General features: G+C 37.8%; 6 protein-coding genes across 7 annotated transcripts in view; 3 read left to right on the forward strand and 3 right to left on the reverse strand.

Annotated features, from left to right (window-relative positions):
* The first annotated feature begins 12,874 nt into the window (after window positions 1-12,874).
* On the forward strand, window positions 12,875-15,922 carry LOC108680474 (39S ribosomal protein L22, mitochondrial). Its single transcript, XM_018169297.2, has 5 exons — window positions 12,875-13,230; window positions 13,418-13,600; window positions 14,111-14,234; window positions 14,456-14,545; window positions 15,206-15,922. Exons 1-5 carry the CDS (start codon window positions 13,123-13,125, stop codon window positions 15,427-15,429), a joined length of 729 nt encoding a protein of 242 aa, XP_018024786.1. The 5' UTR covers window positions 12,875-13,122; the 3' UTR covers window positions 15,430-15,922.
* A 2-nt stretch (window positions 15,923-15,924) lies between these two features.
* On the reverse strand, window positions 15,925-30,970 carry LOC108680473 (hexokinase-1). Of its 2 annotated transcripts, none has more exons than XM_018169296.2 (12): window positions 30,849-30,970; window positions 25,753-25,817; window positions 22,376-22,538; window positions 21,848-21,936; window positions 20,925-21,054; window positions 19,995-20,177; window positions 18,938-19,074; window positions 18,487-18,599; window positions 17,877-18,029; window positions 17,499-17,638; window positions 16,529-16,662; window positions 15,925-16,324 (listed from the first exon to the last, which is right to left on the reverse strand). In XM_018169296.2, the coding sequence occupies exons 2-12, from the start codon at window positions 25,813-25,815 to the stop codon at window positions 16,241-16,243; spliced, it is 1,389 nt and encodes a 462-aa protein (XP_018024785.1). In that variant the 5' UTR covers window positions 25,816-25,817; window positions 30,849-30,970; the 3' UTR covers window positions 15,925-16,240. The 2 variants fall into 2 exon arrangements, with proteins under 2 accessions (XP_018024785.1, XP_018024784.1); XM_018169295.2 differs by having other exon boundaries at window positions 25,753-25,822.
* Window positions 30,971-35,086: 4,116 nt separating this feature from the next.
* LOC108680444 (nicotinamide N-methyltransferase-like) lies at window positions 35,087-38,884 on the forward strand. The gene is made up of 5 exons (XM_018169264.1): window positions 35,087-35,354; window positions 35,858-36,005; window positions 37,650-37,742; window positions 38,247-38,367; window positions 38,675-38,884. The coding sequence occupies exons 1-5, from the start codon at window positions 35,087-35,089 to the stop codon at window positions 38,882-38,884; spliced, it is 840 nt and encodes a 279-aa protein (XP_018024753.1).
* A 159-nt stretch (window positions 38,885-39,043) lies between these two features.
* LOC108680487 lies at window positions 39,044-52,617 on the reverse strand. Its single transcript, XM_018169312.1, has 3 exons — window positions 52,550-52,617; window positions 40,926-41,089; window positions 39,044-40,528 (listed from the first exon to the last, which is right to left on the reverse strand). Exons 1-3 carry the CDS (start codon window positions 52,550-52,552, stop codon window positions 40,135-40,137), a joined length of 561 nt encoding a protein of 186 aa, XP_018024801.1. The 5' UTR covers window positions 52,553-52,617; the 3' UTR covers window positions 39,044-40,134.
* A 3,466-nt stretch (window positions 52,618-56,083) lies between these two features.
* On the forward strand, window positions 56,084-64,096 carry LOC108680465 (serine protease 1). The gene is made up of 7 exons (XM_018169285.1): window positions 56,084-56,113; window positions 59,904-60,018; window positions 60,250-60,364; window positions 60,625-60,788; window positions 61,735-61,850; window positions 62,905-63,012; window positions 63,550-64,096. Exons 2-7 carry the CDS (start codon window positions 59,916-59,918, stop codon window positions 63,844-63,846), a joined length of 903 nt encoding a protein of 300 aa, XP_018024774.1. The 5' UTR covers window positions 56,084-56,113; window positions 59,904-59,915; the 3' UTR covers window positions 63,847-64,096.
* Window positions 64,097-64,450: 354 nt separating this feature from the next.
* LOC108680446 (adenosine deaminase) overlaps window positions 64,451-71,743 on the reverse strand; it is an 8,492-nt gene continuing 1,199 nt past the window's right edge. Inside the window, exons 2-10 of the mRNA XM_018169265.2 lie at window positions 71,232-71,293; window positions 70,376-70,501; window positions 69,805-69,977; window positions 69,077-69,205; window positions 68,123-68,218; window positions 66,857-66,974; window positions 66,715-66,783; window positions 66,331-66,457; window positions 64,451-65,857 (exon numbers count right to left, since the gene is read on the reverse strand). Of these exons, the coding sequence (XP_018024754.1) occupies window positions 65,675-65,857; window positions 66,331-66,457; window positions 66,715-66,783; window positions 66,857-66,974; window positions 68,123-68,218; window positions 69,077-69,205; window positions 69,805-69,977; window positions 70,376-70,501; window positions 71,232-71,293 (1,083 nt within the window). The 3' untranslated portion in view covers window positions 64,451-65,674. The remainder of the gene's footprint in view (window positions 65,858-66,330; window positions 66,458-66,714; window positions 66,784-66,856; window positions 66,975-68,122; window positions 68,219-69,076; window positions 69,206-69,804; window positions 69,978-70,375; window positions 70,502-71,231; window positions 71,294-71,743) is intronic.

Below are 71,743 nucleotides of genomic sequence, written 5' to 3' on the forward strand. Positions count from 1 at the left end.
GACACTTGGAATAAAACTTCATTTTAAAGCATTTGAAACATGCAGAGTGTACTCATCCATTACTAACAGTACTCTGAAGTCCCCCTCTTTCATTGTAGATGATGTAGAGGTGGAATAAATGACATTTTCTGTGATTTTTACTTGTTTTTCCTTTATTGATATGATATTACCATATACATTAATTACCGTATTATTGATGCGATATTACCGTATCCATGAACATGCCATTGAGCATTTACCACAACCTTGTCCACTGCAAGCTTCATATCAGCAGCCTTATAGCATTTTTTTCTGTATCTGTAAGCTTACAGGACGGCTTATAATTTCATACCATTTTAATTGGGTTAAGTGAATTTACTATAAAAAATTGTGAAAAACATACCTGAAATAGAAAGGAATGTTTTAGTGACAACCATCATATGTTTTGGAGAAACAAATAATAGTTTAGGTCAATTACTTTTCATTCTATGATGCCTGGTGCACAATTCTATATATGACATTCTATGCACAATTTTGTGATGACTTATCTAGTAAAAACTTATCTAGTAAAAAAATGGCATAATTTTGCAAAAAAAAGTGGTAAGTTACCCCATTTTACGATACCATATAATTACACCCTGTCCTGTGCAACAGGATTTATTTTCTTTTCTTTAGTATTAAGTTCTCTTATGTGTATCTTTTCTTCATGCACCTAGTGGCAACACTCTAGGAACCATTCATTAGCCGCTACGTCTCGCACGTCAGTTGTTCCTTATCTAAACACACGCAACAACTAGGTTATTTGGTGTTATGTCCTTTCTAAATATTTGAATATACTTCTATGAAATATTACTTGAGAATTATCATGACTTTGTTATATGTATATTTATGATCATTTATTTTTGTCATCTGTTTAGCCCGCAGCTATCACTCAGTGTGCTAGTAAGACTTTTCATGTATTAGGAACGGAAATTCAAAGGTGGAAAAATCTTTCATTCTGATTCAGCAAAGTAGGGCCAAGCACATACGTAAGTTAATTTGTGATGAATTCAAGAAGTTCTTCCTTATTGCTACATTGTCTCAGTGATCATATTTGGTATATTGTTAATTTCCTATCATATTTAGCTAGTTTTGATATTTTGAGGTGCGATTAAAGCATAAAACCAAATGCGTCTTAATCCCTCCGCTGGCTAAGCCAAATAAAGTTTGTGCCAGCGTTACACCCCTCTGTAGAGTCTGAAACATAAAAAAAAACATTAATAGGTCTATCAAATATAAAATATGTTATATAGGTACCTATGGTAATTTTAACTTAATTTCCAAGCCGGTCAATGTTACCCCGTCACGGCTGCCATTAGGTGGTCAAATTAAGCGATCTATGCAATGTAGTCGGCAATCATTTGAGCACCACTCCCGACTTGCGTACTTTGAACTACGCTGCTGGCTTAGAGCCCTTGAGACAAAAATTACCGGTGTTTATGAACAACAAATGGCGCACGATAAAATCTCGGTACCAAGCAAAAGAAGACGAGCATCCTCCTTTCACAGTTTTCTGCCAGTTCCTACAGGAACAGACAAATATTCTATGCGACGATCAGCCGAGTAGCGCCAATCCACATCCAGTCGCCGCTCACGACAAGCCTGTTAATAAGAATGTTCGAACGCTCCTTACGGCCGAAAATTCTACGTCTCCTCCCATTCAGTCTCCTCACAAGTGCGCATTGCACAAGTCAAACAGCCACGCTACATGGGATTGCAAAGCATTCCTTCAGGCAGATGCAAAATTGAAGCGACTCCTTGTACACAGTCACAATCTCTGTTTCCGTTGCGCCGGACAGCATTCGGCAAAAGATTGCAAGAAAGTTCTTAAATGCAACCATTGTCAAGCAGACAACCACATAACTGCTCTTCATTATCCGCGCGCACCTGGACCTAACGCGAAGGATAAAACGCCGAATCAGGAACTTCAGCGAAGAAACCGGGAAACCAAACCATCGAGCCCAAGCAATGTTCTCTGCACTGACACTGATGGATCTTTTCATGGTAAAAGTTGCAGTAAGACACTTCTTGTTGAAGTCACTCTCCCCACAACCAATCAATCAGTTCGGACTTACGCCATCCTTGATGAACAATCAAACCGCAGTTTTGCATCACCAAAAGTTTTTGAATTTTTCAACGCTCAACAGGGTTGGCAATGATTAAATCAAAATGATTAAATCATGTGATTAAATCACTTGATTTTTTTATAAAAAAATCATGATTTTTTTTATTTTTTCGATTTTTTCGATTTTTTTTTTTATTTTTTCATATTTAAATATATTGAGTGGCAGTCTTTAATTTATATTGAGGTATTGTTATTCATGGTTTGGTATAAATGTACTATAAATGACAAATTGGTATATAAACTTGTTGCCTTTAGTGTGTATTAGGTTCCAATAAATTGAATGTTTTTGGTACAGAGGCATCAAGGGTGCAATACAATGTATGTAGCTAGCAGCTTAGCTAATTCTTATAAGGCTATAAGTAATCCTTAACTATTTGACTATTTGTTATATATTGATTATAATATACAATTTAAATGTGTTAGCTAGCTTATACAGGGTGGGGCAGAACTCATTGAACAGTTTTGGGGCAAAATAAAAGAGTAATGGAGGTACATAAAGAAGAAAGTTCATTTTCCTCAAGATTAGCATAACATACCATTTAAAATACTTATGTTTTGCAAACAATATCAGGAAAATGGGGTTTGTTAGCTGCATCACACTGTTGGAGTCGTTATCCGAAGTTTCCTACAGCATGTTCACACATATGGTGAGGTATGGCCATAACCTCTGCTGCAATAATCCATCCCCTTAGCTGTGGTAGGGTGTGAGGGCAACTTCTGAACTTCTCTTTTAGATGTCATCAAAGATAATCATCCAGACAACAAGTTATGCCAATTTCGAGCCAAAGTGCACGTTTTCGGAAATTGCTTCAGTCCAGCGGTTGCGACCTTCTGCCTCCGAAAAGCTGCTGAGATCGGCAAAGACGAGAAACTTCCTCAAACAAGGGTTTGCGATTCGACCCAGCAATCAGAGATCATTAAAAAGGCTCAGAACTAATTGCTCGGAACTTCTACGTCAATGATGGCCTCGGCACAGCTGATTCCGTCGACGAGGCTATCGCAGTTATTGAAGCTTCTCGCGCGCTGCTCGCACGTACGAACATCCGTCTGCATAAAATAATGTGCACAGATAATGACGTCACTAACGCCTTTCCTCCGACGGTAAGAGCTCATAAACAAGATGAATTTGCTTTCAATGATGAAAACACTCAACGAGCGCTTGGAGTTGCATGGAACACAGCCACCGACGCGTTTGTTATGAAAATTGACATTTCACCAAAGCCTTTCACGAGACGAGGTCTCCTTTCTATGGTGAATTCAATTTTCGACCCTTTGGGCATTGCCGCGCCAGTCACTCTTACTGGGCGCCTACTTCAACGAGAAATTCTTGGTTCGAACGAAAACGATCAGAAGAACCAATCTTCTGACTCTTATTGGGACGACCCGTTGGGCGCCCTGCACAGAGCTCAATGGGAACGGTGGCTGAGCGCCTTGGAGCAATTGAACACCCTTTCGATGCCTCGAAGCTTCGTCCCTCCAAATATTGACGCGAGCCCCGAAAGAAACCTCCACGTTTTCTCAGATGCTTCTGACAACGCCATTGGCAGTGTCATTTACTTACAATGCGTAAGCAACGCGGGAACTTCATCTGTGTCTTTCGTGCACGGTAGTAGCAGAGTGGCTCCTAAAGGCGCGACGTCAATTCCGCGCCTTGAACTGTGCGCTGCTGTAGAGGCCGTTCTGTACGCGCAACAAATTTTGAGGGATTTGACTGCACCGCCGAGCTCGGTATCATATTACACTGACAGTCAAGTTGTGCTTGGTTACATCAGGAACGAGGAAAAATGCTTCTCTCGTTATGTATCTCACAGAGTCGGAGTCATCCACAGAACATCCAACCCAAGTCAGTGGCATTACATTGAGACTGGATCGAACCCTGCCAATGTCGCTACCCGATCGCACAATCCAATCTCTCTGAGGAAAACATCATGGCTCTCAGGGCCGGAATTCCTGCGAAACCCTGCTTGCTCTTCAACAACGGAAGACATGGACCAACTACCATTCGAGGAACTGCCGGAAACGGTAAACCCATCCCCGGCCAAGGCACTCTTCTCAATGAAAGAAGATGGTAAAACCTTTCATGACCTTATCCAGCGAACAAACTCGTTGGAAAAAATAATTAGAGTTACACAACTTATCTTCAAATTCATCTGGTACTCATCTGACGCGGCGAAGCAATGCTTGGGAACAAGCCTCGCATGTAGGAATGGGCTTCCGACTTGGTCAGTAGCAATTGCTATCCTCATTAAGGAGGCACAAGCGAGTGAGTTCGGTTCTCTAATGAACCTTTTACAAGGCGCTCAAGAAATTCCACCGCGTCATCCTTTGGCCGGTCTCGCGCCCTTTCTTTGTACAGATGGACTCTTGAGGGTCGGTGGCCGCTTGAAGAGATCAGACTTTCCTCTCGACCGCAAGCATCCTATCCTTCTGCCCAAAAATCATTGAATCAGTGACATAATATTGCTTCACTACCATCAGTTGACCGGTCATCAGGGACGACACGTAACCCACGGAGCCCTCCGAGACGCAGGCTATCAATCTTAGGCGGCCGCCAGAAAATCAGGAGCCTCCTTAGTCAGTGCGTGTTGTGTCGCCGTCATCGAGCCACTTGTGAGCAACCCTACATGTCGGATCTTCCTCAGGACAGAATGGAAACATCGGCTCCTTTCACAAACATTGGACTTGACGTCTTTGGGCCCTGGGACATTCGTGAAAGGACCAGCACACGAAGATCTTCAGGTCAAAAATGTTGGGCCATAATTTTTACATGTTTGTCATCTCGGGCAGTCCACGTCAACGCTCTGCCATCTATGGATACACTGTCTTTCATCAATGCATTACGACGATTCATGTCCTTAAGGGGACCTTGTAAACTTATACAAAGCGATCGCGGCACGAATTTTGTTGGTGCACGTAATCAAGGGAATGATGTGAGTCTAGAAAAGGTCAATAAATTTTTAAAAGGCAAGGACTGCAATTGGGAGTCAAACCCCCCTCACGCATCCCATTTTGGAGGCGTGTGGGAACGCAAAATAGGCCAGATCAGACGAGCGCTGGAAGGCGCTATGTTGCAAACCGGTCCTCGTTGCCTCAGTCGCGATGAACTCCTCACTCTTCTGCAGGAAGCTGCAGCCGTCGTGAACAACACTCCTTTATGGGTCGTTTCAGACGATCCCAATGACCCCTAACCGCTATCGCCATCAATGTTGTTGACAATGAAAAGCTTCGACCAATCTGAACAGCACCTTTACGAAGAAAATCTTGAACAGTACGGACCTCGGCGCTGGCGACGTGTACAATACTTGGCCGATCAGTTCTGGGTCCGCTGGCGGAGGTGCTATCTTCAGGAGCTTCAAAAAAGGCCTAAATGGACAGCCAAGTCCGACCCTCTACAACCTGGAGACGTGGTTCTGCTTTGTCAGAAGATGGCTCGACGATCTCAGTGGCCTATCGGCCGAATTGATGCTGTTAAGAAAAGCAACGACGGCAACGTCAGAGCCATAACAATCCGCATGGGAGCGAAGAAGGAAGCCAAAATCGGTACGAGCTTGGAACGCCCTGCATCCAAAGTCATTCTTCTCCTTCGTGGTTCTCATCGAGGTGATGACGAAGCGCCTCAACCGGCCCTGCTCAAATAGGGACTGCCTCGTGATCTGGGCAATCGTCACCAGTGCGCTATACTCTTAGTTCGGCGCAACGCCGAGCGGGGAGTGTCCTGTGCAACAGGATTTATTTTCTTTTCTTTAGTATTAAGTTCTCTTATGTGTATTTTTTCTTCATGCACCTAGTGGCAACACTCTAGGAACCATTCATTAGCCGCTACGTCTCGCACGTCAGTTGTTCCTTATCTAAACACACGCAACAACTAGGTTATTTGGTGTTATGTCCTTTCTAAATATTTGAATATACTTCTATGAAATATTACTTGAGAATTATCATGACTTTGTTATATGTATATTTATGATCATTTATTTTTGTCATCTGTTTAGCCCGCAGCTATCACTCAGTGTGCTAGTAAGACTTTTCATGTATTAGGAACGGAAATTCAAAGGTGGAAAAATCTTTCATTCTGATTCAGCAAAGTAGGGCCAAGCACATACGTAAGTTAATTTGTGATGAATTCAAGAAGTTCTTCCTTATTGCTACATTGTCTCAGTGATCATATTTGGTATATTGTTAATTTCCTATCATATTTAGCTAGTTTTGATATTTTGAGGTGCGATTAAAGCATAAAACCAAATGCGTCTTAATCCCTCCGCTGGCTAAGCCAAATAAAGTTTGTGCCAGCGTTACACCCCTCTGTAGAGTCTGAAACATAAAAAAAAACATTAATAGGTCTATCAAATATAAAATATGTTATATAGGTACCTATGGTAATTTTAACTTAATTTCCAAGCCGGTCAATGTTACCCCGTCACGGCTGCCATTAGGTGGTCAAAGTTCCCCCATTGGGTGGGGCGGCGCCCCCCATTTGCAAACTGACACTTTCCTAAAATATGTAACTAGAAGAGTTCTACTACAATGCATCAAAACCTGTAGCATGCATCAAAATTTTACCAAAAAATAAAAAATTGGAGGGGGTACTCTGACAGATTTTAAATAATAGCTCTTTTTCGTGGGTCACATTATTAATTTTTTAACCTATTAGATATGCAAACTTTTTAAATCTTTCTATTGTGTTACGTAGCCTCAGCATTAGGCCTTTGATGGCCATTGACAAAATTTTCCTATGTCAAATCATTTTTGAGTTTTGGGGGTTTTTGTTAAAAAAACCAAAAGTGGTCAAAGTTACCCCGCCGGTCAAAGTAACCCCATTTTATGGTAACTTTTAAAAATTTTGTTTTTCGCCATTTTTTCTAGAAATTTTTCAAAGCTATTAAATGTAGTATTTTTGAAGTTCCTTTATACTACATAGATAGGAAAAATGTTGACGTTTACACCACTATATTTAGCTTTGCAATATTCCAATTAGTTTTGCCACTAAAACAGTTTTACGCCATGTCAGAGGACTGTCCCGAGTTACTCCCTGATTTTCCCATTTTGGTAATTTGCTTAGGAAAACCTCCTTTGAGATGGTACAATGCAGAGCTGCCTGCAGAATCCTGGGAGACTTTAGCCCCACATCCAGTGCCACTGAGATACCTAGTACGTAGCCAGACTTGAGCTGGAAAAGCTCCATCTGAAGAGAATGTCTGACAAAGCATGCATGCTGTACAAAATGCTGCATCGCCTTGTCAATATCCAACTTCCTTCAGGATTGTGCCAACCTGTCACAAGTGCCACAAGGGGGCACCAACAGAAGATGCAGGTCCCACGCAGCAGAACTGATGTCAACCTACACTGCTCTCCTTGGCCATCAGAATATGGAACTCCCTGAGTGCAGACGTTGTGGCAGCAACATCACTACCTGCCTTTTGGTCAGCTATACAAGGCTGGCTGAGGCAGACTATAACTGAAACCTTCTGATTGCCTTTAATTTTTACCTATGAATTGAGAGAATGTCTTTGTACCTATAGAAAGAACCAATTTTAAAATTGCTCACCAACAAAAATTAAGATATTTATAAGTACCTATTTCAGTAACAAAAGTTTTAGCTCTCTTGATATACAGTTTAGATCTCTTGAAAAGGTTTAGCTCTCTTGAAAAGTTTTAGCTTTCTTGAAAAGTTTTAGCTCTCTAGATATCACAACTTTCCTACTACCGTAAAATGGGGTAGCTTAGACCAGTGGGGTAACTTAGACCACTTTTCGTTTTTTTAACAAAAAGCCCCACAACTCAAAAACTATTTGACATAGAAAAATTTTGTCAATGGGCATTAAAGGCCTAATACCGAGGCTACTCAACACAATAGAAAGATTTGAAAAGTTTGCATATCTAATAGGTTAAAAAATTAAAAATGTGACCCACAAAAAAAAAAGCTTTTATTTAAAGCCTGTCAGAGTACCCCCTCCAATTTTTTTATTTTTTGGTTAAATAACTCCAGGTTTTGATGCATTGTAGTAGAACTCTTCTAGTTACATAGGTACGTATGCAAATGACAAATTTAGGAAAGTGTCATAGTTTCATGAGGGTGCCGCCCCCAAATGGGGTAACTTAGACCACATAATGTCAGCCCTTACATAGACCGGCTTGGAAGTTAATATAAAATTACCATATATAACATATTTTATGTTTGACAGCCTATTTATGTTTTTTCTTTATGTTTCAGACTCTACAGAATCTTATATATGGTAATTTTAACTTAATTTCCAAGCCAGTCAATATTACCCTACCAGGGCTGCCATTAGGTAGTCACATTTCCCTCATTATGGGGCGGTGCCCCCCATTTGCAAACTATGACACTTTCCTCAAGTTTGTCATTTGCATATGTAACTAGAAGAGTACTACAATGCACCAAAACCTGGAGTTATTTTACCAAAAAATATAATTGATTTTACCACCCGGTCTAAGTTACCCCAACATAAAGACTATGAGAGGCAGGAGCCAGCAATTTATGGTGAGTGAAGCTAGAGTATAGACCTGTATTTTGCATGTTTCAATTCAAGTTTAATTTAGCTAGTAAAATAATGGCATCATTTATAAAAAAGTGGTCTAAGTTACCCCATTTACAATATACCCCTTGGTAAATACCTCACTGCATCCTATATCTGAGAGTGACTTCAAGGTTTTAATTTTCACTTCCAGTTCCAGTGCTTTGCATTTGTGTATTTTTGAATATTTTTTAACGGAAACCTATTGGAAATTCAGCTCTTAACTCTTACCTATTTGTAATTTCAAATACCGTCAAACGGGGTAATATGCAGGGTTCGTACCGGTCATGAAGAACCTCATTGGATTGGAAAATCATTGGATTTCATTTCAGGCTGTGGAAACTGGAAAGCCAGGGAATTTGCAAATAAAAGAAGGAAAAAAGGAAGTGTTTTTCTGTGCTGCATGAGTTTACTGTTTGTGCAGTCTCTTGTTGCCTGCGTTCTGATTAGTTCTCCAATCACTTACCCATCAGTCACGTGATTGGAGAACTAATCACGTGAGCTTGGTCACCTAGCTTAGTTGCATCTGACAACTTATTGTTGTGCTGTGGCTGCGTTCCACCTTCAGTGTGCAATTTCTACATCGCCATGCCTGGAAATTGTAAATTTCATGACTTGTGGTTAAGAATTGAAGCTGATCGTGACTTGCTTGCTTTCCATCCAAAGCATGAAGGTATGGAGATATTATGTACATTGTGCTTGAAAGACTTCGATGTGTCAAATATATAATTTGAAAATTACTGTTAAGTTCAACGCCATGAGGCGATCTTTGAAATCAAAGCAACAGGAGCTAGACACTCATGAACTGAACATTAAAGAAAAAGTTGATAAAACAGCTGCCAGTTGAATGTTATGGTACCGTCAACCGGGGCTACTCGGGACAAGCGGGGCTACTCGGGACAGGCCTCCGACACGTCGTAAAACTGTTGTAGTAGCGAAACTAATTGGAATATTGCCAAACTAAAAATAGTGGCGTAAACATCAACATTTTTCCTATCTATGTAGTATAAAGGAAGTCGAAAAATACTACATTTACTTGCTTTGAAAAATTCCTGAAAAAAATGGTGAAAAACTATATTTTGTAAAGTTACAACTGCTAAGGTATGCAGCAAAAAAAATATTCGCCGTATTAAAAAATTTGACTTACATAAAAGTTGCACCCAGGTGTGGGCTTGAAAACGTAATTGACAGAATTTGCCTATCTCATTCCAAAAAGAAATGGCAGCCATTTCCGCACGGCGGGGCTACTCGGGACACCCCCCCGGGGCTATTAGGGACACCCCCAAAAATGCATTTACGGTAGAACCTCAGTTAGCAAAGGCTCCAGTTAAGAACAAATTGATTAAAAACAAAGAATATTGATTACATTTACCTCACTGAGCGAAAAAAAGTTCACTTATCATCACACAAATTACAAGCCGTCCTGTATACTTACAGATACAGAAAAAAAATTCTATAAGGCTGCTGATGTGAAGCTTGCAGTGTACAAGGTTGTTGTAAATGCTTAATGGCATGTTCATGGATATGGTAATATCCCATCAATAATACAGTAATATCCCATCAATAATAGGGTACTGTCAACTGGGGGATTCTGGCGCGTTCATAATGATGGCCAAAGCGGGGTCATAAATGGTCATAAACAATGGCCAAAGTCACTCCGGCGTTTATGACCTGGTTTACAACCCTGGCGTTTATGACCCCGCGTTTACGACCCCAGCATGAATCAAAAACGAGGCTGAAGTCACCCCAGTTGACGGTAATTAATGTTTTTGGTAATATCATATCAATAAAGGAAAAACAAGTAAAAATCACAGAAAATGTCATTTATTCTACCTCTACATGGTCTACAATGAAAGAGGAGGACTTCAGAGTGCTGTTAGTAATGGATGAGTACGCTCTGCATGCTTCAAATGTTTTGAAATGAAGTTTTATTCCCATTGTCCCGAGTAGCCCGGACCGACAGGGCTACTCTGGACAATCTTTATTTTGCGTCTGGCACCTTAGGAATAGCATATGGAATTTTTTTGACAATGCCATTCGATAGCCCTGGCAAAGAGCTATAAAATGAGCTTAAATTTGTTTATGAAATGTTTCATCATAAGAAGTTATTAACAGTTATTAACAAAAAAAACGATCAAATTTGTCCCGAGTAGCCCCGGTTGACGGTAGTGGTGTTGAAGAGTGTTCTGAACTGTATTGACCAGACATTAGCATGTACAATCTTGTGTGCATTACTCAATATTGGTTGTGATTTGACACTATTGAATTCATAATAATAAAAGTGTGGGCTTGATTTTTAGATTTGTATCATTTCTGTTCCTCTGTGTCTGTCTATGCATTTACGTGTTTGCTATTTATCAACTGTAGAAGATGATAGAATATGCACAGTTAGTCTTTCAGTCATGCTAAACCTGTTGTATATGATTCTTGGAAAATTACATTGATGGTCATGGAAAAGTCATGAATTTTTTTCTAAATACCGGTACGAACCCTGAATAAGGGACAGGCGGTGTAAATTGGGACAGTCCAATAAATTTTACTTGCACAGAGGTGTTGGCTTAAAAAACGTAACCGAGAGAATTTGCGTAGCTCATCCCCGCCAAAAATGACTGCTTAAGATGGGATATAAGGGACACCCCCTAGGGTGATAAGGGATACATCTAAGAATGCATGTACAGTAGAACCTAGGTTAGCAAAGGCTCCAGTTAACGAATAAATTCAATCAACTACAAATAATTTTGATTATATTTACCTCGTTTAGCAAAATAAATTTTTGGTCATTACAAATTGTGCATAGAATGTCATATAAAGATTGTGCACTGGGCAATATAGAATGAAAAGTAATTAACATTAACTATGATTTATTTACACAAAAATATGATAGGTAGTTGTCAATGAAATATTCCTTTATGTTTCAGGTATGTTATTTACAATTTTTTTTGTATAGTGAATTCACTTGACCCAATCAAAATGGTGCAATATTATCACTTATCAGCATACCTGTTAGCTTACAGATATAAAAGAAATGCTATATGTCTGCTGATGTGAAGCTTGCAGTGGATAAGGTTGTTGTCAATGTGCAGTGGCATGTCCTTGGATACAGTAATAGGTATTACATCAATAACACGGTAATGTATGGATATGGTAATATCATATCAATAAAGGAAAATCAAGTGAAAATCATAGGAAATGTCATTTATTCTACATCTACAAAGGAAGAGGAGGACTTCAGAGTACTGTTAGTTATGGATGAGTAGTACTCTCTGCATGCTTCAAACGTTTTAAAATTAAGTTTTATTTCAAATGTCCATAATTACCCCATTAGGGGGTAATTATCCTGCTCCCAGGGGTAATAATTATAATTATCCCACTCCCAGGGGTAATAATTATAATTATCCCGCTTCCAGGGGTAATTAGGGACAGTTTTATTTTGCACCTGGCACCTTACCAATAGCATATGGAATTTTTTCAGAGATACCATGCAATAGCCCTTGCAAAGATCTTTAAAATGAGCCTAAACTTGTTTATGAAATATTTCATGGTAAGAAGTTATTAACAAAACAGGCTCAAAACCGGCCCTTATTACCTTGTTTGATGGCAGTACTTCAATTTTACCTGCTTTTTTGTTAGCTTTGTCTTTCATTTGTAAATTTCAATTTCTTTACTGTACTAACTGTACCTATTCTATAATTTTTGAACTAATGATGGAGCTGGACTCTGAAACATTTTCTATGCTGTAAAGATATAAATTTTGGTGCTATTTTCTTTGCTCTTATATTTCTATTCAATATCATGTAGTATTGAATGAGTAAATTTTAAAGGAAACTATCAATATTTGATCTGTTTCACTTACATTTTATGTGTTGACCAATAGGGGGAAATGCTGTAGCATGGAATGATTGGCAGAAAATTGTATATTTCCAGTGGCATGCTAAGATAGCCCCAAACATCAAATTGAGGATGTTTTGGTTAATTTTGAGTGGATATTTTAGGTCACCATGTACTGTAACTTGCCCACTAAAATGTACAGGCTATTTAGTGCATTTTCTTATTTATGGAAAAAATGTGCTATTCTGCTTGTCATGTCCATGTCTGTCTTGCCTGTCTGTCCGTGACTACACAGACGGACGGATAAGAAAATGCACTCTGTCACTCACTGCAGTGAGTACTGATCTAATTTTTTATGCTTCTTGGCTATACCTATATTACCTTGTCATGACAGAATCTGCAGTGAACCAGTGAGCACTATGCATCCAGTGATAAATGTCAAAAACTTTGAGCGTTTCTCTTCTATATAATGTCTGTTTCTAAGCTGGTCAAAGCTTAAATCTGACAGGTTAAATAAAAAATGTAACAGGTATTTGATGCTTGGGTTTTTTTTTTATTTCAGTAAAAGTACAGAATAGTTTTGATACATAAAAATCCCATCTTTATTGTAATTTTAGAAACATGTTGAATTACATAGCAAGAGTTGCATCCAGTACACTATTAAACTGCTCAAGATCTTCAGCATGTACTTGGTCTCACCTCAATAATTTCTCAGGAATTTCTAAACAGGTGAGGTAATTTTTCTTCTGCTATTTATATTAAAAATTTCAACATTTTATTCCTTACATGTATGAGTAAAAATTTAACTAGTTGGCAGTTTTCAGTTCAAATGAATATATTAATATGTTCAAGCTTGATATCAATTATCATTATTACATAAAAAAGTTACTTGTTTTTAACATGGATTTTGTTTCAGCTTCAAGACTTGCAGTCGTTGAGCAGTCCAGTGCTGCTGACAAGACTGCATGTGAGTGCTCAGCTCAATGTCAACAATGATGGCTTGAAGTACCCACCTTATGATGAGGAAGTTTCTGCATTTCATCGTCACAACCTTAAGAAATATCCACCACAACAGCCAGGGGAGCCTCCAAGACCAGCTGTAAGACATGTTACTTTTTCTCTTTTGGGAGTTTTTGATTAAACTTGCTGGAAGTTTACAGGAAGTGCTAAAAACTTTATGTGAATATATTTGTTGAAAATTGTTTTATGACGAATTTGATGAAATATTGCTTCTCATGTCCTTGTCTTCAGTATTCATATTTCAGTATTCAATGCTTCCTATAACTGAAAATGAATGTTGTTACATTCAAAATGTCGTTAACAAATTAAAACTACTTCCTGAAACATGCATTTTGATCAACCAACGTCCTCTGAAGAACTGTTCCTGACACTGAAAATTTAAATCAATGAATTCTCTGGTCATTAACCGCCCTAGTTGAAAAAAAAACCAATTCTGCCATCTAATACTAATATAAGTATTTATATATAGATAGTTTAAACGATCGTATGAGTATTAGTAATATTAATATTTGATGGTACAGAATGAAAGTCGTTGGAAATATTAGCATTCTGTATTATATTTGTACTAGGTATCTATTTTTCTGTGCAGTTTGTGTGCCACGAGAAGCGCAACATCAAATACTACCCAAAGAAAATGGAGGTCGTTGCTAGGTTCATCCGAGGCATGAGTATAGAAGATGCAATCAATCAACTTAAATTCTGTCCTATGAAAGGTAATTACCTCAATAGCGCTGAAACGTGAACTGGGCGCACCTTGTCATATTTGTTCTCATTGATGTGCCTAAAAAACTTGATATGCCTACTTATGATATAGTCTACATCATAAGTTGATATAGCGTGACTGGAATATTGTATTCACCACTCGCTCAGTAAGGGCTGAGGAGCTCACTGTAGCTTATGTAACTCTTCATTACGTGTACATCTGTTGCTGCAGGTGCAGTGGATGTTCTCGAGACTTTATTGGAGGCGCAGAAGATGGCGGTCGAGGAGCACAACGTGGAGTTTGCTTCCAATCTCTGGGTTTGTGAGTATCCTTGCATTAGGGATGCTATAGCGGAGTTTGGAATTTTATCTTTTTTCCCACTTGATTGTCTATGTTATGATTCGTCTTCCGACCAAAAAATGATTTTTGTCGAGTGATTTCTGTTGTGAAATCTAAATAATGGTTGAAATGAGTTCTCACGTCATGATGAATGCCGAAATTTAGTTCTAAACCGAAATGAAAAGATTTCAATTTTACTTCTTTAAAATTTGTGATGAAAATTTTAAATTTTTTAAATTAAGGATAAACGGCAGCTCAGTGTCGTAGTATTAATACTCCAATACAGTCTTCGACCTCTTTCAGACTTAAAGACTCGATCAAAATTCAAAACTATAAGACGACGACCCTCTACCGCCTGACACGAGTAACCGGAGCAATATTGTCACAAGCCTACTTCTCAAAAAGGATACGTTATAGTGAGCGCAAAATCGCTTGCACTGATGGTTGCCGCCACGTACGACAATTTTAAAACGTTCTCTGTTGCATACAAACCTCCTCGGTCGATTGTTTTAGGTATAATTTAAGTAGAAAATTATGTTCCCGGAGAGTGACATACGGCGGTAGAGGGTTAAGTCGTAACGAGTAAAAGTACATATGAAACTTGCTCGAATGTAGCATACTCGAAATTTTACTATTTTGCAGCGGAATCGTTCTGTCTTAAAGACTCGGTGATCAAAACTATAAGACGACACTCGAAGATGCGCATAGGAGTCGTCAAGCATCGCTACGTGCATTACTGCTGCACCTTAGAAGAAGGCAAACCGCCCGAGCACTATTACCACTACAGACGACCTCTCCAGCCTCAAGAACAGCTCGAAGAGTGGTTACAGGAAAAAAGGGATCGAGTAATTCCGTACGGATTATAAGTAAATCCTTGGTGAGTGGATCTTAGGAACTCTAACAGCCATAATTGTGTTAAATGATGGCCAACTTTGAAGTGATAGTCTCAATTATTTAGTAATATTATCAGCATTTAAATTTGTAATTTTTTTACGCCAACCGGCGGGATAGTATTTTTTGGCAATCACTACAGGGCCTCGCACTGTTCTGGGATCATTATCTCCGGCAATTTTTTCGATAATATTATGATTTTCAGTTACGCTCAAATTCCACCGAAAGTTTGAGGATTTGTTGTAAAGAAACAGATCAGTAAAAGCAAAATTTAATGTTGGTATCAATTAACAACAACAATAATAATAATTTTCTTTAGAATACCAGTATTCACCTATTCAGTAACAATTGTACTGATTACATAGTACTAATTGTTATGGTTGTTACTAGTTTACAGAAAATTGTACTATTGTTCTGTCTCTGGCTCGGTTTGTAAATTACTAGAAAGAATAAAAATGACACCAGCAACATTTGCAAGTTAATGCTCCTTATATTTAATATATTTCCGAAGACACATCAACTCGCATTTGAAATGAATCTGTTCTCTCTCTCGTTTATCATTTGTAAGTAAATAACAACATTAAAATATTCCAGGAAAATCTAGTACGCTTGCCATGACCAAGCTGTAAAGCTCCCCAAACCATGGGTCGCAGTAAGAGGCTTACCACGCCTTGGTAATTGCCTTTTCGACTTGAATAGTGGGTTAAAAGCGTCGTAGTTACTTCTCTGCTGGTTCTACTCATTTACCGAAGTAGTTTGCTCAACAGTATTACGTTACTAACTAATTTATTCAGATGCGCAGCGGGACGCAATAGCAGCTACGAGAGCCGCCCCTTTGCCGCTCCCGTCCCTGGAGAGTCGCAGCTCAAACTGTGGGTAGCAACAAATCGACGGTGTTGGTTGTTCCTCATTTCTAAATTCTAACAATGTCAGACGTTGAGACTATCGTATTTTCCACGTCTTTTAACACTAATAATTCGGTATCTAAAAGCCAACATTTAACAGGAACTGGATACGCCAAATTATTCTTACCTCATATAACTTCTTTAGATTGTTAGAGAAATGGCGACTTACGGTGTGGTCGGGAGCCATGTCTCCAATTAGTTTGATCATGAGCGGTCGGAAGCGCGGATGGAATTCGTAGAGCGACCCGTCTATCGCGATCACGACGTGAGGCCGCTCCATCTTCTGCAGCAAGGTTGCGGTCACTGGTGGAGTAAAATTTGTGTCAATATTGTTACCTGCCTCAAAAGAGAGTGCTAAATTATACGTTGTTATTGAAGATGAAACCTATGCTGGATTGTTTAATTATTCTCTCTGCAAGGTCGACATTTTTTCGATACTAATGGTTAAATACGAGTACGACTGAAGAGAAAAAGTATTGAGCTTTGATGTCTCCTTGTCACGAATTTTGTGGAAACTTCATTATGACTCGGTCAGCCTAACTTCGTACTAGTTTTCTCTGATTACTTATTCTAGCAATATTGATTATAGTCAACAGATATTAATATTCGTTCTCGTTTGGACGGTTTGGTGCTGTCTTACTAGAAGGCAGATAATTTTTCTAAATCTCCAACTAGTTCCTCTAAAAATACAAAAACTGCTTTGTCCGCATCGCCTACCAAACATAACCCTTCTTAACCAAGAACTTTTGGAAATTTGTAATAGATTTTCATTTGTAAAGTATTTGATGCCGTAGAAAATATTTGCTCAAATTATGTAATCATTTCTTGCTTAGCTCGCAGTTATACTAGAATGCTGTGACAATACTTCGAAGTTACCAAAGTAGATTCTTACACATAACAGCCTTTCATAGGGAGGAAAATCTAAAATTTTGTTGCTAAGGATATCGCAAACAGCAACCACTCCACAATTATGATTCTAATACAGTGAAATTAATTTTCAATGCATCTTATTATTCATTATAATAATAAATAATACAATTATAATATTACTATAATATAATAATAAATTTATAATATTGTAAATTAATTTTCATTACTTCTTGTAAAATAATCTTATTTTATAAGAAAACAAGACTCACAGACAGAGATGAGTACGACGCCTCTGTAGGAAAACAGCCCGGCCACGTACTGCGCGATTTTGACGTCCTTCTCCGTGTAACACAAACCCAAAGCTTGCAAAATCTCTTCAGTCTCCTTAACGCGACCAATTAGGCCTTCTCTGTTGAACACAAATTAACACCAACTCAGGGGGCGGACTATGAAGCATCATTTTCATCCGAATCGAGCTGATCTGACACTGACAGACGCACTTTTCTACAAAATAACAGCAGTTCAGTAATTGATTATATTTTTTACAGTCGAGCAAGATGACACTCGTGTGACGTACCTAAGAACCTTATTAAGCGTGTAATATTCAACTAATTGAAAGTTAGTCTTAATTTTAGGGACAAACCAACCCGTCTAGGGTGGAGACCTGGCTGGTGTGCAGGGAGCCGACAGTGCGGAGGGTCTCGGAAGGGCCCGTGCAGAACAAGCCTTCCTCAGCGAGCGTAACAAGGCATTCCCTCACTAGGTCACCCAGGCACTTCCCTCCGAAGTATTTCTCAAACCTGCCCAGTAGTCAGCGCAAGCTGCGTTAAATGCATCGTTGCAGTCGAGTCTCACCCTCGATTTGCATGCGCGTGTGACTTTTAAAAATTATTCTAATAATGAATGAGAAAAGGCGGTAATGGCGATTTTCGAGTTTAAAATTAAGCCAGACAAATGCAGTCAATCAACAGGTGGACCGTTTAAATGCCCCAGAACAAATTGGTCCTCGAAAAATGGCTGTCCGAATTGACGCCTGTAAAAATATCGGTTAAATGTATGTTTGGTAGCGCAACGCTGCAACGCAGTTGTGACTTATAATTTTAATATCTGCTGTGTATTATATTGCAGTGCGTTTTCGCCTGTAATTATATATTCAAATGTTCGTTCCAGTACTGTTTCACCAACCCTAACAAACGACCCGACTAAAGCACAGCTTAGATTTTTAGAGTCAGAAACTTTAAACGAATTAATCCTCACGTAAACGAGCCGGCCAAGAGAGACTTTCGGTCGACGCTGATGTCCCACTGAGTGCGCATGAAGTTCAGGACGCCATTGTCTCCGAACGCGCCCCACTCAACGTTCAAGACTTTCTAGAGTACATGACGAAATTTTAAATAATGGGGTTTCAAGGGATTCGCCAGGTTCACAAAAGATTATTCTAACCTCATTCATTCTTTTCAATGTTCAGATGTGGTTTATTTTAACAAGCATAAAACCTATATATAAAGCGATACTTTCAGACTTCCAGAGTAGCGGGTAGAATGGAAATCTATTTATTAAACCAAAGCGCCCGAGGAATGAAATATCGATAGTTTTCTCAATTGGGGGCAGCAATACGAACGACTACCACATTCCAGCATGAGTCTTGAAAATAGAAACTCGTAATTTAGGTCCTGAATGGTTATAATTTAGTTGAGCGTTCACTGACCAATTTGGTGGTATCGTTGCCGTTGCTCTGTTTCTTGAAGTTTTCGGGCTTCTCCACGTAGCAGCAGTTGCTGCCTGTCCCTAAGACGAGCCCCATTGCGCATTGATGATCTAAATACGCTCCACGGACCATAGTGCCTTCAGTGACAAGAACACTTCCATCAAATCAACATAAAAAAGGCCTAGTAGAACTATAAGTAGGAGGTAAGTGAAGTAAAAATAAAATATTTAAAAAAACTTTAAAAAAAACACGTTTTTCGTGTGGACTAAAAAGTAGAAAATAAATTATGGTTCGCCCCAAAAAAACGTGTGTCGGGCAGATTTATGATTAAAGCGAAAAGCACACAACACTTAAATTTTGGAAATTTGATGGTGAACGTACAGCCCGACCCACGTTTTTTTGGGGCGAACCCTAATTTATTTTCTACTTTTTAGTCCACACGAAAAACGTGGTTTTTTAAAAAGTTTTTTTTAATATTTTATTTTCTACTTTTTAGTCCACAAGAAAAACGATTAAGACTTGATTAAGTATGACTTGACGTACGTATCGATGATACGCAGCGTTAGCGCCTGCTCGTCTATAAAGTGAGCGCCCGAACGTCATACTATATATATACTTTACTCAATTAAACTAATTTCGGTCTCTAATTACTAGTTTTTATGATTGTATCTGAAATTGTTAGGCGAAAATAGCCTGCATGCCGAATTTCAGATCTCTAGAACAATCAGAAGTGGGCTAATTTTCGTTGTCAATGTTAACAACAAACAAATAAACAAACAAACAAACGCGAAGCTAAGCTAAGAAAAACATGTTAATTAATCTTACAATTTATGTTTCAGAAAAGGCTAAGTAATATGAGTTGATTTCAATTTGTTTTTTGATAATTAGTTTAAAAATATAAACAGGCGTAAAAAGAGCTTCGCTTTACTCACGTGTGAGTAAAAAATATCAATTAGTAACCAGAAAACAATAACTCTGAATCAGATGTATAATTAATCCATCTGTTTAGTGTCCGAGCATTCCTCAGAAAGTAAAGATTTTCTAAGGTTATTATTACCTGTAGTGTCATTTAGGATTGCTACGACTGCTATATTGTCGAGCTTGCGTCTCGCGAGGGCTTCTTCCAATAAAGCAACCACGTCCTGGCCCACGACGCCGGGGCAGTTGAAACTCTTGCTCCACTTGATGAGTTCTCCCGACCGCAGGCTACGGTGGTGGATCGGGAACGAAAATGTGAAACCTGAAACATCCAACACAGATATTATAAGTCGTTCATCAGCCAACGTGTTCGGTTGGAAGCAGTCAACAAACTAACGTAGAACATTACAAAAATCGGCGACAAGCCTTATCTTAACAATATGTCTCGCTTCAGAAGTAAAAATACTTCATTCCCCGGAGAGGTTTGGGTTGTATTCAATGTTCATTTCTAAAATAAATTGGTTATTACCAAACCCCTAGCAAACAGTTTAGCGGTGTCAGGAAAAACTAAGGCGTCTAAATTCAAAGAACCGACCGCAGCGAGAGGCTAGAACAGTATGGAAAAGTTACATTAAGTATTTACGCTTAGGGGACGTCGAAGAATGCCACGTTATATTATGTATTTTTATTACAATATCTATTCATCATGTATCATCAATTAAATCGAGCTAAAGGCATACAATTTTTAAACTAGTAGAATTTCTATAACAATACTTTCTGGATGTGAATTTTCAGCACATTGAGACAGTAGGTGATTTTTTCGACAACAAATTATTTCTGATTTCGCTTTAGATTGGTTATTTTGAGTTGGCACAACCTAAAATTCCTCTCTGAATTGATTCGAATAGAATAAGATATTATTTCAATTCTACTTTTGTGTTCGATATATCGTTATAATGTATTATACTTGACTGTAGGTTGCGCCGACTAGGACATTATTATAGCATGTAGTTAGGCCAATCGAGTCCAATTGTCGCACCCCTTGTAAGCAACACGCACCCCGCCTCACCCATGTTGTATTTATTGCTGTTGAGGTTGCGCTTCTTGAGGAAGCTTTCAACGCTGGATGCGAGGAAGTCGAAGAGAGCGCTGCCGTGACCGTAACGTATGCACTCGGGAACTGTGTAGTACTCGAGGATCTGTAGTGTGCAGGAATTCGTAGTATTTTACTAACAAATTAAGGGTTATACACACAGACCATGCAGGTATGGCAAACCCTGTAGGCACTACATATACATATTTGCAGTTAATAATTATTCAGATTCGCTCTGATATTTCTTTTCATTAGTGCCTGTAATTTAAAAGTTATAGAGGATGACCGACAGTTGCTTTCTCAATCAACACATTTAATCAAAATTAACTCTATCTTAAGACGAACACTTATAACCGTTATTCTGAACCATTCAGAAATGAATAAATAAGATTATTATTCTTTCAACCATCACTATTTTTTCACCGTCCACCCATTATTTGTCTTCCGTCCAATATTCTCTAGGTGTAGAATTTGATATCAAGTTAAGCAAAAGATCAAAGAATTTAGCGAAATCAACATAGAAAGACACGTGCATCATGAATATAAAATTAGGCACTCAGTCATCAGCAGCGCAGAACTCAAGGACATACAGTGGGGGGAAATAAATATTCGTACACTTGAAAAATCGTATTTTAATGTATGTAAGTACAAGAATACTTTTTTCACCCGAAAAGTGAACATGTTGCATTGTTTTTTGTTGCATTGAGATTTAATTTCTTTTGATAGTATTTTTGAATATTATGCGTCTATATACATAATTTAAATCACTTTTCCTGTTAAGTTTGTGTACTTACATACATTAAAATACGATTTTTCAAGTGTACGAATATTTATTTCCCCCCACTGTATACCAATAAAGGACGCTGAAAATTCACAGTAAAATTATGCAGCTTAGTCACCTCGTCAGTGACTTGGCCAGCCTTCAGGGTGATGAGCAGCACACGCAGGTTGGTGCCTCCCAAGTCCAGGGCAAGAAAATCTCCTTCTTCTGAAAATTAAGAATTATTTGGAGTTGAAGGCATTATTATGCTAAAACTGAGTTGAACTGATTATACATGAAGTAAAGTTAATTGAAGTAACCAGTTACAATTGCGTAAATTAGAGTGAGTTCAAAAATTTTCGATAAATGGAAAATTTGAAAGAGTATCTGACCACGGTTTTCAGGCGGAAGTGTGAAAAAATACATATCCTACTTTTGCTTAAAAATATTCGACGTTTCAGTCAAATCAGTATTATTATTATCATGACATATTATTTATAACCCGTTTTAGTCCCATGAGTGAATTTCGCTCTAAAGCAACTTCTTGGAACTCATCTACAATATGAAATAGAATATGGATACACGAAAACAATGGGAATTCTAAAACAAATTTCCCAACTAGCATGCCTTTATCAAGTAAATTAAATACATTGAGACCATAGCAGACCTTTGCCATTAGGCAGGTCGGGCAAGAACGTGTCTTCCATGAAGAGCGAGGAAGGTTCACTTGGCTTGCCCTCGAGACCACGCGCCATCTCCTGTACGAAGACCTCCTTTAGGTGCTCCCTGTGGCTCTCTCCCAGGACCAGGCACGACAGTCTCGATGTGATCTAGAAATTAAACAATAAATATAATGAACGGCTATAATTTAGCTTATTTTGAAAGAAGCTATAAACGGACGACAAAACAACTGAAAAAATGATGGTTACGACAAAAAAGATTGAGTCACTCAAAGTACATTTTGATGTTTGGTTGACAAAATGACGTCACCTCAGCGTTTAAATGACACATTAAAACTAAAGAGATTTCATACCTTACCGAGCATCGGCTACTTTTTAGAGGTTCTTTATTTTATTTATACCAGTGAAACGTCAACTCGACCACTTATCGACGCCATTTCAATGTCACGTGTGTAAGCTGGGATTCTTTTATTAACTTTTCAAGTGCAATTCTATAGGTAATAATTTGCATCATACGCCTAGTTTGCCCATTGAGCTCGTTAAAGTTTTTAGGCATTGACAAAAAAGTACGAGTATTTCCCGTAACAGCCGCAATATAGATTTATATAAATTTCGCGAGGAGCTGAAATTCCCATTAAAATTAAAAGATTGCCAGCATTAAGTGAGCTCCTAAAGTTTAGGTATGCGCTTAACGACACCAAACAATCTATCACTGATGAAATTTAACCTAACCTTGAATTAGAACTAAAAACTACAAATAAAAGGCAGACACACCATGGCTATAAAAAGAACCTGCTAGCCAGGCTTCATATACATAAGCTCACTTGAAGGTTACAACCAACTTTTGATGGCAATAGGATGCCGGGCTCGGGCGCCTGGCGCTTGGCAATGAGACGAGGCTCAATCGTGCTGCGCAGTTGTGCACTGTGGCAGCAGAGTTCATGGCTTATTGCTGTTTGGTTAATTAATCAGTGTTTAATCGGTTTGCACTCGTAATTAGGCTTTGTAAATTCAAAACGGAGGGATTAATTGCCTACCAGAAGTACGATTAAATATAAATTGCAGTAATATATGGACTCAATTTAAAGTCCAAAAATGTTTTGCCGTAAATTAAATCCAGGTTTTTATTTCAAAATTTAGCGACTTTGATTCCTATTTTCTGCATCAAATTTTATCTTATTTCAAGTCGCTTCGAATTTAGTAAATGACATAGCTCAACCTCAACTTCCGTACATGTTTTTCAGCAATTACAACCAATAAATAAATCAAACGCTCGATAATTAAGCTTGCATTTCTCGCCAGCAGCTCACCAGAAGCAGAACGCTGGGTGCGGCTTGCACGGCGAGCGTCTCTTAACTAGATCAGTTAAAGACACATTCATAAGGGATTTCGATGCGAAAACATCTTTTGTACGAGTACTTCACAACAACTACGATGGGTCGAATTCTTTATCTAGAGTTTAAACCTCCGAGCTGTGCGCGTTAGGCATCAGCCTCTACAGAACGTATGTGGGCATGACAACGTAGGTATACGTATATATATTTACCATAGTCAGTGGCTGTTAGGCAGTTTTTTAGGTTGAATATACGCATTTTTCCGCCTCAAGCCCAACCAAAATTAATAACATTTTTTACCAGTGTCGTTACAAATAGAGATCAGTTACCTTTTACAATATATAAATAATGGACTTAAAATCTTTAGCAATAAATAAATTAGGGATCTAAATTAAAGCTATAGGAGTCGTAAACAGGCATTTCATTTGTTCTGAATCAATATAAATATAACGTGGCTTGCAGTTATGTTATATAAGTCCGCTTTACTCTTCTTGGTGGAAGAACATATATTCTAAGTTACTTCAAGTATTTTTGCATTTATAGATAGTGGTACTAACGAATACTTACTTTTCCTGTTTTATGCAGCACAGCTAAAATTGCCCCTAGTTCCATGGCGGTTGAACAAATAATATAAAATTGTTTGATGTCAACGTGAGTTGTAGCCGATTCTAGACATCGTACAATTCTAACGCTTCCTGGGGTTTCGCACCCACAACTCACTTTTCAATTTTCATATTCTGAACAGTAACCGCTGAGAAATAATATACTATAACATTCCATACAATTTCCTTTTTAAAACAAATATTAAAATAACTTAAAGGTAGTGTTTCCAATTTCCATTAAAAGAAAAGATCGATAAAACTAAATATTAGATGCATGCTCGTTAATATTATATAATAAAAAATATTGTAACAAATAAAGACGAAAGTTCGCTATTTCATCCAATCTAATTTTCTAACACGGACCTCTTTTCGTCATCACGGTTCCATGTTCATACTGTAAGTCAGCCTTCATTATCATAAATTGCTGTTCACTCAATTTACTGGAAATACGAAAATTTTTTATCAAATTGCAAAATCAACTGGTCGTTTGTAAAGTTGATCATAAAATTAAAAAGAATCGCTTTTAAATTTCGCTAACAATTTTTCATTTGAAAAAATGAGCAAAATTAGCGGCTCACAGAACTCGAACTGCCGTTAACGGCCATGAGATATATCAATCATTCCAAAAAATTTCGCATTTCAAATGCCTCCATTATTACCAATAAAAACTCCCAAAATTACGAATTATCAGGCTCTTACAACTTCCGTGCAAAAATGAGGGCACCAAGAAGTAAGCGAAAAGAGCTAAGTAAAAAACATTTAAAAAGGTTTTTTCACCTAGTTTTGTGATCCATACCAATCGAGCAGCTCTTTTTTAACAATATAGTAAAGCAAAACACGGCGGATCGTTTCATTTACGTGAACTACTAAAACATTGAGCGGCTCTTCTCTTTTATTATACGGTATCGACGTAAAACAGTGACCGGTTCGTTTCCTTCGTCTATTCTAAGCAAAGCGAAACTGTGAGCAGTTGGTTTACTTCGTGTTAGCAAACCAAAACAATTACAAGGAGCGGCCATTTTACAGAAGTTTGGCAAAAAGAAATACTGAGCAGCTATTTTCATTCATAAATACCTAACCTTACCTACGCCTCTTGTCATAATAACGCACACGGGAAAAATGCTCATTGCTTACGCCAGATAATAGATCTCCATTACTCCTCGACTTACAGTACTTTTATATTGTAGCGTTCAGAGATTGTGCTACAGTAGGGCTCTATTATTTGTTAGATTCACCTTTTAGTGTTTTTGATTCTCAGATATGTGTTATCTTAAAGATTAAGGAGAAATATTTTTTTAAGTTATAACGTATTTCGCGAGCAAATTTGTTTTGAAATTTAGAACTTAGAACAAAAAATTTTATAAATAATTTAATTCAATCAATCGAAAATTCAATCAAGCACATCAATAAAAGATATTTCATCCTTACCCTTTTTTGAAGTTTAACATCGTCCAGCGTCAGAACGGGAAGTTCCAGGGGTGAGTTCGCCATTTCTGCCCTGTAAAAAATATAAAATGCTTTTTGAAGACTGAATGAAACGGGTTTTGAGAACAAATTGATCTTGTGAAGTTAAGAACTCGCAACGCAACTTCGTTTGTAAAATAAAATCGTGAAAACGACACTTTTCCTATTCTAACAGCGTTTTTAGCGCATTTTCTCATTTATGGAAAAAAGGCGCTATTGTGCTCGTCATGTCCGTCCGTCTGTCCGTCCGTCCGTCCGTCTGTCTGACCGTCCGTGACTTCACGATTTCGTCGACGAGAAAAGGCGCTTCTGTCACTCACTGCAGTGCGTACCGAGTTTTATTTTTAGATAGATAGAAACGAGAAAAATATCCATGCAGGGACGTTTGAAATCCAGATTGTAATAACAATTTTCTCAATCAAGCATACATGTATTAGTGAGATTAATATTTCATTATTTCATTCGGAGTATCAATAACTTCCAATAATAATTAATATACGATTATCTTGACTGTTTATTCGCTTGCTCATTTATCGTGCGAGATAAAGTCGCTATCTATCACTGACCTTCAGCACAGGTAAAATAGATTCCGTGTCGCGATTTATATACGTGCTGATGAGTTACTGCGCATGTACATACACTTCACAACCATATAAACATAAACTTTAGTTCACAACTGAAGCAACAACATTCAACCATTTTGAGCGACCGCGTTAAAAAAAGGAACGATCAAGCTGAGCTTGACCATAGAATGTGCAGCCAAAGATGCGGTCGAGTCTGAGTTAAAAATTGTCGATAGATGCAGGACATTCAAATATTTCCAATGAAACAATGCGAGATGCATTCCGTGGATCCTGCACTGCGGTAATCCAACTAATATCGATAGATAAATGAAGAATTCAATTAATATTGTAATTATTATTTCGAATTTGAAGAAAAATGTTAAATTTTCGATAAATTTAAAGGCAAAGGGTTGAGCGACAAAATGTTATTCTTCTCTGAAACATGTATGCAACTAGGAACCAAAGTTTAATAAAAGAAACGTGATTATTTTTGGCTGAGTGAACCATATACTTTCAGTACGCCAAAAGCCTTCATGACTCGAGGGAGACTCAACGCATACATCAACATTAAAAAGAAAAAAAAATAGAATGACAAGAGACCGTTCTTGCACCAGTGAAGCTTGGGAACAGTTTTTTATGACGCATTGAAAGCTCTCTCTTCAGCTAAAAATATCATGAAGCCAAAGATGCGGTCGAGTCTGAGTAAAAAATTGTGGATAAATGTGGGAATATTGGCTATGTGTCCTGCGTTCACACCCAGGGGTAAGGAAGCATCGTTATAACCAGTACTATTTTCCATCCAATCTATCAGTTCATTGGTGACCAAATGAATCAGAAATAACAGTATTGTTCATATATTATACAAGAACAATGTTAGCACGATTCTCAGGCCACGTGATAACCAAAGTTTCCTTAATATATATTGAAGAAAAAAAAACATGAATGTGCTCGGTTTTAGCAGCTTGTAGACATTTAAGAAAATTATCGCCGCTATAGATGCATGGTATCATGGATGTCAATCATTTGCCGGTGGGGCATTCGAGATAACAAATGTAAAGTTAATCTTAAATGAGTTCAATCTCGTGGGAGTTATTTATGCGTAACAACGGTACATGGCAGGTCCTCCTCTCATGCGGCCTCCCGAGCAATGCTCGGCAGCAATTTCAATCATGTTCATTAAATAGCCAGTTGCCATGGAACGGTTTCTCAGCTTTCTACTTTGGACTGCTCGTCCATAACATGCGTTGGATTACTTTTAACTGGAATAAAATAAGACGAGGCGTATTAAAAAAATGCATCGTTTGGATTTAGTTGAACAAAATAAGGGTTGGGGTGATTTCATTCATTTTCACGAGTGTTTGTTAGAACTTGGGTGGTACCGGCTATTGAAACTTAACAACTTTTCATGCTTACCAGTCGTTATGTTCATGACTTGTCGCAAATATTCGAAAAAAAACACTTAATAAATAAAGCTTGTGATGTTTTCGAAAAAACCGCAGGCGTCTTTTTAGGAAAGCGTTTAGGAAACCGTGATCCACGGAACTGTTCATGTGCAAGTTCTAAGTTCACAAACCCACTCGAAAAATAGAACACTGCACAGAGAGTCGCCTGTCGCACATTGGCCGGCCAAAGGGTAGAGTGACAGAAATAACAAGTCCTTCAATGGAAGCCAGCAATAAATATGAATGGCGAGAAGCAGGACAGAATCTAATCTCTAGCATGCAAGTCCTCATGCTTCACCATTCAATGCCTTAATGTACGAAAAATGCTCCCGTAACGTTATGGCATAGGAAAATACTAACAACACTCACTGCATGCCCTCGAATATGGTGGCACTGGCATCAGACGGTCTCTTTTTGTAACAGGAATTTTACACTAAAGAAATTAAACCGAAAGGTTCATACCACTATATGTATATATCAACACGAACTCTACAATTTTTATAATATTAAAAAATTTGGTCTATTTTTATGAAGATGTTTATACAGCAAGGCTGTCATCGAGATATTGATCCTAAATATTTTGAGCTTCGCCAATTGCTAGAAATACGGAACTTCTGTATCGCGTTGCAGAAAATTCGCGCTGAAAATATTTTTATATTTCCTATGTCAGTGCCTCGGGTGAACGCAAACAAATAACATGACCAGCCAGGATCTGCCAGCCTTCGCAACAGACCGTATCAGACGCTCGGTAAATCATTCCGTTTTGACTGCGGAAACAACGAATCGAAACAAGTCAAGCGGCAATGACTTCGGTGGGAAATTCGGTAGGGCATCAGAACAAGAAGAATTTTCGCCCATATTATTGAATGAATTAAACCCCTTGTTCATTTGAGATTGTCCGACTCGTAATAGCTGTTTTTGGAATAATTCCAGTCGTTTATATTTCCAGTATTGTGTAATAAAACATTAAAAAAACGGCCGGCCAATGCACGGCCAGACAAAATTTTACTAACTGAAATACTAGTCAGGACGTAAAATATTTTCATTCTCAAACGTACTTGTTTATTCTCCCAACCTGACACATAAGAATATAATTAATTAATTGCGCGATCAATACAGGAACGCGATAGCTGATTATCTACCGCTGGTAATTCCTCCATTCATCTTTACCTCTAGATAACAAATGATAACAGAGAGCCATTCAGTCGCGTGTTCAGCATAGGTTTGTGACAGACGCACGATATATACTTGTTCATATACACACGTAGCCGCCTTGAAATACCTGATAATGTAATCGAGAGCCTTATCGCCAAGGGCACAGAAATGCATCTTAAGAAAGGAGCGTGCTCGCACCTGGACAAGAACATCGGAGCGAGAATCCTTGCACCACAGATATAGTATGTAAGACCGGATTCAATTGATAGATAATCGCGTTCAAATGAAATGATGTACATTTTAAAAAGCACGTTTGAGATTGAGGTTTCCCATTAGAAGTTTGTATGTTAATAATGTTCACAGATTCACGTTTTCGCTCACATTTTTAGATTTTCCATCCTGTAATTCAAAGGGAAGGCTCCAAAATCAATCACTCACAATGGAATTCGTAAGTAACGAGTCTGCCGAATCCAATGTGAGAGTACACTCTAAACGGAGGGTTGTTTGCCTAGGCTTCAGTTTCAGAACCACCATGTAAGCAAGCTAGGGCTTTTGTTGAATGGGCCAACAATGAAAGCAACAGTGGAGGAACGCCTGTTGTTCAGAGGCTTGGTAGTGACGAGATCGGGGGGCGGGGTTAATGCTAGGCTACGCAGTATGCACCTCATCACTACGCATGCAGTTCTATTATTATCTATATAATATATTAGACATCTATCATATCATATGTTTACATTTATTATCTATATAATAGATTAGAACTTATAATCTAATGAAAATTATCAGGTTATAATCCTTTGGCAGAGTGGAACACTCGCAAAATCTAAGACATTAATTTAGCCGAAATGTCGTACGGCCTACCGCGAATACTAATTCTCGACCATGTATTCCAACAAAATTTCACAGATCATTGGAAGGAAATGTACGAATCAAAATTATATATTTCAATAATTCACTAAAGCCGATAACTGCCTTTAAGGAGTAAATTTAGTTAATTATTTTAAACGTTTGACTTTTGTCGAATTGGTTCAAAAGCTGACAGTTTAGTTTATCCATAAAAGAAGTAAAGACTAACTTACGTAGGTCGTAATTTTCTAATAAACGCTAACACCCCTGGCATTGGCTTTTGATTAAACTTATCGAAGCAGCCATGCATGTTTATGATAAACCTAATTATAATCCACAAATATTCCTTACTATTCTGCATAAATGGCAAATGATCCAGCCAGTTCTAAATGAACGAGCTGGTAACTGCGCAAAGGTAAATATTTAGTCGTGAAGCAATCGCAGAAAGCCTTGTGCCAGCCGGGCAACAGTCCATTGCTTAGTTCCCTAACTCGGTTTCTTCTATTCGCGTGATGCTTGGCGGAATAAAATACAGAAGCCCGCATCTAAAAACCTGTAAGCGATTCTAGTTGTTGAGAGCGCATTTACTAGGGAATTCATGGACAGTTGGACACGTCACAGACCAGCCCGAACGGCACAGTCAAACGCAGTTCTAGCAGTAATCAAGTCTACAGCTTAGTTCTTTCCAAATGTTTCATTTTGAAGGCTTGATGACGAGTTTAATATGGCATAATAAGCATGTAGGTAGCCCTGTCACAAGTGGGGTAAAAGTTCATATTATCGTTACATAAATTAACAAATTTTGTAATTATACAAACATTTTTATACGTGTAAATTCCATTCAACTTTTCAAATTAGGTATAACATTTAGGTATACAGAAATTAGCGAACGGTAAAATATTAACGTAATATTCATGTCGAATTACCTAGATTTCAGGTTTACGTTTTCTTTTAAAATAGGCTAGTTCAATTCACAGCTAATGAGTTTATGGAATGAACAAATGAAGTTTTCGAATTCACCCTGAAAGAACTTTAATCCTAAGAAATATCTTACCGAAACAGGAAGATGAATCACAGTTATCACACACTCCAAAACGCTGAGATGCTGAGCGAATTTTCTACTACCTTCTCCAACTGGGACACGCAAGCTACTGACGACACTCACGAGTCACGACAGTCACGACACTGCAGTGTTGCCAGGCTTTTCTTGGCGAGAATACCAGATTGCCTAACTAAAAATACCAGAAATATACAAAAAATTCTATTGTTCAAAAACCGACTGATACTTCCAAATTTAATGAAACTATTCGCCAGAAACGTTAGTTAGAAAAAGGAAAAAAAAATTATCTTATGCACTATGCATTTATCTGGCTTGACGATAATTAGCCAAATTGAACACATTATACTTTTTCCCTTTGTTTGGAATATTTTTACACTTTTCTTTTCCTGTGTTTAATTACAATTACATAGACACTTGTTCCTATTTTTATCACAGTGTGGCACTTCCCCTTCGCTAAACATGAGCAAGCCACGGAAACACGTCAGCCTCCTTTTGCTTATTTTCGTACATGCTTGTATTGCATTTACCTAACATTTCGGGTGTGAGCACTTGTTGCTGCTGAGCAGATAGTTTTTGGTCCGAATAAGGGACTCTAGTGCCTTAGTTGAAATTTTATTTCGTTGCTTGTTTATCACATCGGTGCATTATGAAAACACCTCACGAATGCATTGGTTGGAGACAGGTCAAAGTAGACAAGTGATGCTTGTCTACTACTACTACTTCCTACTTGTCAAAGTAGACAAGTAGGCAGCCAGTTCCATGAATGGATGATGATTTTTAAAATCAATGAAATATTGAATGACACCCCAGAATTCAAGTGGCACTCTAGAATTCAAACCCACCAAACAAAAATGGTGGCGCTTGCGTCGCGAGATCGGTTCGACAACCTCACTCGTCCTAGGCCATATCATCACTGATCAGTAATCAATCAAGGATCATCACTCTCGTGCTTATATTGCGCCAAGCACTTTTGATAAATGTTAACAATTAGATTGGGGTTATTTCATCATGGGGTAAACCTACGGTTCCAAAAATGGCGGGTAACCTCTAGTAGCGCCGCTCTGAAAGTAATCTATATAAACCACGCCTACGCTGGGCTGGAGGAAGTTCAACTTCGGAGGTGGAACTTAATGGCAGTAAATTTGCAGTAAGTCAGAAAATACCAGATTTAGGCAAATATACCAGATCTAAAATATTCATACTAGACACTTTCTGAAAACACCAGATTCGTGAAATCTGGTATAGAAATATACCATCTGGCAGTGCTGGACGACAGACGAGCTCTCTAGCTAAGCTGTGCAACAGCAAGCTCACGTCGGCGCCTCGGCCCTCGAGTCGTGACTGCAAAGAGACAAGCGTAGCCCATAAATACATGATACGGTATCCGCCATTATAGGAACTGTCCCTCTTCAGTGACTCAATATAACGTAAAATTTACGTTAATGCAGCTCCTACACGCTAAATATTATTGAGCGTTTTAGAACGATATTAAGGGGTTGCGCACAATATGCGAGATTTTCTGAATTTCTAAAATATGATGCGCTAAATGGAAGATATTGTGCAGTCTAGAGGCTGTATTGCGCAATATTATTCTCTGTGCGTCCGTAGCGGTCGTTCGAAGTGATTTTGTTGAGCGCATGTCCTTAGCATGGCGGCTGACAGAAACTTCTTGACTATTTTGAGCTTTACAGTGGTCTCATGGTATGTTTGATGCAAGATTTTACTAATCGTTCGAAAAATGGGAGCAGTACGAGACACTGATTGAAAGTAATCTCAGTTCATTCACTATATAATAACTTTCTTTTAGTTAACTATTCCGTCAAAAAAACAGTACCTGGACTAATTCTGTCTCTCTGCCAGTCTTCTTTTCTACGTATGTCACGAGTCAATTTCGCTCAAGGTGTTGACTGTTCGTACAATATGGTTGTACGTCTGGGGGTCGTGGTTGCGCAATATATTGCACAATCCGACAAAATGGCATCTATACGTTCAATAATAATGCGCAATCCAAAAATATTTCGGAATAAAATTGAGCGTCTAGGGGTCGCTTGAGAGAGAAATTTGAGGATAAGGAATACGTAATGTTGTCGCTCCATTAGAACACACAGACATCCTAATCATACTCCTAATGAATACAGGCGATAACGCAAAAATCGACCATAGCCTGTGAAGGCCGGTTGCCAGCCAGCGCTCGGACACTCTGAGGGCGAATTTTTTTAACGAATTTTTAGCGCTCACTTTCCAGGCATAACTTTGTATAATAGAAATCGATCTTGACTTAATTAACAACGAAGCTATTTATTCTCAATACACTCCTGCAAGCGTTGTCAGAATTTTATCTCCGCTTCGTTTTCACGATTCCCACTAAACGCCAAGTTAGGAATGCGTGCATAGGATGCATAACGCGAATTTATAGCAATAATCTGGTGTTCAGATTGCTCCTAAACATACTTCTAGATGTTAATCATGCTCAGGGTGTGTCATGCTACTACACTGAGCTTTAGCTTAATGGTATTGATGAAAAATAAAATATTATTGGCTCCGATATAATTCGATTTTTCAGTAGCAGATCACTCCATCAATTTATTTCATGCACTTTGGTACGTCGGTCGTCCAGGCCCGTGCTGTGTGGGACTTGAATTTCTTCATATTGAAACCATTCGTCTCCGACTTCTACCTATATCTTTCAGATGACTGTCGGGCGACGTGCAGACGACTGAATATGTTGCTTATATAATTGAATTTGTTCATCGATTTATCGTTGACTGTTTTTGAACTTTAAAAGATCACTGATAATCGTTTCATTATCGGGACAGCCCATGGCTGTTATGGCATATTTTATGGGTCATTAAAAAGTATATTAATGACCCCAGGAAGGCAAATTTTGAAAGTGCCTCGTAAAAAATTGAGCTATCGAATAAGGTGACGATCGTAAATCGCCGAAAAAAAAAACATTTTTTAAGGATGAAATAAGGGGGAAGTTTATGCTCATTAAGAATTTCGTAGATGCTGGACCAATATTTTAGCATATTAAAATTGAATTGAAGTAAGTCATCATGCAGCGGCAGAATAAACCATATCTTCTAAGCTGGCATATTTGACTGTTTTTGCGTTTACTGAATATTGCAGAGCAATGTAAAAATTATTAGATGAGAAGTGATGTGTTGGGATATTATGTCTCAAGTTCTCATAAAAGTCTAATTTTTCCATCTTCTTATTGCTCAGAAACGCCAATAACAGATAATTTAATGTCACGCATTAGCTTCAAGTGTTATAAATGGACGCTATAACACTTTTAGTAGGAAAACTTTATTTGGCTTGGATTCAACCGAGTACTCTCAAAATGTGTTCCTCAAAATTGAAATTCAAAAACGAAATTGTATTTTGAAAGTTGTCCATGGCATAAAATTACAATTTTGATGTCAATTCAATTGGTATCACTTAGACTAAATTCATTGTTTAATTCTGCAACAGATTCAGAAAATTACGTAAGATCGCGTAACTATTTTACATTTCTCACAAGGTTGTAATACGGGCCGAAGAACGCATGGTCGCTGAAGCCACATTAACCTACTTTACGACATTTGGCAGGCAGTAAGATTTCTTGATGTTCGTAAAATAACCGAGCTGAAAAAACCAGGTCACCGGCCAAGGAATTCCATCCCTAGGGAAAAGTTAGCCACTATCGACCCTCATACTAGGACCAGATAAGCAGCCTTTTTCGTTCTTCTCATGAATAAACGTATTCCCATCGGCTTCGGATACATCGGCTGGTCCCCGTATAAAAGCGCTCTCATTCTGAGACCAAGTCAGACTTGGTTGGGAAATCATCGGAAACGTCGTTCACTTGACAGAACTGCAGTGCGCGGTTATCTTCTGTACATGAACCGGTTTTTTGTAAACGCACTAGTATGCACTGAGGCTTAGAACATCAATCAATGGAAAGCACTAGGTTTATTTTTAACTTTTTGTAAAATAAACGCCATCAAAATTAGTTTACAGTTCTCACCATTCCATCCTGGTCTTGCATTATCAACACGATTTTATTCAATTAAATGTACTCACCGAAACCATATAATAAATTAGGATAGATTGGCATTTGCCGAGTAAAGCCTAAGCCACACCTCTGAAGAATATTCTAACTCACTTTGACTTGACAAAATAAAATGAGTTCAGGGCGCTCAAGAAGGCATACAGTTCCCGAAAAACAGACTACTCATCCAGCAGCCACCATGACACTCGCTGGACTAGGCTCCATCATCCTGAGCAGCGCTGCAGATCCATATCGCAAAGCCATAAATAACGATGATACTGAAAACTTGGCAAACAGTATTCAGAACTTAGTAGTATCATCAAGTTCACCAGACCTCGATACTTTTGATCTGAAGAAGCTTTACTGGAACTGTTTTATTCCTTCTGAATACTATGACACCTACTACACCAACCTCGACGAGGAAGTAGCTTTTTTTCTGGATTCGTACTCGACCACAGCTTGCGCAGGTAACCTTAACTTCTGAAATCTGAGGAAATTTGAAGCAAATAAACGAATTAAAGTGCATTTTCTTATCATACAACATAATACCGAACAGTGATTCATATTCTTAATTAGTATTATTACCAACAATTGAATGCTCATTTGATTCCACGACCAGACACTGCAGTTTATGTTCCTGCATGACACTGGTGTGACGGGTCTTTCAGCAGCAGTGGAATTTTAAAACACTCCTGCTCAACTGCTCAACTTGATGATTTATGAAACTGTTGATACTTTTTCAAGAATAATTATTGTAAAGAGCAGGAACCCGGTTTGATTTATCAGACGATGTATTGTTTAATTGATGAAAATTACATGATCACCGACATACGTATCTAGACAATCATATATGCCGCCAAATCCTTGTATGAATGAGTGTAAATTCTCCGACTTAGCTTATTTTCAGAGTGCCACTGCTATCACATTGCTTCTATAGGCTTTTAGAAAGTTTCTCTCACTTTTGATGCAGTCTTACGGGCAAGCTTCCTCCCGAGGGGAGGGTCCGTGACGGTCGCGGACATCGGGTGCGGCCCGGTGCCGATCTACGCCGCGGCAGCGACCGCGCATTTGGGTGCGCCTGCCCAGATCTGTCTGGCGGATATGCTACCCCAGAACAGGTAACCTGAAACCTTGCTTAATACAATCATAGGAACATAAAATTATAAGTAATACTGTTAGTGGTACCTTCACTCGGTCATAGAAATGTGACAGTACCACTAATACTGACACTGGTAGCAAGTCTCAGGCAGTCAAAGATATTTAATGGTACCACTGACACTGACACTGCGAAGTGCATCTTCGGTCAAACATACGGATGTGAACATTCAAAGATGCTGTCATCATTAGTCAATCATAAGAATGTGAAAGTATCACTGACACTTGAAATAAATACGTGGAATCGGAAAAGTGAAAACAGATTGAGGTCAATGCGTTTCGCACCATTTAAGTACAAATATTGGCTGTGATTCTAAACTTTGAAATTGAATCTTTAGAAACACCATAATAGTTCTTGAAATACAATAATTTTGATAATTGGCGTTTACGTATCAGTAATATGACCGATCTTCAGATATCACAGTGCAATAATCGAAAGTACTCGATAATCTGAGGAGCAAGGCAATAATAATTTTACTATACCTAAAACTAACTATACGGGCCTAAACACATGGAATTCACTTACGTGTTTACACCATGTAGCTTTCGCAATCAATGTCCATGCATATGCCTCTGTTTAGTCCGATAGCATCAACATCGGTATCAGAACCATTGATGATGGCTGAAGAGCCAGTACCATAGTAAGTGAGGGATGCAATATAATTTCCCCAATTGAAGTGTTTCATTTAGGCAAATCATTCTAATTCCAGACCAAAATAAATTTTGTATTGCATCGCAAATACGATCACAGGAGCCAAAAATCTGTTGGATTTTCTTGGCCATCTTTTGCTGCATGACATTTTTTAATCAATCATATAAAAATTTTCCCGAACTGAATTTGTCTCACTAGTGCGCTTTAACAAGAAGCGTAAACGTGGGCCACAACTCTCAACTAAGCACTGGACGGGAGATTATCATGCCTCTAGCGAATTAGATTACATGGTCAAATACCTCTTTGCATGCTTGTGCAAGGTGATGGTGTTAAGCGTGATGGTGGTTATGGTTGTGGCAGTAAAGTTGAACGGTCCGCGCGTCTAAAGGCCCGTTCACACTAGGGGCAACACACGAGAATCAAGTGTCTCAAAGCGCATGCAGAGGCGCTTTGCAGCCTCTGCATGCGCTTCTTGCCCGATTGACGAGCTAGCGATTGACAGGGGCCATGCCACATGCAACACAAGCGCGGCGCTTAGTAGATAGCTGTTAAAGAATTGATATCACTTGTATGCTTAAATCGCAAATTAACTAAGAATTTAAATTAAATTAAAAATTTAAATCAAAATAAAAATCTAAATTAATTAAATACAGAAATTCAATTCGTTCTATGGTTTCAATGTATTAATTTGTGCTTCTGATTTGCGATTCTAGATTCTACGAACTGACGATGGAGGGTCTACGAAACGTTTTCTATAAAGATATGAATTTTTGTGGACTATTCTTTGCTTTTTAATTCTTAGTTAGTAGATAGCTGTCTGTGGTCTAGTAAGGTTGATTGTGTACGCTGGTCCGGCACACCAAATCGCAAATGTCGACTAACACCACTCTCGTTTGGAGTCACTCTCTAGTAGAGCGCCTAATTGATCTTTAAACAGTGTTCCCCTTTGTCACAGGGTAGCCCTGCGGTGTTGGAGAACTGGGGAGTCCACAGCTTTGGACTGGTCAACATTTTTCGAGCGCATTGCAACGGCTTACCCCTCTGGGAGGTGGGTAGGGGCTTTAGTGCGATTCTTTTAAATGACACGAATATCTATATCACTGAAATCTTGGATGCTGAACAATGGACAGTAAAAAAATCAGCTAGAATTTTTTGACGCGACACCACAACAGCAATGATAAATTCTGGAACGTTCCAGGTCCGCACAAGATCTGATATCAGCGGCACGTCTCAACATCTACGAGATCCTGCCATGCGATGTCACTCGAGATCCTCTGTTGAACTCTCATCAACGGCAAGTGCATGAATATATCAATTAAGAGGGATATGTGTCTGATCACAGCTTATACACTATAACTTGTTCGATTTAGAAATGTACTGGAGGTTTTAAGGAATACTTAAAATTAAATACTCAATCACATTCTAGTCCCAGAAAATGCGCTGAAATTAATTTGTAATCCGCATGTCATAATCATTCAGATGAACATCGAGAAAAAAATGATGGTCTTAGTGTTTAAGATTGAATAATGAATATAATTACTCTCGATATTAGGTTCGATGTGGTCATGTCAACTCTGTGCTTGGAGTTCGCAACCTCCTCGGCTGAGGAGTACCGGGGCAGCGTGGCACGTCTGGCAAGCTTTGTCGCCGATGGAGGTTTTCTTTTCATGGCAGTAAGTATTTTTATCTATAGAGAGATCAGTGTAAAATACGCAGGAAATACGTAATATAAGTTTCGACAAAAAAATGCGGATGAGTTTTCTTAGAGGATAACCGAACACATCGGTTCCCACCTAAAAAAATAGTCCGATTGACCAAATGGAAAATGGATTATAGCCCACTACATGACGGACCAACCGAAATAAGACATGTTCAGAATATTGATATCCACTAGCCACAAGTTATAGAAATAACTTAAATATTCATTTAGGAATGTGTACATTTTGTTAACTTATGATCACAGGGAACTTATGATCACAGGGAGCACTGGATAACACGCACTATGTCCTGGGCACGAGCGACTACCCTTCCGTGGCGCTCTCTGAAGACACAGTGCGGGGAGCCATTGATGACTGCCGCCTGCAGTGCCTCGAGTTCAAGACGCTGCCCCGGACCACAGACCCTAAAACTAAGCCTGCAGATCATTCTGGCGTATTTTTCGTCGTCGCTAGGAAAGTAACGCATCAATGATTCGGTACAGCCTGAAAGTTTCCATCAACTCGATCGTCGTAAGTGGAGATTACTGCATTTGGACGTATATCTAAGCTGGTGAATAAATTATCTCGACACCAAACAAGAATAGGCAGGCGCCTAACATCTGAAGACTGCCACAAGATAATGTAAACTCACTGATTTCGTCAATTATATTTGGTAAGAAAAATAAATACAACAATTTGTTCATCGTAACAACAACAATAACAAAATCGTACTCCAGTCGACTACTGCCAGAACTTCGTACTGACTTACGATCAACTGAACAATTCGTTAAGCATATAATAATTAAATATCTCTTCTATCTACGTAGTTATTCAATATTTGGTTCAGTTTCTGCAGGAGAATATGATAAAGTTTTGGTTATCTAATAATTACAGTTCACAATAAATTTACTGAACACGCCGGTAATGCCTGACTTTAAAATGAATTTCCAAGACCGGAATTTTCTTGTAAAACAATTGAATATTTTAATTATTAACAAATTTAAAAATTAATTTAAAATTTAAAGCAATTAATTTTAAGAAAGATTTGTTAGCTTATCTTAAGAACTTCGAATTTACTTTGATCCTCGTTACCGATCATTTTGATTCTAAATTAAGTTAACCTAAATTAAAGAATATACCATAAAATTGTAGCATGAAGTGCATTATTAATAATAATCAATTATAATGGCATTGCTGCCATGGAAGAAGATATTCTCGAAGTAACAACTCGAGTTTTAAAATAAATTTTCTGGAAGTCAGTATTCACTCAGTTGAGAAAAAATCAAGCTAAGAATTTGCGCTAGAACCTAAAAAAATCATGTAAAAAATTCAATAAAAGCCACAACTTGAAAGATCATTGGTCAACAAATAAAATCCCATTATCATTTGATGAACCAATTAAAGAGTATTGCGATTGATCCCCAAACAACTAAAACCACTAAATTAAAAGTTAAAAAATATTGGGAAATTTAAGTTCGTTGACGAGACATTTTTGTCCGTTCCAATAAACTCGTAGAATAGTCTACTACTGAACGATGGATTAATTATGTTTCGCCTAAATTGCTTTAAAATCACTACAAAAATATAATGATTTATCGTATCATCTGAACCAACAACATTTTTTTTAATGTACACAAATTTTGTTCACATTTTTGAAGATAGCGAGATCAAGGGAACAGTCAAATGATAGAAATGTATTGCACATAAAGTGTTCGCCATTTTTCATACCATATTATCCCTGATTTAATGGATATTATGTTCCTGAGGAGCAGAAGAGTGGTGCTGGAAGTGAGAGGATTGCTGCTGACCGACTGGAGACTGTTGACCTGCGGGGAGTTGCTTTTGCTGGGCGACTCTTCTTCCCGGACCTCCCCCTCTTCGGTTGAAGCCTTGTAACATGCTGCGCATACCTCCCATCATCTGGTCCATGAGGCGGCGAAAGCTAAAAGCAGGGCCCCCTCGGGGAGGAGGTCTTCTCACTCCCTGACCACCGAATCCAGGGGCGTTGGGGGCATCTTCGTCGAGTTGTCTGGAGGGGGCGATCTCGTTGGTGTGAATCGCTGGGTCAATCGGTGGAGAGTTGCGGGAGGCTTGGTTGGGTCGAAAATTGGAACGGCGGCTGCTACTGCCAAAAGTCCTGCGAAATGTACAATATTTAAGGATCGTCATAGCGTTTTAAGATATTTACATCAATTTTCTTCATTGTGCAAGTGCACTCAAAACACTAGCGATTAGAAAAAACTCTCTTACCATGCAAACGCCTTGGCTTAGGTCTAAAAACAGATTAAGCTGTGAAGCGAATTTGCCAAGTTTACTAATTGAGAACAATCGCATTGAGGACTGTGGTTGAAACATCAGTTTTATATCTCGGGATTTCTAGTCTCACATAATAACCACGCACCATTTCGAGTCTTTCACACATCCGATCTAATTGGACAGTTGCTCAAAATGTGGCACAAACATGAAAACATGACAAAATTATAATTGTTATTGTTGTTTAAACTTAATAACAAGTGAAAATTATCATCACAAACCTCGAAAAGCCATTTCTGAGTCTGGAAGCCACAGAAGACATATCGCCCACTGCGCTGGCCATCATGTTTTGGATTCGGGCAATACCGGGGGCGGCTCCCTGGAACTGGGCGCTCACCGCGACCAAACTGGTGGCCATCGCCACGAAAGGCAGGATGGAGATACGCTGCACAGAGAAATGCGAATTTAGAGGTAATGCTGATAGCAATTCAAAAACATTGAAGCTACAAATGAAATGTGCATTAAAAGAACAAGTTAGTCATCTCTCAGGATTTCAACTAGCAAATTTGAAGCCTGATTTCGTGGATGCCATTACATATTGATTGATTTTGATCGACTCGTCAAAGGATCAATATCACCGCAATTAATTCCAATTTCATACCTAAAAACGGAACCTAGGCCACTATGAAGCGTCACAAAACAAGAGTTGAATCCCAAATAACTGTATAATTCCACTTCTCATAGATTAAAATTATAATTAAATTTCAATTTCACTTTCAATTTACTTCCAGATTCTAAAACAATAGTGCAACAGGGTATTTTTAAAATAAACATTTATATACGATTCGATACATGCAACAATTACAATTGTTCTTTGACTGAAGATTAAATAAACCATAAAGCTGTTGCCTGTTGGACAGGGTTTAAATATCGCGCAAATATTAATATAGCGGCTCTCCAAATGACTGATCGCACGAAATAATTTTAAGAATTAATTGGTGTACCAATAAAATCCAATTGTGAAAGTTTGATGGACATTAGTTAAAGAAAAACACTATTATATAAGATAGCATTCGAAAATTTTTATCCCAATTCAAAATCCTAGCGGCCTCGCTCTTCCGTTGTCGTGAATATGAACGTTTGAAATAAATACGGAATTGCCTTTTCTGAGTAACGGCCAGGTTCATATACTATATTTGAGGACATTTATTGTTTGTTTGTTTGTTTATTTAAATCCTGCCACAATAAACATTATTATTCTCGTAGGGCGTGTTGCCACGCAATGTCGATCGTATCGGGATACCACTATCGCATCGGGATCATTACGTTTACATTCCAAATAGGGATTGGGCTGAAAAATAGAAATATAATTAAATTTCGATTTACAAAAGCAATGTTCATAATAAATAAGAAATGTCAATTTTGTGCTAAATTTCCAAAATATTTTCAGTTAAGAAAGAGTTATTTGAGAAGTAAAAGTTTGAAAGAGTAACTCATCTGAACAATCATTATTTTAATTTTAAAATCACAATGATATGAATGGTTAGAGGAAGAGCTCCTCGGATCCCATGGTTTGATTTCATCAATGAGAAGCAACCCCGGCTTTATCTGATCACTGTTATTATAAGAGAGTAATTAAAGACAGTAACAAAATATCTACATGAAAACAGGGTACATGGTATTATGGATACATTATTGCTACCGACTCTGCACGCAACATCTGGTAATATTGTCCAGAATATAATTAAATATTCATGGCTTTAACTGAAATTATTGCGGTCTTGCAACGAAAATGTTCGGAAATGAGTTATCTTATGTCACCGCTTTTACGAAGAACCAAAGAACAGAAAGTTACTTTGAGAAAACGTAAATGTCGTAAAACATTGACGATAACAATGAAACCACAGGTTTTGCTCCGTCGTGAGTGATGTGGCGCACGCGAATTACTTCTCGTCCTTAAAAAGTGTAATTCTAAAATTCTTCAACCAAAAGCTTTTCTGAATAATAGAGTTTCTAAATAATAGAAAATAATTAACAAATAGAAATTTAATTTCTAATATCAATCTCACACAAGAAGTCAGTATAAAAATGATTAATTCGAGATATTATGCTTTGCAAAAAGATGCGTACTGTTCTGACTTAACACGATTCAGTTTTTAATAACTCATTCACTTATAAAACAGACCGTAAATGTTCTTAACAAAACTCTTCCAAAATTTGCGAAATTTAAATTAAGTCTACTGAATCATTCCATCCTTCTGACTTAGAAGTTCTGATAAATAAAGAAGTTCTTATATATTATTTCCGAATGCGGAATATTTTCAACACATTTAATATGGTGATGGCGTTCAGCTTATTTCTTTTCCATACGTCATCTACAGCCTCGGTGTAGGTAAATTTAGTCGGTTTCCGGTAGAACTTCATGCCTCGATAAAGGCCACAACTGAGTAGCGGCGGCTGAGAGGTGAAGCTACTGGAAAATTTTTCATTTTAGCTCGACTTTCTCTCTGTGGCTGTCGTTGTGCATCCTCCGTTAACAGGAACGAAGAGCTTCCATGCACACCTGCACAGGCGTCCAGTTTCTCTGCAATTTGTCGGTTAGGTGACTTTCTCACTTCGACAGGTGGTCTTAAGTTCAACTTCGAGTAATATTACGTCATGAAATTTCAATGATAAGTTTCTTTAGATTTGTACATTTTTCATTGTTATATGGTTGTGTTATTCGCAATATTTAGGTCAAATTCTTAAATTAGGGATCAATATTATCAATTATATTTCGCTAGTCATTAAATCTTCCAATTTTACTTGATTTGACTTGAGTGCATTCATAAATTTTTATTTCCTGTACGTCCTATTTCATGTTTTTTATTCAGCATGAATAGTTGTTTAAAAGAAAATGAGTTACCGCTACGTACATAGCACAAACCAATAGGAGCACCACAATTTTCTGGAAAAGGAATGCTAATATATAATTTGGAGATCTTGAACTTACGATAAACATCGAGCTTAGTGAACTATTATTATATAATATATACATAATTAAATATTAAATATTATATGAACTCTATATATTGCTTGTAATGTGTTGAAAACTTAGTCGCTTAAAATAAAATAAGCTCTTGATTGATAAGCATCGAGTTGAGTGAGACAGACAATGCAGAACTGGACAAAAATGACCACTTATCATGATCAGTAGCTACATCCGTTGACGCTCGAACAAAAATCCAGAAAACTGAAGTGATAAGCTCGTCAATAAAAACCAGCGTTAATCAGCCGAGGAAAATCAATAATAATGCGCAACGAAGTTTTGAAAGCACATTTTACAACAGTGATATACATAAGTCCAGCAACAAGGAATCGTGTAGAACTCAACAAGGAACAATGCATGACCGAGCGCGATGACATGCTCGACATGCTAGCAGACAACATATGGTTCAAGTTGACAGTTATGCGAGCATGCGGCCCACTGACCAACTTCTTCATCCCCGGCCTACATCATCGGCACGGAACTCATCGCCCTGCGTTGTGCAGTCTAAAAAACTAATCCGAATTCGAGAAAAAATTACAGAGGCCGAAGAAAGAGTCCACTTTCCTTACTGTAAACAGATAGATTGCATAATAACATTACTGCCCAGACGTGAAATTGCTTATAAATTTGTACATTAAATTCCTACCTCACAAGGTCTTCGAGTCATATCACTTCTATGAGTGACCCCAATAACTCTCCGGAAAAAATGAATTTAAGATAGAACGACAAATCTACAACTCAAACGATCGGCAAGATCTACTTCTACGCTTCTAAAATCGTTACGGTCTCTCGTTTAGGACGACCCAATTTTGAAGTTTCTCATGAGTTGTGGTTAGTTTGAGAGCTTTCACTCTTTACGGCAAAGTAAAGTCCACGTCACCACGTTCGACAGCACAAGAATCGAAACATCAATAACGGAGATTTGGACGGTCAAAGTAGCAATCCTCTACATTATTTCATCATCACAAGCAACCACAATATCGTTAAGGGAAATCGCCGTGTGAACTCAAATTAAATTGCATCAATAGCAATTGTTGGCACTAACAAATGAATCTCAAGTCGAAATAGATTGATGTGAAAGCACAACTGATGAGAATGCATTATTTTCAAGTAAACCATTGTGCTGGCAATGGTATTGATTGCAATTGATTGCAAGATAGATAATTGATTGATTGCAAGATGATACAATAAATATAAAGATAGGAGCATACTAAGTACAAAGCGAATATAAAGAAGAGAAACATAAGCAATAATTGTTTATGGCTTATTGAGTAATTTGAAGATTGTTTTCCTCGATATCTTTATGACATCCGAGAGTCATTTCCATTAATAATTTTCCAGTCAGCCCAAGAGCGTTCAGCTTATGATCATTTCATAAGAGCAACGCTATCATAAATGAGCAAACATGGCTGTGCCCATGCATTTACTATGACAACGAAAATTTATTATGGTGATCAAGGAGGCGAACATCCGTGTCTGAATAGGGGCTGAATGCTTTCTCGATTTCCAGCTGGAATGAAAGTGACTATATACGTGAAATGGAATTGCAGCAACTGACACTTCCGGCTTCCAAATGCAACCAGCTTTGAACGCGGAAGAAGAAAGCAACCAAAGGGAAACGATTGTGGCAACTGAAATTGCAGACCAGAATAGACAGGTGAGTATTTTTATTAGGATCCGGCGCCCAACTCGCTTGAATGGCAATTTTGGCTACGAATGCCAACGCCATATTTTACAGTTACGATGGTCTTTGTCCTGTAATTTTAGCGGACCTTTGTTTCCGGTTGTTTGTGCACAACAATTGTTTCAGCAAGTTTGAAAAATCACTGTACCATAGAATCTAAAGATATCAAAAAGTACGAATAATTGCGCACGACACGTTCACGCATATATTTACCAACGAGTTCAATATGACATTGGGAGGCAGAGTTTAGTTTCCGCTAAACCTGTCACTGTCACCGCATCACAATGTGGGGTGCAAGGTTTCCTGTCTACGCCGATGTCGCCCAGTAAATAAGTGGGGATTAGGAAGCCTTCGGCCTTTGTTTAAAAATGAGCATTCGCAGCTATAAATATCTATACTACAGAATATTCATACTTGTACTATTAGCGGCGGGATATTCGTAGACTGACATTTCCATAACATATAATGTCTGAGAATATGTGTACAACTATAAGCTCACTCACGCTTGGTAAATAAAGATAATTGCTTTGCTCAAATACCCTTCATTGTTTTGCGAGCCCAATGGAAAATTCCCCTTTCAAAAAGGTTTAGTATGCGCTAGAATTGTACTATGTTGGTAATATGCAACAATCAAAAGATGAAGTACACTTGTGAAGAGATGCCGCCTTTTTAGCGCATTTTCTCATTTATGGAAAAAATGCACTATTGTGCTCGCCATGTCCGTCGCCATGTCCGTCCGTCCATCCGTCTGTCCGTCCGTGATTTCTAGTTTTCGTCGACGAGAAAATGCGCTCTCTGTCACTCACTGCAGTGAGTACTGAGTTATATTTTTTTAATTAGGTTGCGAAACTTAAATTTATTATTATTAAATTTTGTAAATGTTGATACTGGGTATTTTGCAAGATCGTTCAATACAGGATTTTATTGGAATTTCTCCATTGCGAGTAAGAGTTTAAAATATAATCGAAAACCGTGAAGCAATAAAATAGAGCGTAATACGTGAGCTTATTAAAAAATAATGTCATCACTGGTTAAAATTCGACAAAGACAAAAGTAAGGTATATTTCCGTTTTTCATTTATATACAAAGTAAACGGCGAAATCAAAAATACCTGAGAAATAAAATTTCACCTTGAAAATGTACGAATTATTGAAATGTATGAATGCATATGAAATACCTTTTTCCTCGTCATCGAGACTACGACCACTCGAAAATTAAAGAAAAATTGTGTTTCCCAGAATCTTTAACCCCGCAAAACGCTTCTAAAATTACAAAATATATCCAACAACGAAATGCAAGATCTGTAGACACTTGTGAGAGGTTTGAATCTCATTGTTGTCCTAGTAACGCTGAACAAGCAACGTTTTAGAAAGTTGTGCGCGATTGCATCGCAAGTCATCGCTCAGGAAAATCAACAGTAATCATGCAACCTTCATTTTAATAGGAATGACAGAGATCTTCGTGCCGCTGCAGTGAATAAGCAAATGTTTAATTGAAAAGGATTTGCAACGTGAGGTGCGCTTGTACTTACATATGCAATCACTGATTCAGGTGCGATTCTATTTACTTTGGCATATATACTAATATTCGATTCACTAGTAACAACATTATCAGAGGTCTCAGTCCAATACGAACCACTGAAATACTCATGTAGTAGGTAGTAGGTACGAGTCAAATCCCAATTATGAACTCTGAAATTCGCCATCAATTCAAAAAAACTCAGATTTAACGACTACCTTGGCTAATATCGTACCTATTACACTGAAATTATATCTTGCATGAGAGAGCATGCACTGTCAGTGATTTACTTTTTCTTGGTAAAATTTATTACGAATAGAAAAATGTCGAATTAAATTCGATAGAGTCCATGGCTTGCTACAAATACGTTTTCAAGTATAAAGTCTACATATTAGAAAGAAAATGATGGAGTTCCGAGTGTAAAAAAATAGGTGTCAGATACGTCTGTGGGATAGGGGAAAATTTAACTTTTCAAATTCAGTTTATATATTGGTAAGGCCACAGTCTTCTAGCACATTATTCGATTTACCTTGATTTAGTAACAGCGATTCAGTATAGCAAATATAGGGCGTAGGTTATCTCTAAATGAGCATTATTCGCGCATGAGTGGTTAATCTTACTTCTATATAGTGATTACGTGAATGTTTATGAACTGCGTGTGTGACACAAATGTTTCAAGATCTCAGTGTGCAAAGACCGCGTCATGCACTTGACTGACTGTTACTCGCGTGTTTGTAATTGCACTGAGAAGATTCAGCTTCATGAAACGAAAGGAAACATTGACACGAAAGCTGAACAACCACGCAGCGAGATTTCCAGGAGGCAAACGTAATGGCTGAGAAATTGTCCTAATGAAGTAAATATTCCCATAATATCGCAATAATTAGAACCCACGCAGTTGAGTTTGAAATAGCGAAATGTCTCACTATCTTCCTTACATAAAAAGAAAGTGTTAACTTGAATAAGTGCGTCACCGTCGAATATCAAAAACAGAAATTAAATTCCCTTAAATCTATGAAGAAATTATTTGAGACGGATGAAGAATGTGAAGTAAAAAATGTACGTATCAACATGAGTGAGATCAAGAAAAAATTTTAGGTGAAGGTTGAACAGAAAAACAATTAACTCGTATCAACAGTTAAGAATAACTATTGCTGGCAAACTCGAAAATAAACAATACAAACTGATATAAATGAAATGCTTTCTATCCGCTGATGCAGTTTAAAATTCTTCTGTCTATATCTCCAAAGAACTTTATTTTGGTGTAAGGTTTCAATGAAACGTATTAGTTTCAAACTCCAATGATTCAAGTACCGTTGAACGACGCACAGTATAAAAAGACTGCAGCTGTGCGCTTCACAGGCCGGTGGTATAAGGCTTATGCCTGTCATTCAAGCTATCGTGACTTAACTTTACAACCGATAACGTTTTATCAGCGTTACTGTAGGGCCTATCAACTGTTATTTCACGGTCTGATTGCTTATCGCTTTGTATCCTTAAATAAAGTACTGGTGACGACTTCCACATAACATCTGCATCGTTATCGTACATCGCTACGGTACGTGGGGTCCATGCATACACCAGGTTATTCCTTATTCGTATATACGTATAACTATGGTTTAAGGGAGGATCAAACGGCACTTTTATTTATAGATCAGACCAATTTTGATCTACATTCTCTGCAGTCTCAGAAGGAGAGTGATAAAAATTCTAATATAAGACCTTTGTGAATTTAAACCTGTTCATCCTATCTATTCATCCTATATCCATTCACTGGCGTAACGGTAAAGCCAATCACTCTTTCCAAGTGGATGCAGACATCTTCGTGCAGTTGAAGATTAGTTGCTCGTATGTCAGCGTGATACATCGCGTGCTCAACACTCGAATTAATCGTGAGGATTATAATATATGGCCAGGTTCCATGATATCATACGAGTTATCTTACGTAAACAGCAAAGTTTTACTAAAGAAAAGTAGATAGTTACATAGCGGGACTGCCTCGCCTTACCTACATAACGGCTCCGTTTAACGCAGCCTCTGAATGACAGCTAGGGGGACCAGATAGGGCACCGCGCTGATGCGGTGATTTCAGATTGTATGTGTTTCCATTATACTACAATTAAACATTAAGATTTTTTGCCCTGATTATGCGCCGTGAATTTAAAAAATTAGTGTTGTCGTCCATATCATTATAGCCTGGAGAGATGCTTTTAGATATGTTCTTTGCTTGAATGGGCCAATGTCAATTTTGTCATTATAAATTTTAACAAAAATGACATGAACGCTGCAATTAATAACTCTTGGATTTTAAAGAACGAACATCTATTTCAATGAGAGTGCATTATGAACTGGAATTTAATTTTACCCATGAGATTTTTTTCTGTAAAATAAACTAAAGAGTTAACATTACATAAATCTAAAATAAGATCTCATAGCAGTTCTAAAATACAGATAGGCTCGAGGACGACTGCGTGTGCAATTTCACGTCCATCAAGATTGATTCGTTTCCGCTAGAAGCATGCCGTAAACTCACTTTATCATTCCATGAATTCTGTTTAATCTGTTATGCAGATGTGTTGTCACATTAATTTAAATTTTAATGGAGACTCTCCAGAAGCAAAAAAATAAATAAATAGATAAGTAGCAAATGGCGAAGCTGCGATGCAAACATTATTCTGTATATATTTTAAAATACCTGGAAACTCTCTATTGTGTCCTCCGTTCAGCCTAAATCCAGATTTTAGGTTTAAAGCGGCACGTTAAATAGACACCTCGTCATACATCGCACACTCCAGAATCTTTTACTCAAAACTCGAATATAGGTTTCAATCGTGCACAGAGAGCAAGCAGCGTAGAAAATATTCAATCACTTAGTTTTATACGAAGATGTTTCGTTTTTTTTTTCAAGGAAATCATTAACAAATCTTCCATTTATCAATATAGTTATCCTATTACATGATACTTCATATACGTGGACCTGTATTTATGCGGTCGTCTTAAAATGCAACAAACTTTCAAGAAAGTGAGAAAACTTTCTCTACGCGGTGCTACGTCTAAAATACGTATGAACGAACTCCACGTGACTTTCCGCTAATGCATATTTAATGAGTCACTTAAAGACAGTGAAATTTCTCCTGCAATTATTTTTGGCGTCTGATCCTTACTTATTAGTAACCAGTACTTTCTATATGATATGAAGTTATTGCCAGGGAATATTACAAGCGAATCGATTTCGCGTCATCTAACACAACAACAGCAAATTTTAGCAGCGAATGATAATTAAAATCTCTCTGAAAATACCTAGCATTATCAACCAATTTTATTTCGCGTGAAGCATTTCGTGCATTCATCATCAATTAAATCACATCCAATACACTAGATTATAATTAGGAAGAATTGGGCTCAGATAATATAGCCACTAACCAAATTTGAAGTTAGAAACAAACTTGGCTGACCGTATTGGCTGTTGCACATCTGATGATTTCCTAGAAAAATGAGCGGCCTCAATAGTAGCAAGTGCTACCGCACACGATTTGTCAAACTTAGATGCATACGTTTGAGAAGTCGGTGAATAATTGCGACAACAATGGTTCATCCACATTTACGACAATGGTTCATCCACATTTACGACAATGGTTCATCCACCTTTACGACAATGGTTCATCCACCTTTACGACAATGGTTCATCCACATTTACGACAATGGTTCATCTACATTTAGCGCCAAGCAGACAGCTGGCTAGTGTTGGCTAATGCGAGAAACTGTGCAGGTGTTCAATTCGAACAGAATTAATTTTGCTTTCTCTGTTATGTAATAATTGTGCTACGGAGGAATGAACTTTCTTCTCATTCAAGGATGAGCGACATCACGCAAGCCTATACAGAAGGCACTGATATACTGTAACTGGCAGCTTCATAATAATATTGCTGTGGCTACCGTGCATTTGGTAACTCGGTTACACGACGTTTTATCTTCACTCCTTATCCGAGCGTATGAGCTAAACTTTAATAACCATAAGAGAAAGAGTGATTATTTCATTCATTTAAACCGTAGTTGTGTTATAAGATCAGATGAAGACAGATTACGTCTAAAAACGCATGTTGTACAACCGAAAAAAGTTAGAATATCGAACTTTTTATGATATAAAACGTGTTAAGTTAAATTTAAATTGTATTTTGTTAAACGGATAACATTGCCTGCCGCGAACAATGATGCCTAATATTATGAAGCATCGGATTATAATTGTAAATATAAATAAATAATAAATTATAACACAAGTAAATGAAATAAAGTTTTCTAGCCGATTATCAATCTTAACATCACTTGAAATTGTTTATAAAAGCTTCGGCAGTGAACTTTTCGATAATTGCCCCAGGAGGAACAAAGTCGTTGCAACTCTCAGTGCTCTCTCAATGCTACGTTGTCAGGGAAAGCTAAATAGAACAGTCAGACAGACAGCTTCTCGCTCACGCTTTCACACTAACAACGTCGACTGCACCACGCATATGTGACGGTTTCATTCACATGTAGCAGTGAAATGATATGGTCTTCAGTATAAGGTAGATTACGAGCAGCTTATGGCATATTTAGTTATTATAGTACAACAAATAAAAGAGCTAAGAAGTCGACAGGGGTAGGAAAAGGCGATTCATTATAACAAAAGCCATAAACGGAGTAATTTAGACAACACCACAAAGAAAAATGAAAGCTGTTGACTGGCAGAAAGAAAGCGGCACACATGAAATTAAACTAAAATGCGCGTTAATTATAATTAAACTTAAATGCACAATAAATAACTTGAAACTAACGCGCGCAAAGTACATGCGTGTCGATAGTGACTCGCATCTTCAGCATCTCCCGTCGAGGGATCCGGTCCGTGCATGTCCAAGCTGATCTGCGCGCGCAGTGCAAACGTTTCGTTGCGGTACTCCACTGCACCATAGAGTGACTAATCATTCTCGTAGAGGAAAATTATACCGACAATAGGAGCGTGACCACATGATCGAAACTGAATACAATACGTCTTTGGATTCCGATACTTGCAAGTTAATGATGTCCGTGATTTATTTATTGTCTGTGTTGAATGTTCAAGTATTAATTGCAATATACTTAGTTAGCTTTTTCATAGTTTTCTTTCTAAAGAAGCACTAGTAACTAGGCATTAGATACTGGTCCAGTTGTAAGACTGCCGGACGTGCCGGTTATTTAAACAAACCTGACATAATTAGCTTTATACAGACAAAATTTTGGACTGTTGAAAACTCTTTGGTATTCAGTGAAATCGTTAAAGTTTAACCTCTATTCTGGCCGATTGACTTGTCACGATTTAGCATCAGTCGAACATGGCCTCTAGCTGCTCGTTCCCTTGCAACACCGGTATTTGTATGCTACAAATTTATCGTGTTTCTCGATAAACCTAAATCACGCACGGTAGCTTTCACTCAAAAAGATATTTTATGAATTCAAGACGTAGAAGTTTGAGTGAAGCATTTTGACACTGTTATTTTATAGTGTTTATATTTGCAACTTTTCACAAAAACGATATATGAATAGCTACCAAATATCACTTACGCTTACTGCACTTTCGCAGTGATTTATTTTTCAAATAAGCAAGCTAACATCATGCCCATAAAATCCAATAATTAATGCTAAAATATTTCCAATGACCAGCTTACCATGATAATAGATGAGACAATGCCGACAATGTGAAACTGTTACAATCCACACCTCACCGCTTCAAACGTTAAACTCGCAATGAGACTCGGCGAGAGCAGTCGCTCGTTTTTATAGCGGCAAGCGTTCATCGAGAAGCCACCGTGTCCGAGTGCGGACGTGCGGGTTGAGCTCCGGATGATATTGTGTTATCATCCAACTGTTGCACTGTTGGATGATATTGTGTGCTCTTAAATAAGAAGGCAGTTATTTCTCCATAGTCTGATTGGTCTGGCAGTGCTGCATCTTAATAATAGTAAACTAGGGTGAAGTTTCGATGCTTTTTTTCTTGAAGGGGGGATGGTTATTGATTGATTCCCAAGCTGTCATTACAGAGTAATGCAATTATAATGCTTCATGATAGCTACTAGCTTTCATAAGTGCGATATAATTGAATAGATATTTTAGTTGTAATTCACAGACGTCTGGATAATGTAAACAAGCTCACAGAACAAAAAACTTCAAATGAGTAAATTGTTTTCTTATAGGATGGTAAGGGCGTATATAAATAAATGAACCTATTTTAAAATACAAAGATAAATATTTTTGATCGACGCATGATAGTTTTTACCTTTACCTTCAACGTAGCCGAATTTTTTCTTCGTGAACTTAAATTTCCTAGAAGAGAAACGAATAATTTCTTTCGCAGGAAAAATTCAGCAACGTTTCTTTATATTTTGATATTGTTTAGGAGAAGAAATTCTGGCCCTGCTGGACAAGAGACTGTAAGGTTTGGGCGCTCATGAGTAAGCAATGACGCTTTAATGAAGATGCATGAATAAGTTAACAGGTTTTATTGAGTCAAGTGGAGATGAAAGAGACACGTTGTTTCAATTGCCTTCTCATTAATGAGCTATAGAAAGAATTTAATGTTGACGAGTGTGTAGACTGCCGAATGAGGCCTGAGATGAAAATTAACGTCATTTGAATGATAACACGATACAAGTTAATACCTTTTTATTTCAAAATGCAATGCTCCTTAATGTTAGGAATGCAGTCTAAAGCTCGTTTAGTGAAAATGAGAGTAACTATACGATGAACGAAGTTAGGTATCGTATGATTATGAAATAATCACCTTGGACATTCAGAATCTGTTTGTGAGCATGATTATGCTTTTGCTCCACTCGTTATCTTATGGTCATGTCTAAGTGAAAATGAATCATATAAGTATGCTGATGGTCGTATATCAACCGCGCGATCTACTCAGAGTTGAATTTTTTGTGTGCCTGTTCCTGCTCTTATTACGGCTCACTATAAATTAAGACTTCTTCTATCATGAAGGTGCGACTATAAAACCGGTAGGGCAACGGAAAAGTTGCGATGTGTTAAAATATTAAATACGCTTCGAGTACACGCGTAATAAGAGCGAAAGAAACGTGGCAGCAGAGGGGCGATGTGTGTCAAGATCTCGTTTATTATACGGAGGAAGCCAAGAAGTCCGTTAAAGAGCTGTTTGCGGGAGCATGTGTTGACGTGCTCACGAAAGCGTGAGATTTGTCAGGAACGCGAGCCCCGACCGCGCCGCAAAGTCGGCGTCTCTGCGCACTGGTGACAATTATCGCGGAGGGGAGTTTTTTCTCATTGTATATCTCTTAAATTCCAACTCCCTCAGTCCTCATATAAATATTTTTAACAGAACAATAAAATAATTATCACTTTGTTCAATGAAAGAAAATTTCACTCGTCGAAATTTCTTAATTACGTATAACCGAAGAATTCTGATTAATATCGTGTCTGGAATAAGATATCTTTTTTTCCTCTTTGATAGTAAACGGTTTGGTTGAAATATTTTACAACTTTAGTCGACCGAATACCTTTCTTAATGTGTAGAAAGACATTCAGATGTTCGTTACTTGACTTTTCAAGAAATTGTACCGCTTTTTATTTAGACAAGTTTTTGGGCAACCATGTGACGACGCTGATGCAAAAGCATAGAGATGAATTGTTCTCAAATGAACCGAGCCAAGTGATGGCGACTGCTGGCGACGTTGCTCGGGGACTATCTCTGTTTGCAATAACTGTTGCACACATAATAAAAGAAACCGAGTTTTCCGCACATGTATTTCAAAACTGCGTATGCGAGGATTATAATGCGTTCTTCCATATAGTCCTCGCCAGCCTATCTCTAAAACAAGCGAAAACAAAAGATCGTAATGATGCCAAAAGTCCAGAAAAATCTAAACGAAAGCGGAAAACACTAACAGCAAATTGAATAATTGCTATTATTGAAATGATAATTCCAGATCTACATTAATTGATACCATGCCCTAACAACGTCTGGATGAACTGAGAGCCAAGTCAGGAAGTCGTATGGATGATCCGGAAGCTCAGTGAAGGCGAGTGCTTGCGATGTCTGGTTGTCAACTATACAAGTGCATGGCAATGGATGTAGCCGTATACCACTTTCTTTCGTTGTAAAAGTATGCAGCCGCAGATTTGCATTGAAATGAATTCGTGATGAATTCGTTTCAATGCCCATTGATCAAACTGTATAAAAACTAAGGAATTTTGTTGAAAAGTGCTTCTAGATAAATACTCCTTCTCTCGGAAGTAAAGAATTCTTCTGGGCCAATTCAACCTAGTATTCGTCATCATACATCAAAGGTAGCATTAGATTATTCCAGCCAACTAGTCAAATTTCGCCGCCGTTGCAATATTACAACAATTCTCACAGCATTTAAACAACTCCAAGAAGAGAAATATTACACCTGAATTAATTTCAGCTTAGAATAGATGATTTTGAAGAGGAAGTAAAATATTTCAAGCTCGTCAGAAAATTATTCGCTCGTCTGTATTATGACTTGCGTGCTCCTGGCTTCCTGCCATATGTTGTGTTGATGAGCGGACTCGGTGCGAGGAATGTCACTTTCAGAACCGCCTAATCTTTCTATTGATCCTCAGCACTCACTTTTGAAACGTGCATGAAGGGCCTGCAATATGTGTCACGCTTCGGGCCCATGTAGGTTCGGCATTTATATACTATACATTTGTATTGAATTTCTGATAATTCCTTAATAATTCATAGACGAGTACGGCGAAATGATGTTTTAGTTTCCATAAGAGATCTAATAAATTTCATATAAGCACAAACTGTACTTCCGACGGTCGATTTTCCCTGTCAACAACTGCACGGACCGAAAGTTACATGTAAAGTCATTTTTAATGAAAATGAAGTAAATATGTAATAAGTAATTATATGAAAGATTATTTAAAGTTAATTCCGCACGTTACATTCGTTTGACTCTGTTAGAAAGAACTAGACGTGTACATGACGGTAATATTTTCCGCACAGTAAATGTCAGTTTATAATTCCATTCAATTGGACTATGCAATGATAAACTTGCGATGCTTCTGGCTGGAAACCTCTTTTGATGGGCCTTGAAATGAAATAGCATTGAAGCTGCTAGCATTGACGTCATTCGGTAGATCTCGGTGCCGTATCTACTCGCCGAGCAGCACACCTGCGTTTAAGTTAAGATTAAACAGGTGCTAGCGTTTCATTTAGAAACAGGTGTTCCAGAGGCCAGGTCAGTGGTGCAGTAGTGCCTTCCAAACTTTGCTGTAAACGTGTAGTCTGTGTGGCGAGTTCTCGTGCATTCCTACTGAAAATTTTGTGTAACATTGACTTGATATATAAGGGCGAAATATATGAAAATATATAAATATGTTACTCATATAAGGCAAAAAATAAGAAAATCTTGGATGGTCAGCCAACAAACGTGTTTACATGTGATATATAAAATATTATTCAGATATTGATATTCTTCTAAATATTGGACTTTGATTAAATTATTTGTTTTTTTTTTACGTTTAAATTCGAAATTACTATAAATGTGATATTTCCACAATTGTATAACGTCACTCACGTACGCTTGTTCGGCGACGTTAGACTTCACAATACCATAGTTTTAACCTCTAACTTTGCTACTTAAAATAATTATATTGATGTGTGTTTAGCTTTTAGTTTTGCTGTTAGCTTTGAATTAGTGTATCTTCCAGAGTTTAGAATGTGTTAATACAATTAAATTATAAAAATACTATATTCTGCAAGTTAAAGTTACGCTACGCTGCATGAGATATATTCATGAAAAGGCGATATTTAAAATTGTTCACTTAAAACAAAACCATAAATCGAATTTTTCAGAACAATGTTGTTTAAGTGACATGCGAACAGGAAAACATTCGGATTCAAGATAACTGGGATAATATTATAGGAGCTAAAGATGTGTTCAATTCAATTAAACCTTTCATGTCCTTCAATGTCCAAAATTTTTAATATTTAGGCCCTGCAAAATGCCCTGACTAAATACTCATTGCGGATGCGTCCACATTCCGGTGACTTTATTCAGATTTAACGAAGTGAATTTGATTCTAGAAATTTCGTAATATCTTTATGTTTCATTGGTAAATCTATGATGCAAAAATGTTTTTTTAGACTGAAAATTTGCTCACGGCAGAGATTCTTATTGCTAGAGCTTTCATTCGGAATATGCGTCAATTGATCTTTGTTGATAAAAATTTTTAGTTTATAAGAGAGGAATTTCATGGCACTGAGAATTGAAGAGCTTTAACGGCAAAAGAAAATAAATTGGACACTGCTGTTTATCTTTTATGATTTTGCTATGAATGTTTAGACATGTGTGACAAAAATTATGCATATTTGCGCAAAATTCAAATGCGTTTTTTCATTTGACTCCTAAAATACGAACGTTCAATCCTTCCCATAATCCCTAATGTACGTCGTTGTCATCTGCAACCTGAGGATTACGTACTAGAGGCTTTATAGTTCCCTTTAAATGGTTAAAGCGTCAAGTTTTTTCACTGGGTTAATCCTATGTCCATATGGAGGAAAATTGTTTGTGTTAAAGCCTCAGTTTGTCAGTTCACACTGAAGTCAGTGCTCGCAAGTAAAATTTTTTTAGGAGTTGCTGACTTAGCATTCTCCACTTCAGTTTTACACGTGCATTATGACTAAAAACGGACGAAGTCAGCAAAATGAGATGCTAAACTTCATTTGCCAGCCTATATATGCATTCTTTCACTCGTTTCAGTCAGAATCCTTGAACAGGGGCTTCCGAAATGTGCATTCTTATTGCATTAGACGGCATACATTTTTTTATATGAAGCAGCGAAGTAAAATCTCATAAGTTATCTCTTCATAATTGATTCTTTCACTCAAACGTGCTGTCTTCTTTTGAAATTGAATCATTAATGAAAATTGAAGCATTAATGTGAATATTGAAGCATTAATGTAAACGGGGATAATAATTTGCACTTTTCTTCTACTTATTAACACTGTTTTGGGAGATAACGCCTTTTACTTTGAAGTGTTTACCAATTTGAATCATCAAGTGATTCGATTTAAAACCAACTTTTACAAAAGGTCATACCATTTAAACGCAACCAAAATATTTCAAGAACACAAGGCAAAGTGATCCAGTTATAGGGTTAAATTCATATCAATCGTGCATCGACCATAGAGAAGTGTAATTCTAAACGAAAAGTGTTGTATAATTTTACAGAAATGAAAATCTCCTGATATTTGTATAGGATCATTTCCATAATAGTAAAAATAATATTTATTCGCATAAAATGGAAATTTATGTACATTTCACTATTTTGTTACTCATTTCGTTATTTATTATTACAACAATATGAAGTGGGAATATGAGAACATGAGAAAATAAGTCATAGAAAACAACCAATCAGAGAACAACTTCTTATAACTACCGCTGCAATGACTGTATGCCTTTACTGGAAAGTTTCAACAATTAAGAAAATTGCATTTTTAATTACAAATAAAAATGTAATTGCATCTCGTAAATTAGGCCATTAACCTTCAAAAATGCTTTATTTTTTATCTAAAGCCAAAGCGAAGACTGAGTGAAATCAATTGACGTTATAAAATTTGTCAGTTTCCCATTTTCATGCGCTGGAAAGGAATGACGCACGCGCAGCTGTGACACACGGACGTTTCAGATGTGCTGTGCATTTTGTGTTCATATTTTTGCTAACCTCGATGACAATTAAATATTGCATAACATGTCTTGCAGTTCATAGCATGAACCCGAACATTCGAGCTGCCACCACTCAATATACTGGGGTCATATAGACTTAAACAAGGGGTCATATATAGTCTCAATATACTGAGGTCATATAGACTTACAACTTATTTATTTATTTTCAATAACGCGCGTGTAACGGATCGTTCAAAATCTCGGAATCCAGTCATTTTTATAGAATATTTTAAACAGATTCGATAAACCCAAAAGACAATGAGACGTCACTTGTCCAATGAACATTAGAATATTAGGTATCTACATTATTGAGATCTCATTAAATGAATTTTTTAATGAGATCTAAAGTAGACAATTAAAATTTTTTTAAACGTTGCTAAGAACGAATGTATGGATTGCGTCGATTGTATGTATGAAATTATTTGATCTTCGTCGAGTTCGCATCCCAGATCATCATTTTCGTGGAGGTCCGTTGGCTTGTCAGCATTGCCCATGGAAATTTCCTAACTACTATTTAACTTTAAAAAAATTTAACAACACAGGTCCTCTTTTTGACATATTCTACAACATTTACGACTCCATGCGTCTGTCAGTTGCTAGTCGATGGTTGCCACAAAATATGGCTGCAAGTGTGCTGGAGCTGCAAGGCTCATGCAGTATACCGAGTACACATGGTGCATGGTATTCAATCCAAAACACGTGTTATTCGCACGTCAGTCCATTTCTTCATACTCAGAAAGAATTCCAACTCAATGTGTATGCAAGTTCTGTCCCTTGCGAGGGAAATCGATAAAATAATACGCAGTGCAATTGTCGTGTTCCAGCTACAAGAAGATAACAAATTAAACACTTAATGAACCACCCACCATTTCATTCAATTTGGAGATTGTTCGTCGATTCGAGAAATTTCAATGAAGATTCAACGAAGATTATTTCCCGCGAAGTGTGTGATGATTTTCTGTAATTAAATGTACATGGAAATTCGTTAGGAATATTGGTTGCATTAACTTTTCAAGACAATTTATTAATAAATAAAGCGTTCCGGCTGATAGTAGGCCGCCCAAGACCCATCCAGGAGTCAAAATATAACTGTCAATCTGATCGAGTTTTATAGTAACACAATCACACGACTCCAAATAACCACTTACTTTGCTTTCCTTATCACGTGATTATTTTTTTAATTCTTTTTGCGCATTAAAAGTCATAGTCTACTTACTGATTTTATGCATGATCAGATTTAAAAATCATACAGAAATATTAGGGCCTAATCGAATTAAATTTATTTCAAATATTTGAGCAGAAAACTGACGACATGCACGCGTTGATGAGAGCTTGTGTGGCGGTGTTGCTGGTGGGCGCTTGTCAGGCGCTGGTCCGCCCCGGCCGCATCGTGGGCGGAGAACCCGTCCCTGAAGGTCAATAGACGCCGAATACATGAGAAATTAATATCATAATTACATCCATATTCAATTTTAGCTCTGCAGGAAGTTTAAGAGCACGCACGTAAAGCTAAAAATGAACTTCTAATAAAATCCATTAAACCATCTTGGTCATGAATCGCCTTTTCACATCTGAAACGTAAATTGTCGCGATTAGAACCATTACATTTTTTTAAATCAGAAAAGACATTATATCTCGCATTCCAGGTGATGCGATGTGGCAGGTTTCGGTTCAAACCCGAACTGGGGCTCATTTTTGTGGAGGTACGCTGATCAGTGACGAATGGGTCGTGACGGCAGCGCATTGCAGTGTCAACTTCAAGTGAGGCAAAATTTACAAGATCATGTATTCATGACAGATATCAAACCTTTTCATTCTGTACTTCCTCTTTGAAGATATAAATCTTTTTATTCTCTACTTTCTCTTTGAATTGTATTTCGACAGTTATTTCTTAATATCATTTTAATTGTATTCTAGATTTGAATAGAATTTATATTTGACCCCACACCTTCAAGCTTTTTTATCCAGGGAAAATGTTTACCGAATCTTTTGAGCTTCACTAGTGCTCGATGTGTCGTCAGAGCGGGCGCAGTGCAGGTGGCTTACGGCGGCAACACGCTTGACTCGATGAAGGCGGTGGTGCCCGTGTCCCGAATAATCGTCCATGAACGCTACGACCCCAACAGCATGGTGAACGACATCGCTCTGCTCCAAATGGCGCCCAGCGCGCGATCTTCCAGATCTGGTGAACAATGACTGTGTCAACTCTAAAACATTCCATATGAGGCTCATTAATGACTGTGAAACACGTATAACTTTGAAAGGGTACCGTCGCTTATACCATTTAAATTCATAGCTCATACCACTTTAGAGGATCCATTCCTCGATCTCAATCAAAACCATAGGCGCAAAAAATAACGGTTGATTAGTGTGAATTTGAGTCAAAAATGGCCAGAAACAATACATTTCAAACGTGTTAAAAATAAGATATCAACGTCATGAATGTGGTCAAGATTTTATGAGAGATAAGTGAAAAGGCTGTTTACATTCAATCAATTTGCTGGATTACTACTGGAAAGTTATACAAACTAAAATTTCATTCATATTACAAGGACATTAACTGTGAAGCCCCTACGATTAAATAGATAACTAATTAACTTGTTAAATAATTAATAACTATGATTTAACCAACTCATTCCACCCCAGCTACAATTTACCAATCTGCATGTCAAAAATTAAAACTATTTGATTTGTTGCAACGAGGTCATAATTTCATAGGATCTTTGCTTTCTATTTATTTACAACACTTCTCTTTAACTTCACTTCTCGTTTGTTTGTTTGTTTGTCTGTCTGCTACGTATCTTATAATCGATATTTATCACACTTAATTCTACTTCTCCTATTTATTCTGAAATTTTGCACACTTGCGTAAAATCGGAGACAATGAATGCATGTATCAATTGACAGAATAAATAATTTGACATTTTTTCTTAATTTCAAAAATAAAATTAAAAAATTAATTTTTAATATATGATAATAAAATTAGAAATTCATTGTACATTTGTAACATCGGCGACACTGAATTCTTTAGAAGTCTTGTCGTTAAAAAAATATTTTTTAAACGCATATTATTGATGATTAATTTGTTTCGGAAACCAATTAATCGGGAGTATTAAGAATATGACCCGCAGGAACCCCGATCCCCTTGGAGACCCGCGAGGATCTGGGCGAAGAGAACTGCAGAGTCACGGGCTTTGGTCGCCTTTCTTCTGGTGGACAGGTTGCTGACCGCCTCATGGGTGTTTGGGTGAGTCATGCTTAATGTTTGCTCAAAAAGACGAGAGAAAGTTTCTTTAGAGATTGATATAGATGAATAAAAGTTATCATAGTTCTCGCATCCTTTCATCGGACGGGAGTAATACTACACGGCCATAAAAACCAAGAAACGAGCGGTAAAACAGTGTTTTTACAGGCTATCGGGACCCATGTCAATCGCAAAAATTTATGATGATGAATTGGTGAGTCAGGCACGGTGGAATATACAAAGCCTTATCAAGTTTGTAACTAATTTAATGCAAAATACTTAGTTTTCGTTCGTGTCCAACTTCCTCCTCGTAACTAACAAAGTAATCAAATTATTCAACTGTATATAATAGTCAGGGTATAATATTATTATTTTATTATTGTATACATTATTGTTTAATGTGTAATATTGCTACTTTATTTATACCTAATGAAATAAATATACAAATGGAATTATAATACCTAATAGAATAAATATCCGATGGTTATTGAGAACTCCGTTGCTTGGTTCTTCTCGTTATGTATAGTTAGGAAATTTCGGACGTGCGGAAAAACTGCCAGACGTGCGTATAAAACTGCCGGCAATAATCCAAGATGTCGTACGCGTGTACGAAACTATCGCGCACGCGAAACAATCGCGTGTGCGTACAAACAATACATACGTTAACCACTGTCGATAAAATGAAACTGTTGCACGTGCGTGACACAAAGAAAAATGTAAAACAATGAGACCAAAAATTACGTCGCAACACTTTTCACATCGAAAATTGATTGCATAAAGAAATGAGTAGGAAAACTTTTACCCGACGACTTGAGCTGCATTGAATCATGAGCACTCATGAGCCGTGCAGTTTATAAATGATCTTAGACGTGAATGTACTGCAAAAAATAAAACTCGGTACTCAATGAAGTGACAGAGAGCGCATTTTCTTGTCGACGATAACGTGAACTTACGGACGGACAGACAGACAGACAGATGGACAGACAGACGGTCGGGCATGACGAGCACAATAGGGCATTTTTCCATAAATGATAAAATACGATAAAAAGTCTTCCAGGTGCCCTTGCGGTCTCTCGAGGACTGCATTAAGGACTTCCTGCCAGAAACTTATGCGTTGACCGACGGCCACGTCTGCGCAGGCGGCGGCAGAGAAGACGCGTGTCAGGTGAGGGCTTTAAAAAATTTGAATGTGACATTTTTTTTCTAACTTCTAACACGAGGTATGTAACTTAATTATGATTCGTTGGAAGAAATTAAATGAATATTTTGATGTTCATTCTTATTGACATCAAAGCACGTAGGAGCTGCTAGATGTTGATGACGGAACGACTCGCATGTTATTGAGGTTTAACGTCAAATTAGGTTTATCGTGTAAGTCTAAGACAATAATTATTGAGCATTTTCGCGAAATTACTGCTTCTCTTACAGTCAAACAGTGGTGCATTCCATCAAAATAGGTTAGTCTTCTTTACTAAATTTTCTTTTATTAATAGTGAAATATTTTCATTGCCATCAGAATACTTTTCCGTTTTATTAGACTTACAAACAAAAACTATTTTTTTACACAGCCTCTGACCATGCATGCATTTTGTTGCATACTCACTGTATTGCATCAGTTCATCAAACCATTGAACCAAGATAATAAACCACAATTTATATGGATCAAAAGTGCCCGCTAAATTTCCATTGCATTGCTACCCAGGGCGACTCCGGAGGACCTCTGGTCTGCTGCAACCAGAACTCGACGCTGCGGTCCGACGAGTGCAACCTCGTGGGTGTTGTGTCGTGGGGCATTGGGTGTGCCACGCCAGGAAAACCCGGCGTTTACACCAAGGTTGCTCACTACAAATCCTGGATTGAGGAGAATATTGGCGGATCGGTCGGCGACATGGAGGTGACGAATGCTGGCGGCGATATCACACCGTCGTATAAGAGCAACAAGAAATTTAAGGCAAAAATTTCAAAGTCGAAGATAAGAGCCGAACAAACCAAGCCATAATGATAATCTTGTTTGACGAGAATTGATTGCTCATGTAAATTGGTGTAATTGCTGCAGATATATCCGGCAAATTTACTTAAATGGAATTAAATTGCCACGACCAAAATGGTTTCCAACACAAAAAATTACCAGTAGCCTATTGAAATATCATCTCAATTGGCTGAATAGTTTCACCATCAATTGATATTACCTCCATTGGATGAGTCAGATCTACGGAACAAATTGGCTAATAAACTACTTAACTTCAAAACTTGGTTTTTATAAACATTTCAGTTGTGAAATACGTATACACATAAATGACATACGTATAAGATGAGCTTCCGAGTATAAATTATGTACATAAATTATGTGAATAAAAATGATTAATACAATCAAATCTGTCGCGGATAAATTAACGAAACTTACCATGAAAAACAGAGCCCATAGAATATAACTCAATCATTCAAAAATATGTTCACTAAATAAAAATATTTGATTAACATTCACGAAACAGATCCGTGCCCTGCCATGGCTGCGTATGTCTTCCTAGCCATAGATTCAAGAGTCGGATTTGAATAAATTGCATGAAAATGTCATCAATGTCATAAGAAGAAATTTATAGACATTGTTATTTATTATATTTCTTTCAAAAATAAATACAAAAAAATTATCATATGGCAGAAAAAGAACTTATCAGCCCGTCCAAAACATAGCATAGCATACAATCGTTTATTGAACCAGTCACGTAGCCAACTAACATGCCTCGAGCTGGAAGAAAGTGGATAAATGGAACGTAAACCCCGACACATTCGAGCAAGGCATCAGAAAAAATATTAAGATCTTTACGATCGTTCGAGGACACGTTAGTTCATCTCATTCATATTAAAATTCTTATATCACTGCAGTTTCAGTCTTAAAAAGGTACTAAGTAAAAATAAGTGGGAGAGATAAGTTTGATACATGGTCTACAGAATAATTTTCAGCGCACAAACTCGAAAAAATTGAGAAAAACTGAACAATTTGAGGAGAGGAAAAATTTAACACTTGAGCTTAAAATTTGGCCAATTTCACAGCCTAAGATTTCTAAGTGTATAAATTCTAAGCTTTCTTTCAGTTTAAAGAAACCAAAAATAATCTTTATTCTAATGAACGTCCAGAAAGCGGAACGAATTGGTAATTGCGAATTATAAATTCAAACGACTACCGATAAGCGAATAAACATTTCAAAATGGGCACAAAATTGGTATAACATACTAAGTTAAGATCTATTGTAACTAACATAAAGTAAAAACATAATTAGAAGTAGGAACTACGTCATGGAATAAGTCACTACCGACGACCCATGCGTCACTATCGGCGGACTACGAAACCTTTGCTATCAAGAGATGGCATCACATCCAGGTGCGTCGTTAACAAATAAAATTCACACGTGGATCATCAACTTTAGGCGGAGATCTGGGCTCAGGAAAACATTTTCAGCTCATATCGGAACTCAGTATAGAAGAATGCATGAATATTTCGTTGACTCTTGTCTAACCATTTGTTGCTCATTTGGAACATGATCACTTATTAACTGAGATTGTTTGAGATTGTTAATTATCAACCGATTGTATCTAAAATCAGTAACAAAGCTTATCTGTACATTCCTCTTGTCTTAAAAAAGCAAGTTGGTCGTTCTGGGATTAGTCGATTGCAGACTAGACATCTCGCACTAACAAAAATATGGACCATACGTTTATTATATAAAAAATATGATTTGGTGAATATTTTGCCGTTGCTGATAATGCAACAGGGCAAGCAAAGCTCGCAGTGATAATGCTCAGTACAGCAAAGTAAGACAAGTGATCCCTCAAGTTCTGTTTTCCCAGGTATTGACAGTGATACAAGGCTTTTCAGAACTCGCTGTCTTGCCAGAATCGCCGTCTGAGATTCTGACGTCGACGTCAGGCACGCCGTACGCGTCGCGCAACTGACGCAGCAGCTCCCGCTTCTCTGCAGGTGGCAAGAAGCTGTGCAGGGCCGCGTTGAAATTCTGGAAGAAGTGTAATTTTATAATTAAAGTTTTTATATTGATGAGACAAGTCAGAATATACGTGTATTTTTATAAAGCACAGCTGATAACAGAGAGAAGAACACACATTTGGCAAAAATTTGAATTCTTCTAAAGTTATATGAAAATTTCTGCCGCGGCATCAATTTGTCAACGTAAATTTATTATAGTAAAAATCAAAATCTCATAGACATAAGTCTAGTACAATTACTCTGTTTTAAAATCAACTGATTTATCTCACTATCATAGGTCCTCAGTGTACAAGTTTCTGAAACTAGAATTTCTATCAAAGATTTGGACCTATGCTTCCTGTAAAATGGTCCTCACTTTTATAATGTATTCACAACCTGAATACTGTCTCGTAGCCATTACGCAAAATAGTTTTAAGCTCACTTCATAGTCTCATAATAAGTTTCAAGCACATTTCATTTCGTAAGAAAGTGAACACAACTGACGGCGCGGGCGAAGACGGCTTCCGAGCAGCCCCAGGACGCGAGGAGTTTGTACTCGTCGCTCAGAGACGTCGCCGTCAGCAACGAGTTGTCCCTGTTGATGCTGAAGCTCACGTCGTCCTCGATGAACCTGTAACACCAATAGCAGGTTACTTAGGAGCAAGCGAACAAAAGCCTCGTATTGATGGACATAATATGTACGATAGGTAACATTCAGATATAAAGCTTAAATTATGATATTGAAGAGCGACATAAGGTCAGTAGCGTTCCGCATCATGGATAGCAAAAATAATCTATTGCCAGGAAAAAAAATAAAATGGTATAGAAATCAAACCCGTAATCTATTTTATAATTTTCGTAGATTTCCTGCAGGGATGCTGCTGTCACCTGAGTACGGGGTGGCGTTTAGAAGTGAGCTGCAGGGATGCTGCTGTCACCTGAGTACGGGGTGGAGCTCTGATCCGACTGACTACAGTCACTACAATTTTACAGGATTCTCTCAGGTCCCTGAATGTCTACTGACAGTCACGCGCGACTCACAGCTCTGACGGAGGCGGCAGGGGCGTCCTCGCCGGCGTGGACGGTGCGGTGGACGCCGCGACGGGCGGCCTCCTGGAACACCTCCGCGCCCTCGCTGTGTGTGTCGTCTGCAACGTAAACAAGTAAATGGACGCATGTAATAACTCAATGTCTTTTACATCCATGCTTACGATGACGCTAGATGCAAGTGTTCGATCATTGTTACTCAAAAACATAGATAATGTGACGATTCTCAGTCAAGGAAGCAAGGGTAAAATTTCAGTAGGAAAATACTCAACATGCCGCGTCTCGATTATTGGAATCCAGTGTTATTAGTATATAACTCAAAAATACCGTTGACCAATAGCAGCTAGGTAACCAGGTAAAGATCCAGCTAAAAGCAAGTACTGTCGATACATTCTATTGACAAGAAACAGATTATTTATCTCCAGCTGCTACAATTGGTTCGGTTATCCGACCAAACGATGATATTCGATTTGGGGAAATATATGTTAGACAAAATTGACTACTGGCCACTAAACCAAGGAGAAGAAACCTGATCACGATGCGTATTTTCATATCATATTTTGTCATATTCAGTCATATCTAAATATCATCAGCCAGTTTTAAAATATATAAAATAATAAGTACTGGCAAGCAAAGGCAATAACGACCTATTAATTGGATTGACACGTAACATTTGACATCTTCAGCCATGATTTATGAGCTGGTAGCATCATCCATATTCTCAAACACATGCGAACCTGATGCGTTAAAAGAAGCAGCACGTGTATGTAGATTTCTTTACATTCACTAAAATACTAAATTCTTTCCAACTTCCGCTCAATCATGAAGTCAACAATGTCGCCAATACATATTGACTAAATTATAATTGTCAATGACATGCGATAATTGCTTGATACGCAGATTTTAATTGCTGGTTTTTCAGTTTTTGAATTTCGACTGAACTAACAACTGATTGTATCTGTTTTCGAAGAATTTTCAAGCTGATCATGGAGCTAGACTCCGAGAAGTTTTCTTTGAAGATATTGTGAAAATTTGTAAAATTTTCTTTGCTTTTAAATCTTGGCAATCTCAGCTCTCAGTCAATCGCCAATCCACGAGTAAACCTCCAAAGTACGAAAGACCCTCTCAGTCCAGCTTAATGTGCACGTGTAGGCACTAGGCAGGTTTTGAAAACGAATAGAAGGATTTTTGTTTCAGCAAGCCAACAATAAGCACAATATGGGCAAATATACGAGCTCTTCGTACTCACTATCGTTCAATAACCCGGGGTTGCTGGCGATGTCCAGACCGACCACTCCCATGTCCTTGAACTGCTCGCACAGCTGCAGTAGTTTCTCAGCCCAGTCTGTCCAGTAAATGATGATACAATAAATAAATTTGTTATTGCCTTTATTCATGCTTCCAATTCAAAAATCAATAAAATACATTAGAAAATGAATTTAATTGAAGCTTTTCATGAACTAATGACTAATGCAAGTGAAAAATTCTCGAGATAGGGAATGCTTGATCACTTCCGATGCGTTGTTCAAATGAAAAAAATGCACCACACTGATTTTGATGAAAATTGGTTTACATTTGCGGGCCATCTGAAACCCCACATAAACACATAATACTTTTTTGTTGAGGCAACTACATATTTGGATTTTATATCCACTGAAATATTATACCAGTATTGCTTGCACAACCACAAAAAGAGCGGCACTGAGTATGTAAATAGACAAAATTGTGTTAAATTGTAACCATCACAGAAGCTCTTTCTTTACAAAGAGCCAAAATTTGCTTTTCAAGTTCGCTGCGCATCAGATAAACAACGAAAAAAAACATTGTCGGTTAGCTCTTTCTCTCTTGCAGTAGTCACATAATAGAGAATTGCGATTTTGTAGGGAGTAATTATTATCATAACTCAATTAAAGTTTCAAGATCCGTCCGAGAGCTACGCAGCTGAGCACGCGAGAAGTGAGAAGTTTTCGGTAGTGTTTGGGTCAAAGAATGAACACATGGACCTTATAAGACGAATAACAAATAATGAAAAGAATAATTCTTTGCAAAGTATGAGTGCAAAGAATTGTTTACAGACGAATCTCGTATTTTTCAACTTCTCCTACCCGCGAAGGACCAGCGTTAATTCAGCGACCAACCCTAAACTATTATATTACCGTATAATAAATTTTCAACTAAATTATTTTACTAATGAAGGACTGACATGGCTGGCCGCGTATACAGAAGAGGATGAGACGAACTTTAGTGCCCGGACAAAGCTTTTCACCCTCAGCCAACCCAGCCAGCGCTGCTTCAACCAACTCTTCGACCGTCACGGCACAACCTTGAGACCCTGAGGTTAAAGAGGTACATTTAACTATGCAAGCATAAGAGGTATTTTTTTAATCAATTCATTTCTTCCTTAATTCCCAGTTCCTGCGATATTTTTCAGCCATCACGTGGTTGCCGAATGAGCTTTAAAAATAAGCCATCTATGCATACAATTACACTGCTCAGTTCGTTCTGGAAGACAGATGGATTGCACAACCGTGAATGGTTATTACGGATGAGACGGGTCAAAATTGGAACTGCAAATTAATGGCAAAAGCTCTATACGCTATGGAACTTGCGTTCTGAAGAAACCGGTGAATGAATTTAATTGGCAAATACGATCATTAAGAGTCAACTGCAACAATGCAACTCCAATGTAACCAGAACGAAAATTCAATAAACGGCTTTTTTCAGCGTAGTTAGTTTTTAGATTCGTAGAAAAGTATTTTTTTTAAGGCGGTTCATCAATTTGGCAGTTGAAATAACAGGTAGAACCGCACATTATAGCCACCGTTTCGACGTAAATAGAGGCACAGTTAGTAGCGATGTCACTTTGTGATACCTTGAATAATATCATAGAATGTAGCATTGACAATTGAGAATTTTAATCATAATGGCTACCATTAATATCGGCATCATTTGCACGGTCAGCATCAGCCCAAGAAGACGGATCACCCTCCGTCTGGGGCATCAGCTTCTGTGGACACAAGCGGGCCTCGCAGTACGCCACGAGCTCGCGGCTGCAGTCCTCGACGAACTCTCGAGCAACGCGGCGGATTGCCGTCAAGTCTCCGCTGTGAGATGGGTCACCAATTACATATAATATCGTCCGCAAGAAATATGTTACAATGGAAACAATCTTATATAAGTTAATTGTTAATAACTTAGCTCAAATTCGATGATCAAGCGTTCATTCCACAATTGCAAGCAAACCTTAAAGTTTCATCGATACCTATTTCAGAGCATTATTAGAAAAGTCATTTAATTAATTATCACTGAGTCATTTAATTTATCTACCAAGTGGAAATTTATCACATTCAAATCATCTCTCACTGGCGCAAAGCGGAGAACATATTCAATAGAAAAATATGACTTAAGATTAATAGTCTGCGTTATGTGAAATTTGACAGAAAGACATTTAAGCAACTAACGATAATGAAGCAAGATGTAAAATTTTAAATCATGAGCTCACATGAAGGCAGGCAGGAACACGGAGAATGGTTGGAGGAAGCAAACCAAGTTCGTGGGCTCCTTAACTGTAATGGCGTCTTGCAGGGCTCTAAGTGAACCGTCGCCAGGCAGCGGCAGCCCTTTCTGCCTGCAACAAGACGGTATTTCACTAAAAGTCCATTTTTCATTGCCAGCAGCTAAGTTAGTTCAGCTTAAGTTCACTGACAAAAACAATGAGATGAACTAAACTGAAAAAGATCCTTTAATTCTCTCGGAATAAATGATGAGCAAACAAGCATAAATGACAAGTCAATGAAGAAGAGAAGTTATGCGTGTTACTTGGAAATGAAAATCGAATTGAGTGCAGAAATATTCAGATAAAATGAAAGGTGTACAGTAAACTTCGAGATGGAATTAAAATCTACGAATTATCAATAGTGCTACAATAATATCAATATCAGTATAATCGGTAGCAGCACGTGTATCGATCACGTTTGCAGTTGTACCCAGATCTGTCATGACGACGGCAGAGGAGACAGCGAGATTCAAATGACACTTTTTCTTACGAGAACCTTGAAATATTCCCATAGAATTTGAATGCCCTTGATAATAAATAATTAATATCACCTTCAGCAGTGTTTTCTAATACAAAATGCAGCCATAATAATGTATATATAACTACTATTATCAGAGCAAGCCGCTAATTAACCAATCAAAATTATAGCGCACCGGGTTAAAACCTAACAATCTTCTTTCGTAGTATATAAGCGAACATAATTCACTTTATTCTACAACCAGGTGTATCTTAGCATTGGAAACCGAAGAATGGAAAGATCTATTGCCTCTTGACACTATAGAACCATAGAAATGGAACGAACTTGATCAGGTCCCATGCAGTCTCAGGACGAATGGAGCCCTCCAGGTGAGCATGCAGCTCGACCTGCTCAGTCCAAACACAATATTGAACAGTTAGCATCACGCAATTATAACATACTTTAAGAATGATTGAATTCTAGTAAAGGAAAATATGTTTAACATTTTGTACGTAAAAATCTGTAAAATGTTATTATTCTTATGACATATTCGCTTTCCGTCTTCGTCAAATCTACCTACACTTTTTTACTTTCAACAGTAAAGGGCTAACCCCAATAGGTAAAAGCTAGGCGATAATAAGTGATAATGTTTCCAAGCACGACAATTCAAAAAAAAATATAACTCTGTACTCACTGCAGTGAGTGACAGAGCGCATTTTCTCGTCGACGAAAACTTGAGGTCACGGACAGACGGACGGATAGACGGACATGGCGAGCACAATAGTGCATTTTTTCCATAAATGAGAAAATGCGCTAAAAAGACCGACGACATCTTGGCTGTACACGAGGCTTCCACC

The sequence above is a fragment of the Hyalella azteca genome, unplaced genomic scaffold (assembly GCF_000764305.2).
Source record: "Hyalella azteca isolate HAZT.00-mixed unplaced genomic scaffold, Hazt_2.0.2 contig16847, whole genome shotgun sequence".
Classification (NCBI taxonomy): domain Eukaryota; kingdom Metazoa; phylum Arthropoda; class Malacostraca; order Amphipoda; family Hyalellidae; genus Hyalella; species Hyalella azteca.

Excerpts from the sequence above, each read along its gene's own strand:
- LOC108680474 (XM_018169297.2), top strand. The coding sequence starts at position 13,123 with ATGTTGAATTACATAGCAAGAGTTGCATCCAGTACACTATTAAACTGC. Across the intron at positions 13,231-13,417 it reads TCTCAGGAATTTCTAAACAG|CTTCAAGACTTGCAGTCGTT; the intron begins GTGAGGTAATTT and ends ATTTTGTTTCAG. Across the intron at positions 14,546-15,205 it reads TGCTTCCAATCTCTGGGTTT|CGGAATCGTTCTGTCTTAAA; the intron begins GTGAGTATCCTT and ends ACTATTTTGCAG.
- LOC108680473 (XM_018169296.2), bottom strand. The coding sequence starts at position 25,815 with ATGGCGAACTCACCCCTGGAACTTCCCGTTCTGACGCTGGACGATGTT. Across the intron at positions 20,178-20,924 it reads CAGCAATAAATACAACATGG|GTTTCACATTTTCGTTCCCG; the intron begins GTGAGGCGGGGT and ends TGGATGTTTCAG. Across the intron at positions 17,639-17,876 it reads CAGGTCTCCACCCTAGACGG|AGAAGGCCTAATTGGTCGCG; the intron begins GTTGGTTTGTCC and ends TGTGTTCAACAG.
- LOC108680465 (XM_018169285.1), top strand. The coding sequence starts at position 59,916 with ATGCACGCGTTGATGAGAGCTTGTGTGGCGGTGTTGCTGGTGGGCGCT. Across the intron at positions 60,365-60,624 it reads CATTGCAGTGTCAACTTCAA|AGCGGGCGCAGTGCAGGTGG; the intron begins GTGAGGCAAAAT and ends ATGTGTCGTCAG. Across the intron at positions 60,789-61,734 it reads CGCGCGATCTTCCAGATCTG|GAACCCCGATCCCCTTGGAG; the intron begins GTGAACAATGAC and ends TATGACCCGCAG.
- LOC108680444 (XM_018169264.1), top strand. The coding sequence starts at position 35,087 with ATGACACTCGCTGGACTAGGCTCCATCATCCTGAGCAGCGCTGCAGAT. Across the intron at positions 35,355-35,857 it reads CTCGACCACAGCTTGCGCAG|TCTTACGGGCAAGCTTCCTC; the intron begins GTAACCTTAACT and ends CTTTTGATGCAG. Across the intron at positions 37,743-38,246 it reads ACGGCTTACCCCTCTGGGAG|GTTCGATGTGGTCATGTCAA; the intron begins GTGGGTAGGGGC and ends TCTCGATATTAG.
- LOC108680487 (XM_018169312.1), bottom strand. Across the intron at positions 40,529-40,925 it reads CTCAGAAATGGCTTTTCGAG|GACTTTTGGCAGTAGCAGCC; the intron begins GTTTGTGATGAT and ends TACATTTCGCAG.